This window comes from Melozone crissalis, unplaced genomic scaffold, assembly GCF_028551555.1.
Source record: "Melozone crissalis strain CALT ecotype California unplaced genomic scaffold, PUWL_Pcris_2 ptg000027l_1, whole genome shotgun sequence".
Taxonomy (NCBI): Eukaryota; Metazoa; Chordata; class Aves; order Passeriformes; family Passerellidae; genus Melozone; species Melozone crissalis.
The window spans coordinates 40,406,825-40,477,999 of NW_026535805.1; the positions used below are offsets into that span (position 1 = coordinate 40,406,825).

Consider the following 71,175-nt stretch of genomic DNA (forward strand, 5'->3'; position numbering starts at 1 on the left):
CTTCTTGTTCAGGGGAAGGTGCAGTTCCTGACAAGTTTTTAAATCCTCCTGAAGTTTGTTATGTGCCAGCAGCTGTGTATAATCAACATTTTTAGTCGGAGGACAGCATTTAGTTTAGGGGTTTTTGAACAGTTGCGTTACATCTCTTCTTTCCTCCCTGTCAAGTTGCCACAGGCACCTCTGGCATTCTCTGGCACCTCCAGGACCATTACATGTGAAGGCACTTGGGATGTGGGAACAGCTGGGCACCTATGGAGTCAGCTGAGTTTCCAGAGAGCTTGCACTGACCTGAGCCGTGGGTTATACGAGGTGTGGGCTGTTAGAGGAGGTCGATTACACACCACATTATCACAGAGGAATCTTATCACAGCTGAGTTTGATCTATGAAAACATTTCCTTTCCTTCCCCAGCCTAAACAACTTCTCTTTTTTTAAATTTTTTTTCCAAAACATACAAATAATTTCTTTAAAAGTTAACATTACTTTTCACACATAAACCATGAAGAAACAACACCTCTGTGGATGTGTTAAGAAATATTAACAGCACCACCAGCATCCTGCAAGGACTGACAGGTGGGCATTTTACAAGGAAAGTATATAACACGTGAAAGCAGAGTTAGGCTGACTCGTGTAACTCCATGTAAAAGGCACTGCCAAAGCCCAAACTCCCTAATGGAAGCAATGCCCCTGTGGCATCCCTGGCAGTCCAGTTTCTGAAGCTGACAGTGAGGCAGCTGTCAGATGGAGCAGTTAAAATGTCTTTTGTCACATTTTTCTTGTTAAGCAAACATCGATAAAGGCTTATTATGCCTGCTCTACATAAGGAAAAAAATGTTTAGGAATTCTCCTGTCTGGAAATACTGCAAAGCTACTGAGTTTCTACGTCTACCTTTCCCTCCCATGCTATCTGCAGGCATTAATGTATTACAACAAAAACAAACAAGCAAGCAATCAGAGAGCTTGTTGAAAACAAACAAGGAGCCTGCAGCACTGCCAGATTATACAACAGTGATTCCCACTGGGGGTAACTTGGACAACTTGCCTGATGGAGGCAGTGGGTCTGCTGAGAGCACTTGGAGGCTCTCCCAGGGCTGGGAGAGAGCAGGACAGGCAGCCTCTATAGGCAGCTCACCTGCACAAACTTTCCCTCCTGCTGCCATCCAGCCCCTGGCCACTGCTGCCACAGAAGCAAGTAAGGATGGAGTGACTCCCAGCAGTGATCAAAACCAAATCTTTGACTCAAATAATTGTCATGGAAAAGAGGGTGGCTTGCTCTGCATTTGCTTGTAAAATACCACGTGCATCTTTGCCATGTTAAGTCCTGGTTCCTATTCTCACAGGCTGCAAAGAGCTGTCGTGGTTGTTTTCCTCTCCACTACTTCTCACTACAATTTGCTCAGAAGTTACAAGAATGCAGCAATGCTGTGTGTGTGTGCTCCGTGCCTTAACTTTAGCTAACAGAGCAAACACTTGAAACCCTCCCCTTCAGTGTGCCTTCTCTGCTAAAAACCTGTGCGTATGAACACAGGGAGAGGAGGAAAAGAGAGGGAAAAAGAGAGAGAGACCCTGTAAGTGAATGGGTAAGGAATGTGCATGGAGCTGTGCATGGATAGATGTCTGATGTCCCAACTATTTGTTAAAGGCAAAAGCAATACTTCCGACAGACGGCCCTCCCCTCGCCTGCAATAGGCTCCCCAGAATAGCAACAGCCTGTGTCACCGCAAAGGGCAAAGCCTTCTGAAATAGCAACAAAGTTGTTCACGAACCACTTTGTGGTTTGCATTTGGTTTCAGCCGGCTTCGGTAACTTGTTGCCATGAGGAAAACAAGCTGCCCTTTGCTGGCCGGCCGGGCAAGGAGCGCGGCGCTGTGAAGCGCTCCCGCCCCAGCAAGGTGCGAAGGGGCAGCGATGGCACCTGGGCAGAGCCCGGAGGACGTGAGGCAGCAGAGCCGGGCCATGGGAGCGGGGCAGGATGAGGAGCGCGGCCGGGGCTGCAGGCGCTGCCGGCTGCCGGCTGCTGCAGGTAAGGGGGCAGGAGCTGAGTGCCGGCTGTGGCTGCCGCCCGCATCGCTAATGCTCGGCCCCACAAAGCGCAGGCACTCCGGGACGGGCCGTCTCAGCTTCTAAAAGTGCAAGAGGGGAACATGTGAGCAAGGACGGGGACTGCCAGCTTGACTTTTGAATGAATTTTGAATGAATTTTGAATGTGTGATACTTTCCCTAAAAGGCCTCGGTCCTACTGCTCGTGTAGGTGCTGTCTGTTGTGTAAATCATTTTCCTTCATGAAGATCAGCCAAATGAAAGATAGGAGAAGCTGCTGCCCTCTAACAACAGTGATCGATCTGGTCCTTGCACACTCGGGGCAGTTCAGCCCTTTCACCGGAGTGAGTGGAGGAGTCCAGGCAAGCACTGCACCTGTCCATGCAGGGGAACAGCTCAGGCTGCGGGGACAGGGTCTCCCTCCTGTTTTTGCTTCCCTAGCATTTCAGGAAGAAACAGGGTTTCTGTGCTGACACCCTCAAAAATCAGCTGTAACATTTATTCTGCAGTAAGTTTTAAGTGCAGAAACTGCATTTCATAGCTCTTCATCTTTGCTGTCCTACCCAGGCAGTTTTTCTCAGTTGCAGGGTGGTTTTGCATTTTCAAACACTTTCCTAGATGATAAGATGAAGGGGATAATGCCCCACAATCATGATATTTCTCAGCCACAAGGCTTATTATGCCTTATTATAAGCTGTACCCAAACAGGACAGCATGGCCATAAGCCAGAAATGACAAGGTCCCAAGGAGATTTTGTTCACTTTGAGCTGAATGAACTGATTAACGCAGGAATAATCAGGAACCATAGGCACAAATGCTTTGTTGGAGTGTAATAGTGATCTGTCAAGCAATGTCTCCTGATACTGGAATCAGAGGCTAGGCAAGAACAGAAAGTCAGTAGGTGTGCAGACATTTAACATTGCCTTTGGGACTGAGGAGAACAGTGCAGATGGTTATAGGATAGCAATAAACAGGTAGCAAAGTTTCTGCAGCGCATGGGTTAAGGTTAGAAGAGTATGTGCAAATTGCATATCTATCCTTACCCTCAAAAATTAAAGCAGTAACCTGAGGAATATGTAATTACATAGTTAGAAATTAAAAGAACTTGGTGACTCTTACTAGAAATGAACAAAACAAAACCCAAATGCCATTTCATGTAATGAGGGGATAGGCTGCCTGTTGACATAATGAAATTACATAGCAGAGCAGTAAGAGAGGACTTGGCCATGGTGGGTCTGTCTGGGATCTGCATTCCCTGTCTTTCCATCGTCAGGGAGCTTTTGTTCATGAAATTTGAATATTGTTTACAAAGTACATTATGGCTTATACTGTACAATGTATTCAGTGCTTCCCACCACTGGAGGAGTTTAGATTAGTGGAACATTTGTTTCCTTCGACCTTCTCTTTCAGTTCAATTTACGAAGTGTTTGTTTTGGGTTTGCCTTTCGCACTTGGGTGGGAGGATTCCCATTTGTCAAATGATTGTGATCCCACATGGCCCTGACATTATTTTTGGTAGGTCAGATGTATTCTAGGTAATAGGAGAAATGCACCTACTGAGCAGCTACTGGATCTAAAGAAACCTCAGGTGTTGGAATAGAGCAACAGAGTAACATATATCTCTTTATACCCAACAACTGAATGAGATAGAGAAAGTGACTGTGGCAGCAAAGATCATGATAACATGAAAATGGGAAAATTACCTTTTATGAGAAGCAAAACCATGATTTAATTATGCAGCAATTGCCAATACATGCCATCAAACATTTATCCTAAAAAAAAAAAAGATCCTCATGTTATACACTTCAGCAAAATATTGTTTAATACAATTTGGGAAATTTAAATACTATATTCCTTGAAATTTTGTATGTCAGACAGCACTCAGGTGGAAAACAAATCTGTTATAAGAGACAGCTTATTTTCGAATACAGATGTTGTAGTTTTAAAATTTATTGTAGATAAAAGTAGAAATCATTCTATTGAAAAAAAAAGATACTCCATGCTGTGGATTTATATCTAGGCAATGCATTGAACTCATTAGGGTTTTCTAACCTGTGCTTATTAACCAATGGTTGACAGAACTTGAATTCACTTTCCAAAGGTCTAAAGAGATCAAAGAAATTGCAAGGATTTAAAGAACTTTCCTGACAGGAAAATATTTTCCTTCCCCTCTAAACGGAGATGTTTCTCATGTCAGATTAAATCAAAGTAAACAGAAGAAAGTACCATGGTGGAAGAGATTGTCTAGTCTCCTCCTAGCAAAATCGATATATTTGCACAGGTTACATAAAGTAATCTCCCTATCCCCCCAGTAGTTTTCTATATGCACTCTGAATGATCTCTTGGGAGAAAGCAAAGAAAACTACATCACAGAAATCTCGGAGTCTGGACTAACGTGGAGCTTGGTACTGCCAAACGGAGCGGGAGAGGGCTCCTTTCCCATATCTCTCCCTCCCATTAGGTAGGTGAAGTGTGCTGTTTCCCAAATCAGCCTGCTTGCAGATCTTCCCTGGCACTGATCATTTATCCATAATGCCCATAAGATACATGCACAGACCAAATCCTGTGCCTTTGGAAGGAATGTATTTTCCCAAATATGTGCTTGAAAGTGAGTGAAGGGGCACACCCTTTGTACTTGGCCCCGTCCAGCCTCATGGTCGGTACACTGTGCTGCTGTACAACTGCAGTTGGTCTCCTTTTCAGGAACCAAGCATAAACACTTCCAACAAATGTTCTTAAAGATAGGTTTGTTTGCCAAGTTGGGCTGCTTTTTGACTTGAACAACAGTTGTGCGAAACCACTTTGTTTACATGGGAAACTAGAGAATAGACTTTCCAATCACTTGTCACATACCAGCCACACACTCATTAGCCATGGTGTTAGTGGCAGACAGAAGGAGAAAATTCTCTGGTAGCTATCATTAAAATATTTTATTCCCCTGGGCTGTACACTGCCATATGCTCTGTTGGCATCCCATAAAAATAAGAGAAATATATGTATAAATATACAAAGAAGCTTTTTGTAAAAAAAAAGGAATGCCTAAGAACTGCCAGCAGCATCATTCAAAGTGACACTTAAAAGGATTGTGAGTACAACTACTGCAACATTTTTTATCTGGAAATGTTAAAGCAAAACATATGCTGAAGTCAGAGGGTATTTTGCCTAGAGGAAGGTCATGAAGGGAAACTGAGCAGAGATTTCAAGGTTTAACTCAGCAGGCAGTGGTGAGCAGGCAAATTTCGGGTACACCAGTTAAAACAAAAGCTCATGGTGATATAACAATGTTTTTCAGTGGAATAGTGCCTGTGAGGGACAAGAGACACCAAGTTAACTACTGACTTTGTTGCTGCTAATGCAGGAGGACAATGTGTCTCCCTCTGCATCACGTCAGGATCTGCTTCTCATTCGGGGGTGCTCTAGTTACAGCCCTCCACTATTTCTGTACAACTGTGGCTATGTGTCACTGGACACATGAAGAAGGATACCAGCTGACCCAGTAAAAACAAAAAAAAAAATAAACATGAAGACATTGATCAAGTTGCTCTACTTGGAGAAGCAGTAAATATATGGGCTTGAGTGCCTCCCTATCAATTGCCAGGTGTCCAAGCTCTACATCCAGCTTGTACAGACTCTCAGACGAAAAATAAATAACCATCTCAATTTCTCTGATCTAAGGACCACAGGCTGATGTGAGCACAGTTTGGATTGTAAAGAACAGTGCTGGTGGTGGACTTTATCAAGATATTTGACATGACACTCTCATTCAGAAACTGAAACCATACAAAAATGACACTCCCAACATTTTAAGAATTAAGAACTATGCAGGACACAGACTTCAAAGTATCAACAGAGTACACTGTCCATGCTGCTGTGTTTTGGCTGGAGAGCCTTAAACTCAGTTTTTGCCCCTCCGTTACTTACTGTTGTTAGTTTTTTGGAAGAAAATAATAACAAATTCTTTAACAGGGTGATAAAGGTGATGGGTGATCAATAAATGGGACATGTCACCGGCAGAATGCAATTTGGATGCTTTGGCCTGCTGACTGCAAGTGAATGTGCTGTCTGGGGTTCCTTTCTGCTGACTTTAGACATCTGCATCTGAGCAAACCACACAGTTTCCTTTTATAGGCAATGGAGGGAAGTAGGCATCCAGCCTAATTCAGATGTCTGGAAGTGCCTATTTTTCTCAGGTGGTTACAAGAGAAATCTAGAGATGATGTAGCTATTTCACAGTTAGGTAAGTTGAACCCTAATACAGACAAATATAAAGTGATTTGCATTCCTCATTAGCATAAAACAAGGCAGGCTGTGTTTAAAGACAAGGCAGTGCCTTGGAAAGAATCCAGTCAGAAAAGAAGTAGGTTTTCCTGAATGATAACCAGAAGATAAGCTTCTGTGTGTGTCTGTGAGAATCCTTGGACAAGCAGAGAGTGAAGTGCCCACCAGGACTGGAAAAATTATGTCAAGTTTCTCTTTGGCACTGTGTAATCACTGCAGGAACACTGGGTCCAGATCACAATTTAATGAAGAAGTTGGTGGTCTGAAAAAGTTCAGAGAACAGAGGTTTGAATATTTAAGGATTTGGTGAACTTGTAAAGCCTCACAGGGTAAGTAGCTAAAAAAGGAGATGTCTGTGAGATGACCCAATGGCAGGCTGCAAGTTTGTACTCAGTGAACACAGTTAAGTGTGGGGACATGGAGAATGGGATCTGATGGCTGGAAGCTGAAGTTGCAGAGATTAGGTCTAGAAATAATTTACAGATAGCTTACAGTGAAAGCAATTAACTATTGGGATGACCTATGACTTAAAGTCCTTGGTTTTCAATCACTAGCCATTTTAAAATCAAAGCTGAATGTTTGAAAACACCTGGTTCAGATAAAACATAATTGAAGTGTGTCTGAAGGATCATGTTGTGCTGTTTGTGAGTGTCAGACTGGATGAACACAATTCTCTCTAGTCCATGATATATAAATTGAGGTAAAATCCTGCATAAAATATATTTGGCTTAATGTTGTAAAATATTCAAGAGATATTCAAGAAAGCACAAACATCAGCACTGAACAGTAGTTTGGGCAGAGATTAGCAGTTTAGTTTCTGATATGTTCATTCCTTCAGCACAACACTCACTGTGCTGTTATCAGCCCAGATTTCCAGCCAGAATTCACTGGAAGGGTACATTCTCCAGATACAATAATATGCAGCAAGCAAGCAACTCAAAAGTATAAATGGGAAGGATAAATTGTGTTTTGCAATGATAAAACAAATACTGCATGTGTGCATTGCAGGATGCAGCACAAAGCAGCTTAGCTGTAGTCAGGAGTATTTCCACTGAAGTACTGTTCAATGGGTGAAGCAAGTACAGCAGGACCTAACCCATGCTTCTATTTAAAATCAGTGAAATGGTCTCAGATACTGCAGATATAAAAGAAGAAAAAGCTTTAGAATTACTAACAGATCTGGACAACAACAATATAAAAAAGATTGTTCTATCACTGGAGCATTTTGCATATTTGCTTCTGTTATTTTCTTCAAGATGTCCCATCTCCATTCCCAATAAATCTACCACCCACCTCCCCCCTTCTGAAAGACTTTTCACAACAATCCCATTCCCCCTGTGTCCTTGTAGCCCATCAAGACCAAACCATGTGCTTCTCCCCTATCTCTTATCTGTCTCTGGTTTGCCAGCCACACCAGCTCAGCAGCTGAGTGAGTTGAGGTGCATTTGGTGCACGCAGTATCTCAGGGCTGCTGCTGTTTGGCTCAAAGTTAGGAGATCTAATAGGTGATCCTTATCTTAATAAACTTAATGGGCTTACTCACCTCCCCTGACCCCCAGGCATTGCTTATATTCACAGTTGTGCTGTGCTACCCTCCATAATAACTCGTCTGCCTGTGGAGCGGCTGCAGGGTGGGGTGGTGGAATTGTTTGCTTCTGGGAGTTGTTAGGAGAACACAAGGTGGCTTGGGCTGCAAATGTGCCAGGGATCCTGCCAGCAATTTAGTAGGGTATGTGGCCACATGCCAGGGTCTGGGCCTGGGCTCTGGCACTGTTTACTTTAGCAGTGCAGATGTACTGCTAGGGCTGCTCTCCTTCTCTCTATTCAAGATTTGCTTTTGAAATGTAATATCCTCTATCAAATAGGGCTGATCCTCACCAATGTGCTCAAAATTATTGGCAATGAACTCTGAGCAGTCAGTGTGGTCAAAGAGCCTTAATGCCTTAGAAAAATGAACTAAAAATAAACAAACTCTGTGTATCATTTCCAATTAGACCATACACCACTCGTTCCAGGAGAATTACCTAAATACGGACTCTGTTATGCTGCAAAAGCCACCTCTCCTCTGACATGTCCCATCTCTCTAACTAATTGCAAAATCAGAAGTTGATTTACTCTTTTCCTAGTTGTGTGGCAGCCAACATCATGATGCGAGGAAAATCATGCTGGGAGGGAGAACGAGACCAACAATAACAAATTGATATATTCCTCAAGGTTTAGGGTGCAAAAGGCTTCACAGTTAGCAGAATATGATCAGTCAAATCTATCTTGTAACAATAAACAATGAACCACAATTGTATAAGATGAGTTTGTTTTAAAGTGGAGATTCAAAGGCATATGATCTGCATTGTTTTCATCATCTGTTTCTTGTTCCTGACATTATGGCCATCAAAAGCTATGCAAAATATTTGATCAAGATATTTCAAAGAATCTGAGTTTAGATGTGAGCAAAGCCCAGAAAGTTCATGTGTTTACCTCAAAGATCAGTTTCCTTAGAATATCCCAGATACCTGCATCAGCCTGATGCTCACTGAATAAGTCTCCAATTTGGCAAAATAAAAACTACAGTACCAGCAGCCTTCATGTCATCCTCAGGAGAAACAAAGGAAATAATAAGTGGTGGAGGAAAACTTGTTACTTATTTAAGTCAATGTTGAAACAATTTGGCCAAGAAATTTATGCTTTCCTTGCTCATGGTACTCTAGTTGGGTGGATGAGACTTTCTCAGTTTAGGAAAAACATGGAAAAATCTCAAGGCAAAAATTGCTTTCTCACCATTTCTTTTTGCAATAATATTCTGAAGCAAAAGGTTTAATTATTTAGGACCTGATCAAAACCCTATTGACTTTTGATCAGAAAGATAAGGGACACAAAGGCATTAAAACTAAAGATTTTATATTTGTTACTTTGTTTTTTCTTTTCAGAAATAGCTTTTTATGAAAATAGCTTTAATGTCACCACTGCTGCTGGATGTGTATTGTACCTAACTGCTTTGCCTAAAAGTTACAGAGAGATTTTTTTTAAACTGGTAGATCAAACAAAGTTTTTATTAATTGTCAGAATGTTGCAGAAATCACTCTTTCAAGGTTTTTTGATTTATCCTTTTATTTCAGGTTGTGGAACATTCACTTTTCTGTCTTCTGCCATTGCTGCCATAAGTGGACTTCTGATGGGCTATGAGTTGGGCCTTATCTCCGGAGCTCTTCTTCAGATGAGCAGCATTTTAACACTCTCGTGCAAAGAGCAGGAAGTCATTGTAAGTTCCCTGCTTTTTGGGGCCTTGTTTGCATCCCTTACTGGTGGATTTCTTATAGACAGGTTTGGAAGGAGACTTGCTATTATTATTGCATCATCTTTACTTGTGCTGGGGAGTCTGATTCTGCTGCCCTATGAATCATACGAGGTACTCATTGTGGGCCGGATCGCCATAGGTATTTCCATCTCACTGTCGTCAATTGCCACGTGTGTGTATATCGCTGAGATCGCCCCACAGCACAGAAGAGGCCTCCTTGTGTCATTAAATGAACTCATGATTGTGATAGGCATTCTCTTTGCCTATATTTCAAATTATGCATTTGCCAGCATATCTCACGGCTGGAAGTACATGTTCGGCCTGGTGATTCCATTGGGTGCTTTGCAGGCTGTTGCCATGTATTTCCTTCCTCCAAGCCCTCGGTTTCTTGTGATGAAAAATGACGATGAAGCGGCGAGAAAAGTACTGGAGAGGCTACGGGAAACATCAGATGCTACTAATGAGCTCACTGTGATTAAGTCTTCCCTGAAAGATGAACATCAGTATAGTTTCTTGGACCTGTTTCGTTCAAAAAACAACATGAGGGCCCGAATGCTGGTAGGACTCACCCTAGTTTTTTTTGTGCAAACAACTGGGCAACCCAACATTTTATTTTACGCATCGACTGTTTTGAAGTCAGTTGGGTTCCAGAGCAATGAAGCTGCCAGCTTGGCTTCCACTGGAGTTGGAGTGGTTAAAGTGGTCAGCACAGTCCCAGCCACATTTTTTGTGGATCAAGTTGGAAGTAAAACTTTTCTGTGTATTGGCTCTTCTGTTATGGCAATATCGTTGGTCACTATGGGCTTAGTGAACCGTAACATACATGTGAATTTCACCAAGGTCTGCAGAAGCCAGTCTCCAGAGGACTTCTCTCTCCAGAGACCAGGAAACTTCACTGTCACTAATGGGAGTCTCAAGGACCTCTTTGCTAGCAGGGCTTCAACAAAAAGATTGTCATTTGATGTACAGAGCCCAGATGTTGCCAGGACAGGAGAACTGAACAGGACTGCCCTGGCAGGAGGCAAAAGCACAACAGGGTCTCACGTGGAAAGTGGGGAGGTCCCTGTTGTCCTGAAGTGGCTCTCTCTGGCCAGCCTGCTTGTCTATGTTGCTGCATTTTCCATAGGTCTTGGACCAAGTAAGTGTTTAATTTTTCTAACTGTTTGTAACTTACATTATTAAGTGCTGGGATGAGGCAGTTCCTAAGTTGGGCAAAGCAGTACTGTCTGCCAATATGCACTGGTATTGTCACACACCATCCTGGCAGGCCTGTATTTTGTAGCAAGAGGTCCTGCCCCTTGAGACCAATGACCTGATCTCCCTTCTGTTCACTGTAATTAACTGTTCCCTCTTCAGTCAAGAACTGTTGTTAGCTTTGTACAGCAAAATTGTGGAGTCCCCAGCTGTCTTTCCTCTTTCTAGTCTATTGTGTCCTTACACTGGGAAGGTTAGGATGTAGGCATTTGCTGCTGCTAGCTCCTAAACCCAAGATAACGATAAGCTCTGGACCTCTGTATGGTATGACATTGTCAAATCCACAAAATATCAACCTGAGTCCTGCTGAGGATCTGTCCATCTGACTGTGTAATAGTCTTCAGATATGGAAAACACATTCAAGGTACCATAATTCATGAGCAAGCGGTAGTACCATTGCCACTGTTTGGGTGGAACAGCACAAGTGGGAGGACACAAAGGTGTGCTCCTGTACTGCTGACACTGTACTGCTGCACCTGCCATCACACTTGCACGGGTCTCACTCCCTCCTGAGGGAGAGCATGTCTGTCATTCCAAGGGACTAGAAATTAAATCTCGCTGTTTTCTTTTGTTTTGTTTCAATAGCACTTGCATAATGTTGTACTTTGAAGGCGTTGACTTTTTAAGTCACTCTGCAAAACCCACATGCCTAGCCCGTTATTTATTAACAGACTTTATGTGCTCTTGCACTCTGGCTCAAACTTGCATTGCAAACAAACTGTGCTCTCCTGTACTATTATGATAAAAAGCTTGCCACAAGGATACAACCCAACAATTGTGCTAACAACAACTCCCCTGCAGTATTTATTTATTTTAAACATTGCTCACAGGGAGAGCAGTGTGAGATAAGCATTCATTGCCAGGGTTGCAAGCTTGACTGTGTTATTACAGCATTATTCCTCCCCTTGAAGATGGTCTTGGGGCTGGATTCTGCTTTCTGTGACATAGGTTCAAAAACAGGGATGAAACCCTGAAAAGAAAATGTTACTTGAACTTTTATTTATTTCAAACATATATTTAATGACCCTCAGAGTGGGGTCACATGTTAAGTCTTGGCCTCCTGCTGAAATCTGCTTTCCTGGTGACCTGGCTGTAAACGGGTTCTTAGTCATTTGAGTTGGCCTAATGTACAGTTAATGAGAACAGTGTCTGTTTTCTCGAGGGCTACAAAAACTGATGTGTTTTCCAGGCTGATCTGAGAAGTCTCTGAGGCCAGTGCTTGTTTTCTGACCTCTTTCTTGACTTGAGAGCTCAAATGCTTTCAAAGAGAAAATGGGAAAGAACAGACACCCTCTCAGCTCCATAATGGAGAAATCATGTATAAAGCCACTGTGAGGCAATTTGTACTGACAGATGTTTGCCTAGCAAGTGAAGGCCAGATCTAGCAGAGATGCAGGCAGTTCAAATTGCAGCTAAGTCCTTTCAAGGCATTTCCCTGCCTTTGAAAGCATACTATTCAGTTAAAAAGTATAGAAAATGCAAGAGTTAGAGAACCAAGAGATTGCTGGAATCTTCAAAGGATCTATCATGCTTGAATAGTCTGGATTGGGATGCAAGGTTATAATTTGTGCCTCATATACAGCCTACATCTCCTGTTTGGAGCCCTAATCCATGAATGTGTTTGCAAAGCCTAGCTTTCTTAGCCTCAGTGAACCTTTCTTAGTGTAAAGTAAATAAATGAGACCCTCTGCTTATGTAAGGTAAATAGTTTTAACATGTTTATGTTACTCATCTCTAAATCTGGCCTGTGCTCTGGACCAGACTGTTCTCCATTGCCTGCTGGTCAGTGGGAAGGAGGCATCGAGGCTGGAGTCACTGGCTGCTGTGTCCAGGCTGTGCCTGGGGCTCCTGGGGACAAAAGCACTGTGACACTGTGCCCCACTGTGTTTTCAGTGGGGAACTCTCCTGCTCCATGCAGTGCCTGCCCCCATGCAATGGCTGGCTAAGGTGAAGGTGGTGTTGAGAATGCCTTTCTTTGTAGATCAAATTGACATCTTTTGGATGAAGAGCAGAGAAGATCTTGCTCCTTTCTTTCCACACCACAAGGCCATTTCTGGAATAAATTCACCCACTTTATTTTGAGTCTGTGCTGCACTATGTTCTGTGGGGATAAAGGAGACTTTATGTATGACCATTAGGAGATGCCACACTCTTTACAGGACAGATCACACAATCTGAGCTCTATCATCTTCTTTTTAAGTGCTTTGTACTTTTTTCCCCCCTTTTAATTTTTTTATGCTCATCAAAGAGAGTTAAAATCCAGATTAATGTAGCAGACATTTATAAATTATTTCTCTTTTGTTGCCAAATTACATAAAGTAGATTGATTTTTTTAAATGAACTAAGCATATGCTAAATATATTTATTGCCCTTTATCAAAACACCGAGGCATCACAGTGATGAGCATTCAAAAATAGACAGTGAGAGATAAAAGTCATTTTTGCATTACAAAAGAATTCACAGACTAGCAAGCATCTGCTTAGTCAATTTTTTGATTCTGGGGTGCTCTGTATTTATGTTATCAGCCCTTACACAAGATAAAAGGGGTATTTCTGCTGCTGTGTTTCAGTTTAATTATGTTTGATGAACTGCAATTCAAGTGCTTGTTCACACTCAATTTCACACAATTATGAGGACGTTTTGTAGATGCAACAAATCAGTGTTGCATCACACCACAGAACAGCACATGCCATTTCTCTAGGGGTGTTTGCAGAGGTGTTTCAAGGCATTCAGTCATTAGCTAAAGGGGCTTGCTTAACACCCTTGTTTGTCTTGGGTGACCCTTTGTCTGTGTGTCAGAAAGGACAAACAAGGATCAGCCGTTCTCAGGAGGGAATGATGCCTGCAGAGCCCTAAAGAAACCACTCCCGGCTCCCATGTGGAGGATGAGGGGTGTGAGAGGGCTCCTGGTTGTTTGCAGCACGTGTTTGAGAAGAGAAGCGTTGGAACCTGCTGCATGTGGGCAGGGGAGGGACAGGAGAGGTCTGAGCCTGGCAGAAGCACTGCTGTGCCTTTCACAGGGGCCAGCGAGTGCAGGCTGATGAGACGAGTGTGGTGTGCAGGTAGATCACCAGTTCGTCACCCAAGCTAAAATGTGATCACTCAATGTGACCTTGGAAATTAATTTAACATAAAGAACACAGAGAAATAAGCTAGTCAGGGCTATGACCATGCATGAACACCTACTAAATGGCACAGAATTAATTGAAATAGTTTCAGGGCATCTAATTTGCCAATTGCTCTGTTCAAACCATTTGAGGGGCAAAAACTAGAGGTCCTTTCTCATAAAGAGGTGTCACCTCCTTTATTCACCACTGTGTGTGGTGCAACATGTAGGGATGCCAGAACGAGGAAGGCCATGCTCCTGGGATGTCAGACTTATTTTCCAAAATAAGGCTGTAAGTATAGCACTCCCGTGTTTGGATAGAGTATGTCCAAGAGAGTTCTCTTGGTTAGCAACTGTAGGGCAGCTGTAGCCTCTCTGAAACAGAGTAGGTGCCCAGAGCTCTGCTGCTCTCCTCACAGACCCAGTGAACAAAATTCAGATATCAGATTGCACCCATTACCAAAGATCTGCTTTTCTGCCTTGACCATCTCCTTTTGCACCATTTATGATCAAGTACTAACTAGGGACAGCTTCCCCTCATATTTCCTGCATATCCCTCTGAGTGAGATGATCTCATCAGTAAGTAGCTGGAAGAAATGTAGTAGCACCACACACAGGTATGCAGGATGCAATGGGGTCTAGAGACAATGCTCTTTATCAAAAAGAAGTCAGAGTGGCTCCAAGAAACCCTGGGCTGAGAAGCAAGTAATGCAGACTGATTCTGGACCAGACAGAGTCTGTTTTCCCAGTCTGAATTTGTTCTTGCAAATTAAAGGCAGGTGAGCAAAAAAGGACTTGGGCAGTACCTCTGCACATACTCTGGGAGTGAAGTTCAAGGGAATCCATGAACATCTCAAGGCTTTTTAGGTGTGGACTGAGGAACACCTTTAATGAGAGAGGGATGTCAAATGTATGCATTTGGACTGCATGTATGGCATTGGTGCCTTGCACAAGAGCTCTTCCTCTGTGAGTCCTTTAAACACATTTCTGTGTAACTGCAAAAGCATTTAGGCAGTTGGCCAGTGAACTTTGGGATAATCTGGTGGAGCAAATCACATCAGCTCTGCTGGCTTCATGGCATTTCATGCTGAGCATGCAGATGAAAATCCACAAAAACACCTACAAGTGAGACTGACGGGCAATTTCATGACATGAATCATCCTCAAAACTCCAAAACTTAGCTGTAAAAAGTCCAAAGGTACTTATGTCTCTGCCAACCTGGGACAAAGATGTTCTATTATTTCATGTCCTAGAGCAGCTGCCAGTTTTGTGTGGCTCTTCAGAGCCAAGGGATAAACTCTAGAGCTCTTCTCATGGAGACAAACTCCTCTTTCAGGCAACAACTTGGAGCTGCAGATCCAAGCACTTAGAGCCTTCTTTAACTCAGATTGCTGTGGCCACAACGCACCCAAGGCAAGTCAGAGTCTGCAGATGGAGAAGTGTTTCCTGGATTTCAGGGTTTGGCACAAAGAAATACATTTATCTATCCATATGTTGTTAACATACTTATGGTCAACAAGTGTATAACCAGGTCTTGGAAGAGGGGTTTAGAATTTACTGCAAACCCTGATTTTCCATGTCGCTGTTGCAGTCCCATTGAATCACAACTCCCATGAGTGGGTGCTTGTAGGGTTGGCAGTACTTTGGTATTGCTGAATACCTGTTAAAGAGTGACATTAAATATCCACAGGAAGCCTTCTCAGGCTGGGATATAATGGCCTCTGCAGCCATCTGCTAGCCTCAGCCATCGGGTGAATATTTCTGATTGGAAAACTGGAAAAAATCACATGCTCATCACTCTTTCTTCTTAGCTCCTGAAGTGAGCACATTACCTACAAAACAGGAGACCCAGCTGACCGCTGGGAGCAGCACACCAGTGCCCAGGGCTGTGAGGTCCAGGCTCTCAGTGGATACAAAGTGTGTCTGCAGACCTTGTATGAGGGGAGGGCGAGCACGGGACCCACAAAATTAGGACATTGCAGTTTTGAGGAGAGCACTTCCTCCCAGGATGGCTCTCTGATGGACTCTCAGCCACTCATAGCCACCTCAGACTGATGCTCCTCCTGCATTTGGGGATCCCTAACATCTCCCTTCTCTCCTCGTGTGGGTGCAGAGGCACTCAGAGCAGGCAGATTCAAAGTTGTTGGAGCAGGCACAGGAGAGGACAAACACAGGTGAGCAAAACAGGGGTTTGTAGTCACTACAGTGACTATCTTTATTCTAATGCAGGAAAGGCTGGCAGTCCAACAAGCCTGCCTTCATGTTTTACTAGTTTCACGCTGGTTAAATTCCTCCCACATGAAAGACCCAGGATTGTGGCTTTGTGCCCACCAGGCTGAGTTCCCCCAATAAGGTGCAGGGACTGTGGTCTCCAGCAAGCCTTACTGTGATGCACCATCTTGCTGCTGTGGGAGCTCTCTGTGTGGATCATCAGCCCTGGGAGGAGCAAAACCTGTGCAGAGAAGTTGGTAAAGACAAGCCCCTAGAGAGGGCACACCTTAAGAGCAGATTTTTACTGATGAAAGTGTAGTTTAGGATGATAGATGTCCATTTCTAGTTTAAACCTAGGCAGATTTGCCATATATCAGCTTGAATGAATACTTTAAAACTGAGATCATTTGTACCTAAAATGGAACAGATGTTTCAATGTGTTTGGGAATCCAACTGATGCAGGAGCCAGATTCCTCAGATTATCAACAAAGGCTGATATTTTCTCCACCTATGTGGGACTTTCAGACCCCTGCTCTCTTACTTAGGGCATGGTGTGAATAAAACCAAGGTTGTGGGTTCAGCCTCTGTTCAATCCCTGTACAGGCCACTCACTTAAAAGTTGGACTCAATGATCCTTGTGGGTCCTTCCAACTCAGCATATTCTGTGAAACCTGTGAAATCTGTGACCTTTCCTTTGGCACAATGCTCCCTTCTTTACTGGCTGTTAAAGGAACTTCAGGATGACTGGGAAACCAAATTAGACAGCATTCCACATGTAGCATGCTTTAACTTTTGGTAAGCCCTGAAGTGGTCATGCAGTTGGACTAGATGACCATTGTGTGTCCCTTTGTACTGAACAATTCTATTCTATTCTATTCTATTCTATTCTATTCTATTCCCATGTAAAAACCCACTTGTTTTCTCTACGTCTTATTGTGAGCTGTTGGAGTAATTTAAATGCAGCTTTAAAACAGTATTGGAGAAAATTGGGAAGAAGGATCAGGCAAGAAAGATGAAGGAGGTTGGAAGAAAGCTGAAGAGTTCACAAGAAAAGTGAAATCTGTAGAGGTGAGGAAGGAGGTAAATCTATCCTCAATCCATCACTGTCTTCCATATACAATCTTGATTGGTTTGTGGTAGTCTCTCTCTTTGTGTTTTATTGGGTTAATCAAGGCAAGATCCAGAGCTGGAACACTGCCATAAAGCCCAGAGAACTAAACTATAGTGGAGGCAAATATAGTCCCTTTGACTTTGGTCCTGTGGTTGTTAGGTTAACTGGCTACCTGAGTTAAAGCATGATTCACTAGCACAGTTAAAGGCTGAACCTTTTACGTGTCTTTCACCTGAGTCACTAAATGCATCTGTAACAAAGCCCAGAACAGCTGGTTTGACACATGACACTGCACAGCCCAGGGACTTGATGACAGAGGTCAGACCTGCAGCCATCCTGACAATCCAGATTGCTTAGGATGCTTTTTCACTGCCCCTTAAATTCTCTTGGGCTTCATCCTGGCCACCAAATGCTTGACCTGAAACTGGAAAATCTTGTGGGAATGAGAACTGTCAGTGTGGAAATTCTGAACCTTCTATGGATTTAGTTGGCTGTTCCTGTGTTTTGAAATACTGTGAGCTTAATGGTTTTGCACTGTCTTGGAAAACACCGGTAAAAAAGTCAGATCAAAACCTAGAATTCACCTCACTATCTCCTACATTAAAGCAGTATTTTAGGCTTCTAAAAGCATGTCATATTAATTTGTAGTGCGCAGGAATCTGATCTTAACAGACATTCATGCTCAACATTGCCTTGCATGACATTTGTTTACAATGTTTTATTTTTGAGTTTCTACATTTTCCCAGCAGCTGTGGCCTGACCTTAAAATTCACAGAAATTAGAAGCATAAATTTTATGATTTTTTGTGGTTTACTCTGGAAAATGGGAGAGTGGCGGGGACTAAATCGAGTATTCAAAACCAATCCAGCGCTTAAATGCTATGTTAGAATTTAATGAAGATAATAAACCTTGGGAATATGCATGTTTCACTGAGAAACAGTACAGAAAGTCCTATTTCAGTTAAGAAAAAAATTTATCTTGGATTCTTTGTTTTATGACAAGATTCCTAGCACTGTTTATTTGTACTGAATAGTCTTTTAATGCATGCATCCATGTGGTTTGAATATGACATTCCACGTGCTTATCTAGTTCATCATTCCTGTGCTATTCAAATGCTGCCTCACATGGCCTCTATTTCACACTGTGTCTGTACTATCAAGCTGCAGTAGAAAGACAAGGCATACCAAAATGGAAAATAAAGCAAGGGTTGTAAATTGCCCACTTCTCCCTATTTCCCTGCCCCAGATAAAGTTTATCTGAAACCTCTTGTTAACACATCAAGCTATCCCATGAATAGGTTTGCCTTTTCAAAGGCTTATTGGTAGTAGTGAAGTGCAAGCCAATTTAAGATATTTTTGGATAGCTGGATATTAATTCTAGGATTTCAAATTGCAGAGAGTGCTTTCTGAAATATAAGATGAATAGGTTTGTCTTATCTCACTTGATAAAACCTACAAATCTGGGGGGCTTTTGTAAGTGTCCAAAAGGTCACAAGAAGGAAAAATTACTTTTATGATAATGAGGCATGGGAATGTCAGTGGGAGCTTCTTAATTGTTTTATTATGTTATTATATTTCAACCCCAAGACTGAATTTAAATTGTATATTGAAATGCACCTGTAATCAGAAACATGACTTTCACTGACATTTGTGTTCCTGTTTGTAACTCTAATATGTTAATGAGGGAAAGTCTTGGTGGAGCAGGCCAAAGGCTTTGCCTTCTGAGAGACAGAGCCCTGGCTGCTGTGAAAAGAGGGAGAGACCACACCATGCCCCAGCCACTCTTCCTGTGTCTCTGCAGTGACAGTGGTTCAATCTGCTGTTGGAAAGGTAGGTGACTTCCTGTGGTTTGGCATATTATGCTCCACTTAAAGAGGGATTTGAGTTAGTATCCTGAGCTTGGTGCTCTGCATAGTGTAAATACCTCTTTACTAATAGTTCTATGTTAGTAAACCCATTGATACGAAGGCATAAGAGAAATGGAGCCTGTGCTTAAAATTATGCACTGTTTTAAAGTTTAGCTCATATTCGTTTCCTTAACCATGTTCTAGGAGACAAGACCATTGTGATACTGAAATCTGTAAAATGTTTGCAGGTCATCTGTCAAGCTTCATAAAATCCAGTTTCCTTTAAGAAAGAGGGTTGGGAAGAGTTTTTTAGAGGCAAACTAATCTTGGGCCAGCTTTGTGCAGAAACTAAAACTGTCAGTAGGACTTCATGTGCAAAGTCGGTGTTTTATTTCACCTGTAAAGTTTGTGAAACTAAAACAGGTATTATAAAGTATGAGAAAATAGTTATGCCGAAAAGGTAGAAATGTGTAATCAATGACATGGCTTACTGGCTCTGCTGAGGAAGGTGAGGCTGTCAGCCAAAGCACAGAGAGCAGGGTAAGTCAGTGCATGGAGGCCGGAGACTGTTTCTCCCATGGCATCCGAGTTCCTGTGCCACACTGAGCTCTGGGAGGAAAGCCAGGAAGATTTTCTCAAAGGGAAAGGTCATGCAGGAGGGCACCCAGCTCCTGCTGCCTTGGAAAATCAACCCTAAGTGCAGAAAACTCTTATGGAAGAAACAGAACTAAAAGACACTTTGTGGTGGTTAAACCCAGGGCCTTCACATCTTCCTCCTCACTGCCTTCCTCCAGCAGCAGCCAAAGCAAAGCATGGGCTGCCATTTCCAGTGAGGAACTTAAAGAAAGCCTGGATCACTACGGGCTTCTCACTAAATAAGTCACTGTTGTAAAATGTTGCTTATCCTTTCTACTGAGAGTTTTGTGAGGCATGTGCACAAATAAAATCTCTGTTTTTCAAAAGCAAAGGCCTAAATTGCCCCCAGTTTCTGTGTCACAACAGGTTTTTTCTGCTGTGCAACCCCTCAAGGACCACCAGTAACCCTTGGGTACTGGAAAAACGGGTTCACTTATCCCACCCAACTGGGTAATTTCTCTTCTGCATACTTTGTAGAGGAGAAATATGTGATAAGCTGAACTAATTCACATAGAACTTCCTCATGAATTAGGGCTTCTGGCTTCTGCAGTCATTCCTCTGCAAATGCCTCAAAGGATTATCCTGGATTCAATATTCTGAACAAATAAACACCCACAAACAGGAATACATATTTCAGATTTTAATTAAAAGGCCTGTTTTTGGATGGCAGTATGTGTTTTATTATAGTAAGCATATTCTCCCTTGAAAGCTTTTTAAAATTTTTCCTTTTTCCCTTTTTATTTTTCTTTTCTGCCACTCTGCATATTCTGTCTTGATGGGAGAATTTGAGTGTCTGCATAACAAAGGATGAGAGGAACAGTGACTGTGGTACCCAGTTGCAAAGAGAATTGTCATCTCACACATCTGTTCAAAACAACTTTTCTTAGGGTACCTGAAAAGAGGTACACACTATTACCATGTCTGTCAATAGCAAGGCTATGATGAATTCTTCTTTTTTAACTCCAGCTGGTAACTAAGTATCTCACAGCTGGTGGCTCAATCTTTCCCCTGCCCCTTGCCCACTAGGGAGGAGAATTGGAGAAAAAAAGGTTAAACCTCATGAGTTAAGAGCAGTTTAAGAATTGAAATAAACAAAAAAAGGAATAATTCTAATTATAATAATGATTATAACAATAATACCAATAACTGTGATGAAAAGGGAAGAGGCAGAGAGGGAGAGGAATGAAAACCAAGAGAAACAAGTGATGCACAACACAATTGCTCGCCTCCCACTGACTGATGGCCAGACTTTTCCTGAGCAGTGATCAGTGGTTCCCAGCCAACTCTTCCCAGTTCTGGGCATGATGCTCTAGAATAGAAAATATATTCTATATATAGTATAGAATATTCCTTTGGCCAGTTCCTTTCAACTGTCCTGACCATGCTCCCTCGCACGTTGTTGGGCACCTGCTCACTGGGAATGGAAAACTGGGCATAGGAAATGGAAAAGTCTTTGATTTACGGTAAGCACTATTTAGCTGCAACTAAACATCAGTGTGTTATCAGCATTGTTCTCATACTAAATCCAAAACACAGCACTGTACTAGCTACTCAGAAGAAAATGGACTCTCTACCAGCTGAATAGCTGGTATTGTCCTGAATACCAGGAAATTCTACTGATAGATTTTCTGTTGAGCACTTTTCTTGGGCAAGATAGTCTACAAATCACATTAACTAAGAGAATTCTACCATTTCTAGATCCTTATATATCTATCACTTCTTGCCCAGTAATCTCCTTTAAGAAATCTCATTTGTGACTATTTTTTCCAGATGACAATGGACAGTAATTGAGGACCACTGAAAACAGATTTAAGAATATATTGAACTCCTTGCATTTAAAAGGAAAGCCCATATGATCCACAGCATTTCTTTTGAGTTCATGGAGATGAAAATTTGAATAGTAAAACAACAACAACAACAAAATTAAAATGCAGGCCTACAGTGTTGAGAAGGTTAAGGGAGGAAGGATCGCTAGGAAAATCAGATGTGAATTGTTTCTCACTGCCCTCCTTCTCAAGTGGCCCAGAGCACAGATGATGGAGGTAATGCTTTGGAATAACTATCTTCCCTCAAACCCTTCCCGCTGCTCTATCATAAACTGGAGGAGGCATGAGTGATTTCAGTGGTCCACCACAAGGCTCCTTAAAAAAACCACATGGGAGTGCTCAGCCTGTCTATTAGACAGTGATGCAAATAGCACAGACAGTGGGCAACAATTTTTATGTAATCTGATACAGCCTCAGGGAATAAAAGGATTAAATCCCACTTGTCCTAATAATGTTACTCAAGGAGTCAGCCTAAAGGGTTAACCATTAGAAACAGAATTGTGGTGTATCAGAGGAAAAGAAAAATAATTTAGATTTGCTGCACCACATCCTTCTGGGTCATCAGTGGCATCAGGTATCTTGCAACCAATATCTGCTGCTTGGAGAGAAGCACCTTGGCAGCCATAGAATTAAAGTACATATTTATATTTATGGCCTTCATCTGCAGAGATCAGGATGCAGCCAGAGGCATAAGATTAGCTGAGGCTTCTCCTGACTCCCCCATCTCTCAGCAATAAAGTAATTCCACTCCTTTTGATGGGCACACACAGGCCAGGACTTGACCCTGTCAGGCTGGCTCTCTGCTGGCAGCTTACATGCTCTCCAAAGCAATACACCTGCACATTTGCTCTGTTTGCCAGTTATTAATTTTGAGCAGCCATTTCAGTTTCCTATTATAGGCCAGAGCCAGTCTCCTGTTAAGCAAAGTCAGAGATTTTTAATGCCAGTCACAATCGTCTACTTTGTCCTCTTGCACAAAACTGTGGGGCAGAGTGTAAGTCCACTTTTTGTGTGTCATATCTCCTTTATCTGCTTTGGAAAAAGACCAACTCCCTCCCACACTCTCCTTTTTCCAGGTTAAGCATCCCTCACTTTTGCCAGCCCCCCAGATGACATTCACTGGATCTTCTGTGAAAGCCTTTGCCAGAGTTACATTCTGTGGGTGCTTGGAGCCGTGCTGGGACAGTGCTGGTGTGTGACAGCAGCACGTGTGTCCCCCAAGCCCAGCTCTGACCCACTGTCCTCACAGGCACAGACCTCACCACCAGCACCCACTCTGAAGGCTCCTGCCATCCCTTTTGACGGCATAACGTGCCCTTTGAAATCAAGATCAGCTGAAGCTGGCCTTTAGTGGGAAGTTGTTGGCCACCTGGCTCTTTCTGGTAATAGCCAGCAAAGCCAGAAGCCAGGAAAATGAAAAACCTGTTGGGTTTAAGCCTGGAATAAAAATCTGGTCTAGGCAAAGTCAGTCATTAGCCAAGCCCTGCCATCTCATAGCAGCTTTGCAGTGACTTGCTGGCATCCTTCCCTAGCTCTGATCATTTGTTACACACTCTTGGATGGTCTGTCTGTGTTACTTCATGGGGTAATCTCTTCCTTATCTTTGCTTGGACCTTGTTTTGTTAACAACCCAGTCCTCCTTTTCAAAATCTAAAGTACTTCTGCCCACTTCCCTCCTAAGCTGTAAGTCCAATTAATCACTTTCCAGAGTTTATACCTCAGAAACCTGAATTCTTTCAGGTATTGCAATGGCCATTTTCTGAATCTCACTATAAAGAATTTGATCTCACACAATGCAGGTACAGGAAAAAAAATGCCAAGCAACAAATGAATACCAAGGGAACCTAATATTTCACTAATAAGAGCTGCTGAGCAGTTTCCAATTTACTTCTACCTCCTGGCAGGAAAAGGTCAAAACAAGGACGTTTTTCATTCATGTACTTCACTTGAATGTTGGGTACCCTCAAGCTCACAGTATTTCTCAGTTATTCTCAGATTTTTCTGCTTCTCTGATGTATGTTAATTTTTCTTTTAAAAATTTATTTACTTCATAGCAGTAAAGTAAGGAAATAAGGAATAAGGAAGGAGGACATCACATGAAGTTTGAGACGTTTCTTTGCTTACAGCCCAGGTATAAAGTTCATTAGTTTGGCCATGTTGGCTCAAACAAAAAGTCCACCAGTGTGTAACCCTGCCTCCAACCATAAAACCTCCAGCCAATAACAAGTGCTGAGAGACAATGCAGAAGAAGAGGCCCATGCAGCATGCACAGTTGGCCTTCTGCCTATCTGTAGTTTAGAAAACTTCAAGAAAAATATTGAAGAATTCTTTTTACTGTTGTGAACAATAGTTCTGGATGGATCTTTTTTTCACACATATGGAGAAATAATGTTTGACACCCAGCATTTAATGATTTAACTGACCAATACTTTTTACATCGGAAGTATCTTGTGATAGTGAGTTCCAGGGCTGAAATACACATTGTGTGAAAAAGCATATCCTTCTGCCTCACCAGACTGCTGTATCTGGTAATTTCACTTGGATTCTCTTAGTTTGTATCTTTTAGGATGTGACTAAGCTCACTGCTCTTCGATCCCAAACACTTCACCAAAGCTCTTTGAGACTGAAAAGCACAGCGTCTCATTTGTGTCTAACCCCATGTTCCTTAACTCTTTCTAAATGACATGGTTTTCCTTAGGACTCTTTTTACAAGACATTGTACCCATGCCCTTTCCAGCTGATATTAGTCAGCTTTATCCTAGCTCCAGCTAGGAACTGGAGTACAGTCTAGCAGGGTGATCCCTTCCTGCATCCCAGGGGAGTGTTTCTTTAATCCTGGGATGTCACTAGCTCTGTCCCTGGCCTCTCATCCTCTCAGCCAGCACACTCAAAACACTTGGCTGCCTGATGATGATACTGCAAGTAACATTTCAGCAGTCATACTGAGTTTTCTTGTCTGGGCACAAGGTATGCCTTTTCTAAAGGCACTTTCCTATTTGTAACAGTTTTCTTCATTCAGTGGTTTATCTGTACTGAGCTATTTCTCATTCATTTGGTTGTATGTATATTTTAAGCCTTCAACCATGTAGTTTAAACATCCTCCAGAGCACCACTGAAGCCCTTACCCTGATCTTATAGAAAGGAGGCTTATGTTAATATTGTTCTCCTTTCAAAACAAAATGTGGTAGGCTCTTGGCTTTTCCCTTTCTACAAGAATATTGAATGTTAAATGTTATAACCAGTGTAACAGAGCATCTTGCTCATGGTTGCATCTTGAACTACCCAGGCTCAGCACTGAAATACAATTTGCCTTTTATTCTCTCATTAAATATCCAACAAAGTGCTTAAAGGAGCCATCATCTCTGGTATGTAAAATGTACTCCCAGCACTGTGCTCAATTATGCATGATTTATTCAGTCTTAATGGGACTAGCTGAAATCTTCCATTACTATTCTGTTTCCTGCTTGCACAGCCCCTGTGACTTTGTTTAGAGGTGGATGTCACCATCCTGGTCATGGGGCTGTTTATTATATCTGAATCCTCTTCTCTTTCCACTTGGGCAAGGAATATCAGGCCATCTAGTTTCTGTGATATTTAATGAAACAGTTAAGCTTCCTGAGCCAATGCAGTATTTCTGTCTGCATTTGCAGTGTGTGTTGTTTCCTCTATCTTGTACCATAATAAAGGACCATTGAACTGCACAATTTTTCTTAAGTGCTGTCAACACACAACACACTGCAGGTCAGCAAAGGTGAGTTACTGCCTGCAGCAACAAACCCTGCAGTTGTTGAATCGAGCACAGAGAATCGTGCTGCCCAGCCCTTAGCCTCATCTCTTACCCGCCTCTCACCTGGGGATCACCAGCTCTTTTCCCATCCATTCCCACCAGCTGGGGGTGGCCAGAGTGGACACTGAAACCTCCAGAGTGTGTGCAGAGTGATTGCTGTTGCAGCGTCCTTTGGGAATACTGCTGGATTGCACAGCAGATGGAGGGCTGGAGGGTGGAGGGTGGAATTTGGATCCTCTTTTGAAGGACAGGCTGATTTCCCCTGTAGAATGCCGCTGTTTCAGGCTGGTGAAGGCAGAGCCCAGGGGTGGCTTGGAGTGACTTTGGGAGCGTGAAGGTTAAATGCCTGCAGTGTTGTGTGCACAGCACAGAAGGCAGCAGCAGTCATTATGAATGGGAGCCTGAGCCTGGCTGCTGGCTTCCCCAGAGCAAGTCACATCCCTGCCATACCTACAGCAGCTGCTGCTTTTTGGCAAAGGTACAAATAGTAAACACAATCCCAGAGAGGTGCTAAAAGCAAAGAATCGATGGCTATTGCTGCTTCAGCTTGGGGAAAGGAGTAAACAGACTGTAGTGTCAGATTTCTACAACTGCTCTTTCTCCCTGGGGAATGAACCTATCTGCTCCTTGCCAGCTGAGCAGAGGTCAGGGCCATGCCAGAGGGTGTAGCTACTACCATCAGCAGACTCGAAGAACAGTTCTGGTGTTTTGGTGGCATCTGTCTAAATTAAACAAGTGGTTGCAATAAAAGCAGCTAACCACTATTACAGCTGATGCAGATCCTCAAGTGTTTTGGTTTCTTAACAGGAAAACAACACGATTCAAACCTCCAGACAAATGATCAGTTAGCCTGAAAGGGCCAGTCTGTCATTGGAAAACTACATGGTATTGGAGTTGCTGCAGTGCCACGCATTTCAGCTGCAGCATGAGCTGTCCTCCAGTGCCCAGAGCACTGCTTTGTTCCTGAAGGGTGGTTTATGCCCAGCAGAAAGTGGATTTGGATTCCTTCATTCTTTATTTTAATTCTATTGTGACAGGAAATATCCCTTTTGCCAGTTTTTGATGTGTAACTCTTTTTGCAGCCGAGCTTGTGTGCTGGCTGGCAGGCCATCCTGTGGAGATGAACTGCAGGGGCTGGGAATGCACACCTCAGAACGGCTCCATTGCCTCTTGCTTACTTGCTGCTTTGCTTTTCAGGTCCTCAAGTGAGCCACTTGACTATGCCCAACAGGGTTAGGCCATTATGAAGTGTGGTCTTGAGTCTCTGTAAAGAAATTATCACTCTTTTGGGTCACTCCCATGGTGGGAGTGAAGCTTTTTAAATTTTTCTTCAAAAATATAAAAATCTGGGCCAAGTCCACAAAAAAAAAAAATTAATTCAAATCTATGGTACTAAGAAATCTAGAATTTGCTCAAATCTGCTCTGTTGACTCTAAACTCAGGGGTTTTTTTCCCCATTTCAGCTTTTAGTTTCCTCCTAGAGAACCTTTTTTTTGCAACCTTTACCAGTGAAACACACTTGGACATAAAGGAGTTTGGTTTTAAAATGTATCTTTTAGACTGCCTGGTGCAAGTGTTCTGGGTAAGCTCCTATCTGTCATTTTGCAGAAATAACAGCACAGATGAGTGATTTATAATGGCCAAGGGCCTGAAGACACAGCTCAGCCATGTACACTTGTGCTCTTGTGCCAGTCACCTGCTAACCCACAGCCCCTCCACGCAGCAACCTCTTGCGAATGCATCTTGCTTGTCATCAAAAGGAGAGGGTAGAGCAGGTTTTTGGCTGGGCTTTGGGTTTGTTTGTGTATGGGTTCTTGTTCATTTGTTTTCTGATAGTCAGCAACAGTACAAAAATGTGTCTTTTTTTTTTTCCTCTTGCTATCAAGGTGATTACACAGCCAGCTCTTCATGTCTGAATTTGCTTTGGGAGCTAGCAGCACCAGCATTTACATCACCTGTGGTGTGGTGTGACGTGATATGAAGGAGTCAAAAATCAGTCCCTCTCTCTTCATTTGTACCTCAGCAATCTCATTTATGTGCAGCAGAGAGCTGGAATAGCAAGCATAGTTCAGTGTGGCAGGTTGATTTATAAGGTGGCATAAACACACAGTGCCCCTCTGAGGCTGAAGATTGCTTTGGTTTGCTGCCCCACTTCCATTAGTGTTGTGTCACTCGAGAGTTATTTAGTCAGAACTTGCTTTCATACCCAGATGTGCAGTCAGAGCTCACCTCCCCAGTGCAGTGCCACCTGTCACTGCCTCAGGCTCCCACTGGGCAGGGATGAAGGGATGGTGACCCCAGGTGATGCTGATTGCTGCACGTGCTGCCTGCAGAGCGTGGGTCCTCACAAACCTAAACCCCTGAAAATCAGCTTATTCTTTCAGATGGCCTCGCCTGAATCCATGGACTACCTAGACTTATAGCAAGGAGAGTCATCCTTCCAAAGAAACATTTTTTTTTCCTTGTATTTCAGTGTCCTGGTTGGTCCTGAGTGAAATTTTCCCTGGTGGGATCAGAGGACAGGCCATGGCTTTGACATCTAGCATGAACTGGGGTATAAACCTGCTCATCTCCTTGACGTTTTTGACTGTAACTGGTAAGATTTCTCTGTGTCCTTCCAAGTTGATATTCTCCTAGTGGGCAAAATAAGTCTCTCTTATACAAAAGCATTGCCAAAATTGCAGCAGTGAAGGCCCAGAAGACAAGGTCTCTGTTTAGGTGTTGGTGTAACTTCAGCATTCCCACCACATCTTTGTTTGTGCCAGTAACTTCAGCCCCACAGTGCTGCTGTCAGACCTTGCACATCCACTCCACGGGCTGGGAAACTCAGGTCTTAAAAACACCATTGCCTTCGTAGGCTGAAAATACATAATGTTTAGGATTAAGTCCTGTATCTTCTGAAATCAATGCAAGTTCTGTTCTAGATCAGACCACAGCTTTTCTGATCAGACATTTTTAAACACAATCCTTACTTAATTCCTTTTCACAGGAATGTTTCAGCTGTCAGAAAATTGTCTTTAAAAAAATGTCTTTGTGAGGTTAAAATTTGAATTTGAATCTAAGAATGTGGAAGACTACCATGTATGACTTCTAATTTGATAATAATCAAATGGGAAGGTTAAATGCTGAAATTTATTGATTAGCAAATTTATTTTTCTAATTTGATATTATATGAGGCTTTGCAAATTTTAGTTTTCAGTCTTATTGTGACAAAAATGCATGCTGAAAATCAAAATATATAAGAGAGTAGAAATTCCGGGTTTCCCTTAAGTCTACATTGCTCTCCGCCAGAGGCAATCAACTCACAAGAAATCAAGGTAGTTTTCACCCTGTTAGATGTTTTTCAGGACAGATTTGAAAATTAGTGTGATCTGTTACTATACTGAGTTTCGCGATTGGATTTTCTTTCCAAAAAAAAAAAAAAAAAAAAAAAAGCAAGAGAGAGAGAAAGAAAAAACCCACATCCTCCATCCTGAGTACTATCTTGATTAAAACTAGGAAAGCTAGGAAAAATATGGCAGATAAAGTTCACTGCATTCACATTCACTTTAATTGGATCAAGGGTCTTCTTCAAAAGGAAACCATCCAGTTACTCCCACTCACTGCCCATCAGTTTGCATCACAGAACTGCAATCCTGAACTGCACAAGCTTTTGGACAAAACCAAACAAGAAAATGCATATTGTAGGCAGTCCAGCTGCCAGCACTTGCTCAGTCCTGGGACCAGACCTGATTTAATTTTAAGGAAATGTCTCCAAAACCACCTGGTAGACCTCAGGTGCTCAGTGTCAGCTGTTTCACTGGGAGGTCCTCTCTTGTCATGCAGCGTTACTTGTTAATGTACATCTCTCTGTTATCCTGGTCTCAGTTTCACAGACTGTAAAGCCCCAGTAACTCCCTTGGCTTAACTGGGTCTAATCTGGATTTATGAAACTGTAAGTACAGGAAAACATGCATTCCTCATCTATGGCAGAAAGGCAGGATTGGGAATTCTATTGTCAGATGAACACACTTGGAGGTCACAGTGGCCAGCAGCATCTGCCCATGGCTGCTGATGCAGAGGTACCAGCTGGATCAGAAGCTTCAGCTGCAGTTTTCAGCTCATGACACAGCTGGCAAATGTCTCAACTGCCCAGGTTTATCTGGCAGATGTCTCAGCTGCCCAGGGGGCTGCAGCACACTGTTGGGTTTGTACACACTTTACTTTCCAGGGGCTGCAGAGTGCATCCCTAGGCCCGAGGATCTACCTGGCCCTGGACTGTAGGCTCAGAAAACCACCAGTTCTTGGATGGCCCCACTAAGAGTTCACTCTTGGATCGCTTTCTGGCACAGCACCCGTGACTCTCAGTGGAAATGCTGGGCACTGACAGGTGGGGAGGATTAGCTGGAGACAACTGTAATAGTGTGAAAAATGCTTGGAATTACTCCAAGAAAGAATGTGCACCAAAACCAGACCTAGGCAAAAATCCAAGGCACTCATGATCCCCACTGCCTTCCCACAAACCAGTAACAATGGCTACTCACTTTTTTCATCCAGATTGCAAATAAAATAAACCAATAGGTTCATGCTAAGTGGACCAATATGAACTCGTTAATTTTCTTTCATAAGGAGTATTAGAAAAAGCAAAGCCACTCTTCTTTTTCAATATATCTGAGCTGAGAATAGCAGCCTGGCTTCTTTCTAACTTCTCCTGTGTATTAGGGGCCGTATCCTCTAAAACACAGCAACAGGAAGAAAAATTGCACTATTTGAAAATTAAAAAAGATATGTTTTCTTCCTTTGTAGAGCTCATTGGCTTGTCCTGGGTGTGCTTCATTTATACAATAATGAGTCTAGCATCACTGGCTTTTGTTATCATGTTTATACCAGAGACAAAAGGATGCTCTTTGGAGCAAATATCCATGGAACTAGCTAAACAGTAAGTACCAAGCATGTGACTACATCCCCCAAGTGTCAGAGGGACAAAGCCTTTCAGCGCCACATACTGGAAAAAAATTAAACTATTGAAAAAAAGGAAACTATTGGGGAAAAAATTGAAACTAAAGTAAAATTCTGATTCTCTCAAGGCTTGAGCTCGCACATGTTGATCTCAGCCGCCTACCAAACATTTTGTTGGTGCTGAAGGACTGTCCCTAAGGGCAAGGTGGGTTTTGAGCACCCCTTTGAGGACCTGCAGCCAAGCTTGGCTCACCAGCACTTTTGCTGTCTGGCATTCCGGGATGGGAGGGTGACTCTGATCCTGCATTCAGGACTGTGTGTTTTGGGTTGTATGCAGAAAATGGGAGGGAGAGATCCTGTATTTCAGATTGGCTTGTTCTGATGTCGCTTCAAGGCTCCACGTGGATTTTGATAGCTGTGATAGATGAGCTTTTCTTGTGTCTTTACTAGATGCTGTAGACAGGTGAGGGTCAGTCTCTTCTCCCAAGCAACAAGTGACAGAACAAGAAGAAACAGTTTCAAATTGCATCAGGGGAGGCTTAAATTGGATGTTAGGAAAAAACTCTTCACTGAAAGGGTGGGTAAGGTGTTGGAAGAGGCTTCCCTGGGAAGTGGTGGAATCACCACCCCTGGAGATGTTCAAAAATTATCTAGACTGGTATTTGGGGACACGGTGCCATGGTGAAGATAGCAGTGTTCAGTTAACAGCTGAACTTGATGATTTCAGAGGCTTTTTTTTGACCCAAACTAACCTACGAGTCTAGATACTTCATTATATGTTAACAACTTAGTATCATCCTGTATTTGTACTTTTTAGCTTACGGGAGGATATTTGCAACTCAGCCAGGCACGAAGGAGCTTGTTTATAGACTAATTAGCTGACGGACTAGCCACTGTGCTGCCGCTGGCCCTCGGGCTGTCCCTTCCCCTCCCCTCAGGGAACGGCGCCCATCCCTGCCGGAGCGGGAGCGGGAGCGGGAGCGGGAGCGGGCGCTGCGGGGAGAGCGTGCGGCGGGGCCGCCCCCGCGCGGGCAGCCGGGGCAGCGCCGGCAGCCGCCGCAGCATCCCGGGACATCCATCCCGGGACATCCATCCCGGGGCATCCATCCCGGGGTATCCATCCCGAGTAATCCATCCCACGGGATCCATCCCAGGGCATCCATCCCGGGGCGGGCATCCCGGGACATCCATCCCGGGGTATCCATCCCGGGGTATCCATCCTGGGGCATCCATCCCGGAGCATCCATCCCGGGGCATCCCGGGACATCCATCCCGGGGTATCCATCCCGGGGTATCCATCCTGGGGCATCCATCCCGGAGCATCCATCCCGGGGCATCCATCCCGGGGCATCCTGGGGCATCCATCCCGGGATATCTATCCCAGGGCATCCATCCTGGGGCACCCATCCCGGGGCATCCTGGGGCATCCATCCCGGGATATCTACCCCAGGGCATCCATCCCGGGGCACCCATCCCGGGGCATCCGGGGGCATCCATCCCGGGATATCTATCCCAGGGCATCCATCCCGGGGCACCCATCCCGGGGCATCCGGGGGCATCCATCCCAGGGTATCCCGGGCATCCATCCTGGGGCATCCATCCCGGGCCATCCATCCCAGGGCATCCATCCCGGGGTATCCATCCCGGGGAATCCATCCCAGGCATACATCCCGGGGCACCCCGGGCGCTGGGGTGGCTCTCCGGGGTGCGCTCTGCCATCGGCTGCCCGCAGTGTCCAACGCGTGCGGGGTTTTGTCCTTCTGCAGGAAATACGTGAGGACGCCCTTGTGCGGGGTGAGCCAGCGCAGAGAGAAACTGGTGCCCGTGGAACTTGCCAAGAGAGAGAAAGAGCAGCTCTACTAGACGCGGGGCAAGCAAAGCAGCCTTCACCAAAAGACTGATTAAATAAAAGGAAAATGCTCTGTGATGCTCACACTCTTATGGGACATGTGGTATTGTTATTATATACAAGATATTCTCTCTTTTATTTCTTGGTAGAACTTCCTTCAGTGGCAGTTTACAGCCAACATTAAAGGTTGTTATAGTTTACAACTAACTGGAAATCTGGACTCTGTTTCAAACCAGGATCCCTCAGATCCCCTGAGATTATGTCTTGCATACAGGAGGTGAATGGAAATTGGAATATTGCACACAATTCTCCTATTCATATTCAATGACACTTCAGTCTGGAAGAAGTGCAAAGGAGAATCAGAGTGCCAGGGAGAAGAAAGAGTCTCAACAGGAGGAGCCTACCAAAGACAGGTTGGTTTAGGCTAGCAAAAATGGGTCTGAAAAGAGTGAACAATTCTCTGTCGGTAAGTCAGGGAAAACAATGCTATGGAAAAAATACTATGTCAAAAAAATGGACAACTATGGAATCCAAAGGGTGACATTAGTGCAGAACTACTGGCATAAACTTTTTATAAATTAATTTAGGATTCAGCTTAACAAGATTTGAAAAATGATCTTGTTCAACGGAACTTAATTATTTGCAATGCAGAGTACAGTCACCTTGCAAGAGGAATTTTGCATACATTTTCTCAGTAGGGCCAGGATTCAGTGACCTAGGAAATACTCCTCAGCAAACATTGTCAGATTGTTTAATGTGGGACATTAAATGCATCACTCCTACAACTATCTGAAAAGACATTGTAGCCAGGTGGGGGTAGGCCGGTTCTCCCAGGCAATCAGTGACAGGTTGAGAGGAAATGGCCTCAGGTTGCACCAGGGAAGGCTCAGGCTGGCTATCTGGAAGAATTTTTTCACTGAAAGGGCAGTTAAGCATTGGAATAGGCTGCCCAGGGAAGTGGTGGAGTCATCATCTCTGGAAGTGTTCAAGAAATGACTGGATGTGGCACTTAGTGCTGTGGTTTAGTCAAAGACTGAACTTGATGATATTGGAGCTCATTTCTACCCTTGTTGATTCTATGATTTGCATAATAAATTAATCTAAACTGACAATGGCCTTACAGAAGAGAAGAAAGAGGATTTCTATGGCCTCATTTCCAGGAAAGTTGGAAACTCTGAAACGTACCAGAGTTGATGCCAAAATAATTTTATTTCTTAACACAGGTCACACTTTGGCTTTTGGACTCAGAAAGTGAGAATTGTATGGTACATGGCAGCTCGCAGGGAGTTCAGGAAGGAACCATAATCACTGCAGATCATAAATGATGTCCAATTCTTGGTTACTGCTTAGCAAGTGTATCCTGAAGTACTCAACAAGTCTCTACAAAGGGCTGTCCAGATGGCTCCCATAAAAGAACATTGGTATTTTTTATTTAGTGGGTTAATAGATGTTGTTAAGTGTGATCAGTAGATAAATATATATTAGCAGATAAATAAATGATTCTTTGTTTAAAGGAAAAAAACCTAAAACGTGCTTTAAAAGCATGTTGGCTGTCTCTGTGGCCACTAAGTGGCATTTCTTCCAGCACTTCATTGAGGCAGCTGGAAGACTGACAGAGTCAGCTGGAGTGCAGATACTAGTTTGAACTAAGCACATGATCCCACTTTATTTGCTGTCTCATAGCATTAAAACCACCTGACTGTGTTCTGCACTGAAGGAAAAGTGACTTACTAACACAAATAAAGTTTTACTTCTGAGCAAAGCAGATCAGTTCTGATCAGATTCTCACATGGTCACACTTCTAGATACTGACATCACAAATTTATATGCACAAGTCTAGTCAAGACAGTGAGCTCATGGTCAAAACCTGAAAAAAACTATTGAAGTCAAGGTCATTATTTGCCTGAAGTCACTGAAAATCTAGCTACCTCAGGATGAGAGCCTTAACTTTATAGCGCTGATGTCTATGAAAATCTCTTTACCTGCTTCATGTTTATGCTGGGGGATGGTTATCAGTATCATGCATTCTAATGAGTCAGCTTCAGAATGAGAAATATTAAGGTGACTCTGGGTAGTCTTCCAGATATGCTGCCAACATAATACTTATCCTAACAACTACCTGGGATTAAATGCAGTAATATTTAGTATTACTGTATTTTAAGACTATATTGCAGGAAATTAATCTATCTCTTGATCCTGGACTTTACCAGGTAGTGGACTATTTGCATTTCCTTTTGCATCCCCATTTGCTCTGGCTGGTACTGTTTTCTGATAGCTGCCTCCAGATAGCAGATGTTTGCACAAACAGTCCAAGCCTGTACTGGCTTTAAATTCTATTACATTGTATTTAGTGAAAGAGGCTTCTGCAAAATCTTTCTCAGCATTGCAGCTTCCCAGACAAACCTCTGCTGTAATAAATTTTCTGAACATTCTTACAAAACCAAATTTAACTCAGAACATACCATAGAAATTGTCTCCCCAGTTTACAGGTTTTGGGATCATTGCAAACTCTTCTAAACTTTTCCTATGCACATCTAGTTAGTGCAGAAACAAATAAGTAAAAATGCCATATTTCTGAAGAAGGGATAGTTTCAATACTGCTTTTACTGATGAGACAGTGATAGACCTTCAGATAACTCCTACAAGTGATGGTGCTGTAGTCAAGAGTTTTTAAAATCATTATAGCTAGTCTCAATTGTAGTCCTACAGACTTAGCCTTATATAACCTATAAATGAAGCCATAATTGTACAGTCTTTTATAACAAAGCCTGCACATCTGATGACACAGAGCTGGCATTCACCATCTCATCAACTATGAAAATACAAGGAGAAAAAAAGGATACATTTCAAAAATCACATCCCTGGATCTCTGAAGCACTCCACAAAGAAATTTGTCCCAGATCTAAAATTATTCAGTATCTTCACCAATAGACAGGGTTACAGAACAGAATATGCTTATTAAATATGCAGGCAACACTAAGCTGGGAAAGACTGGGTTGGAATTCAAAATTTTGCAAATCCGTGAAAAAAGCAGCATACAATTCTGAAAATGAAAGCACAAATTTCTCTGGTAATGCTAACTGCAAGTCAGAGAATGATAAAATGGTGCTAGAAATGGCAGGAAAAGTGCCAGTAGCTGTGACAACCCACAAATCAGCAGTGAGTCAGAGTTATCAATCTACTGTCCTTAGTGGGGTGTATAAATAGAACCAACCCTTCTCTCTAAAGGATGTGAAATGAACTTTTTATGGCACTGCCAGTGCTACAGCTGAGCACTTTGGGGAGTTTTGCATGGGATCCACATGGAGAAATCAGGGACAGATGAGCAGTGCTCTAGGAAACATGGTCACTGAGGTCACTGAGCCAGAGCCTGGGTGGAGGCACCACAACACAGCAAGGGAGCAAATGCCAACTGGTGCTGATGGGGAAGGGGGGCTGTGTGCACACACAGGAGAAAGCATCAGCAGCAAGGCCTGTTCTAAACTGAGGCGGGGACCTACCTACTCAGAGCAGTAGGAAAAGGAGTGATATCCCTGAAAATAAGCATTCACCAGCAGATGCCCTTCATCATCAGAGGTTTTAAAATGTAGTTTTCACAGCTGGAGGCTCCCTTAGAACTAGAAGGATAGGTGGGCACACATTTCAAGGGATCTTTTATTTGCTATTATTCTCTTCAATACTACCCTGCAAGTTTGGTAGTGTGCTTTTTGGCTCTGTTATGAATTGTTACAAAGGCTTCAAACTGCTAGCATGGATCTAGGCAGCACTTCAAAAGAACCTGTGCTCATTTTAATACATTGCAGCTCATTATTAGCTTTCATTTTTGTTCTAAGAGACAGATTTCACACTATGTGACAGTACTAACAAAGCAAAATGTTCCTCTTTCTCCACAGATAAATCTAGGAGACACATATGCTTCATAAAAGCTCCAGATATTCACTGGTAGCACTCAAGAGCTTTGTAATTTGATTCGAAGAGGCAAGCCTAATCTACAACAGCTATTGTAGTTGTAATGGCCAAATCTTCATTCATCAGTTTGGGACTACACTTTGTCCCTCAAAACCTATTACAATTTTGTTCATTGTTCAAATATCTTCTGCTTTTTCCTTTTTAAAATTGTAATAATAATAACTAGTGTTCCCTAATGGTGGTTTGTTCATTGCTCTTTGACTATGCACAAAATCCTTATTTATGTCAGGAGTGCCAAGGTCCACATTATTTGATGCAAACTGGAAAACTTAGGTGTAGCAAGCTTTGCTACACATAGCATGCTAGATTGAATTCCCTGACTGTTGAACTCAACCTCATAATTTCATGGTTATAAGCCCTCTAAGAAGCTCAAGAAATGGGCCCATGCAAATCTCATGTGGCTTAGCAAGGGGTTTAACAAGGTGCTGCACCTGGGTCCAGGCAACCCCTGGGATCTGCACAGGCTGGGAATGAACAGACCGGGAGCAGCCCTGCCCAGAGGGACTTGGGGGGTTCTGGTGGGTGAGAGGCTGGACATGACCCAGCAATGTGCACTTGGATCCCACAGAGCCAATTGTACCCTGGGCTGCATCCAAAGCAGCGTGGGCAGCAGGGCCAGGGAGGGGATTCTGTCCCTCTGCTCTGCTGAGAGCCCACCTGCAGGGCTGCATCCAGCTCTGGGGTCCCAGCACAGGAAGGACATGGACCTGCTGGAATGAGTCCAGAGGAGGCCACCAAGATGATGAGAGGGATAGAATATAGGTCCTATGAGAAAAGGCTGAGAGAATTGGAATTGTTCATCTGGAAAAGAGAAGACCTAACTGGAACTTGCAACTACCCAAAGGTAACCTCTAAGAAAGATGGAGAGGGACTTTTTACAAGGCCATGTGGTGACAGGACAAGGAGGAGCAGCTTTAAACCAAAAGAGGGTAAGTTTAGATTAGGTATAAGGAAGAAATTCTTTACTGTGAGGATGGTGAGGCACTGGAACAGATTGCCCGGAGTTGTGGATGCCCCATCCTTGGATGTGTTCAAGGCTGGGTTGGATGGGACTTTGAGCAACCTGGTCTAGTGGAAGGAGTCCCTGCCCCATGGCAGGGGGCTGGAACAAGATGATCTTGAAGGTGCCTTCTAACCCAAACTATTCTCTGACACCTACAGAGTTCCAAAAGGCCTTTATGAACATACTACTTACAACTTATGGCAAAGTTTTGTTTCTTTTTGCTCTGAGGGGATTTGGTGAAGCATCTCCCATACTACTCCTTCCTTTACATACTTTCTGCATGAAGTCACTATGGACAGCCCCAAGTTCTACATCACCCCATCAGGCAGATGAAATCCGTCATGCCAGGCATTTGCTTCCTCCAGCTGTTCTTCCACCTTTTCTTTGGAAGCTGTGATTTCTGGTACAGTAACAGCTCAGTTTACTATTTTTAGCACCCCCTAGGATGAAACATTACCTGCAGCATGCAAGAGCAGTGTTACATTTCTCTTCGGTGAGATAGGGAAAAAAGACATAAGTACATTTATACATATTTATTGTATCTTTTTAGAAGTAGCATTTGCAGTTACTTTTAAGCATTCACCTCTCTTCTGCTTCAAATGTGCATTTACTGAGAGAAACATCTACTGGCTTTCAAGTCCAAGATTAATACTAATAATAATACATGCCAGAATCAAGCTTCACTGCTTGTTGGCAGCTCCTGTCATCAAAACAGTATACAGTAAGAAGAGTGTAGAAAAGGTCTGTGTTAATCATTCAGCAATAGGCTGGGGCTGGATTAGAGTGACCACAACATCTTCTCCAGTTGAAGCACAACAATTTTCCTGAAGTTCACATTTAAAATTTTTCTTTTGCATTGAGTAGGTGGACAAGGCAGTTGTTTTTTCTACAGTAGCTTCATAAGTTGATAACGCAATTAAGCTATTAGACAGCATCCAAGGGTGGGCCACAAGGATGGTGAAGGGTCTGGAGGGGAAGCCTTATGAGGGGCTGAGGTCACTTGGTTTGTTCAGCTTGGAGAAGAGGAGACTGAGGAGAGACCTCATTGTGGTCTTCAGCATCCTCACAAGGGGAAGCAGAAGGGCAGGTACCGATCTCTTCACTCTCGTGGCCAGTGAGAGGACTTGAGGAAACAGCGTGAAGCTGAGTCAGAGGACGGTTAGGACAGGTATCAGGGAAAACGTTTTTCACCCAGAGGGTGCTTGGGCACTGGAACAGGCTCCCCAGGGAAGTGGTGACAGCACCAGCCTGACAGAGTTCAAGAAGCATTTGGACACTGCTCTCAGGCACAGGATGTGACTCTTGGGGTGTCATGCACAGGGCCAGGAGTTGGACTCGGTGATCCTGATGGCTCCCTTCCAACTCAGCATATTCTACGGTTCATCTACAGGAAAACACTTGCTGTAGATCTTTATATTTAGAAATGTCTTCTCTTCATGTAACAACAAGAAAATACTTAAAGTCTGGCATGTAGTTAAGAGAACTGGGAACAAACCAAATTTCATCCTCAGATAAACATACGTCACTACTATAGATTTCAATCTAGCCCAAGCACAAAGTTTTACACATACTACAAACAGAAACAGAAGGTATCAGCAAAAGACTATTCTTACATTGTTTCAAATTAATTTGCAACTATACAATTTTAATTGTAATATAAAAAGGGAAGGAATATAACAGAACAGGTATGAAGAGAAATATTTTCCAAACTTTTATTTGTGCACATTCATCAGGTGAAAAAGGTAACTTTTACAGCTTCTTTGGTGCCCAATATTCAGCATACAAAAATGTAAAAGACTATTCACAAATAAAACACAAGCTCAAGCTAAAAAAAAATGTCTTAAAGGTAGTGCACATCGTGACAGCTTTGCTTATGAATACACAGAAATTACTGCAAAAATAAATAGAATGTCTTTTTAAAAGCAGCAATTTCATATCTTGTAAACTTCCGTTTTTACAATACAGCACTGTTAAGAGTAAAATCCAAAAGAACTGGAGTCTATACTGTGGCCATGAGCAAGTAAAAGAGTCTGTATTCCTCTGCTATGGTTGGTCCAGTTTTCCTTTTTGCTTTTAGTCCAATGTGCAGCAGTCTTTGAAGGTGCTCGGTTAGGGAACCTAACCATCAAGTGGTGAATTACAAAATTTATTTCCTGCTTTCAAACACGAATGGATAAATCTGTTCCACAGCACTGGCAACAGCCTTTACGTTTGGCCCTAAGACACAGTTTAAAAAAAAAGAAAAAAAGGCAGTAGGAAGAGAAAATTCAGGGAATCAGAAATTAAAATAACAACAGTACCTTTAAAAAAACCTTAATATTATTAGCAATTGCAACTTCATACCACAGACAATAACAAGTTCTCCCCCATTTCTCCTAACTTAACAGATTTTCTCTGATCGCTTTTCATGTGAAAGTCTTCTTGTAAATCTGCAAGATGTTCTACATTTGTCAATGGATAATTACAATTAAATAATACTGTCATTTAATTTCATAACAACTTGGCTGATTTTCAATTTACTGGCTTAAACAGCCCAGAGAAGAGGCTGAGTGGCAGAGGTAAATTAGTTCTTTTACTTATGTCAATCTTCTAAGAATTTGTATTTCTTCAAGCCTAGCCACTTTTCGCTCTTGCTTTAAAAACCTACCAACAAGAGCTACTGTTAAATAATGCTGTATTTAACTGAAGTACATTTCAAGCAAGGTTATTATAGGTTTGAAAATTATAAACTATTACTTTCTATCCCAGGTTTTGCAAATAGCTTCATCACTGATCTCACGACAAAACCTGCAAGCCAGGGAATGGTTTTATCATCTCAGGACGAAGCATATGAAGGTTATCTAACATGATCTGTGACTGTCCAGGCAAAGAAAATGAAAAATGACCTAGCAATGCTTGCTAGTAGTACCAGACCACTTTAGCCAATGAAAAACTAAGATTTCAAATAAGTGAGCAGTAACATCATGTAAGATATTAATTCTGAATAGAAGCTTGGTGATGCAGGTAAAGGAGAACATTAGGAGCAACTTCTCATATGCTTTGATGAGTAGGAATGCAGGGTTTTTGTAACCCCACTTTAGACTTCAAAAGTTTCTTCCAAGTATAGAGAACTGTTCAAAACTACTCCCAAAAACAACAACTTAAGCATAAGTTACTTAAGTAATTATTGTTTTACATGCTCAGTCAGAAAGCAAATGGAAAAGAATAGGATTCTTCCTGTATTTTCAAACTGGTTGAGTGAAGCGTCCAGATAAAACAAGCCTAGTGAAAGATACCTGTCTTCTGGGTAGATACTGCACCCTCCTTAAATTTGTCTGCTATTAGAAAAGAGAGTTCTCAGGAAAGGAGAAGCCTTCAAATAGTGAGAATATGAGTAGGCAAATAGTTCCAGCAAAAAAAATACTACTCTCTCTAAGGCTGAAGAGGTATAAAAACTGGATCATCATTCTAGGGCATATAAGAGAAGGAAAGAACAAACCAAAACAACACAATCCCCATAAACAACCCCTCATTTATCATTTTGGAGTCAAAGAAACAATACTTCTTTTTGTTACTTTCATGAAAGATGGTAAAAATCACATGCTAGTGATTTTTACTGTCTTTCATGAAAGTAATAAAATCTTTTTAATTCTTGTCTCAGGAAAAGAACTCACCTGCCTCGGTTTTTTGTAACATTTCTAATTATCTCAAAATTCTCTGAGGCAGAGGTATTACAAGTACTAGTACTACAGAAACATGAATCTTTAGAGGAAACTTCATCTCAGCACACTTGAGAAAGAGTGTACTAGGGCTGAAAAATAATTTAAATCATTTTTAGAATAAGAAACATAAGACTCAGAACATTTTTTTCCTCTAGAAGAGGCAAAGCAGAAGCCTAGAAAATCAACAGAGGTCTGAGTTAATTTTTCAAACTCACTGCAACAACTAAGCTAGAAGGATGTAAAACTTCTATGTTTACCATATTTACCTTCCTATTTGAAAAGAAAATTTCTCAAAATATGGAAGTGATTCTGTAAGCAATGAAGTAATAAGAATCTTATAGAGAAGCCGAATCTCATTAGGAGGCTGACAAGACATGCTGAGAGCTTTTTATTACTGTAGTGATACTGCTTCTTATTTATTTTAAATTTAGTTTCTAGTTTCGGCTAGAACAATTGCACTGTTCCCAACATATACTGCAATCTTGAAGTACTTTTTAGTCCTTCATTTTTAGATTACTGAATCTGATGGAAGTTTGTCTTCTTTAGAAAACACTGCTTCCAATATTTTGTGGGAAATGTTCTGCATAGACATAGGCATTTGAATTAAGACGTGAAAATAAAAGAAATCCTTACTCAGCTTCTGAACCAGCAGCTAAGCTCTAACAACTGCAAGACATAATTCCTGCAAACGTGATACGAAATGTTTTTTTTGTTTTGGATCATTTTAACATGTATTGTCTGAAAAAATGACTTCTTGTACCTGGACACTGGTGGTGGATATCTCACAAGCAAACAGAAAAGAGAATGAAAAATGAAAATGATGAAGAGAGAAGAAAAAATTGCTAGCCTCTCCAAGACCCAGAACAACCATGTCTCGATTACATGGGAAAAATCACTGATGCCTGTGATTCAGCGGTTGTTCTCTTAGCTGAGCTTTAAAAGAAGAGAGCACAAGTCTGAAGAACTGTAAATTATTGGTCAGCCTCATTTATGCTATGCTATACAAAGTGCTATACTATCCTGTGAGTTTCCATAAATCTGCAGTTTGGAAATACGTATTTATGAAAGGGATGTTAATGCTAAATGCAGTGTGGTTAACATCTCTACAAACAGAAGAAAAAAGGAAGAAAATTCAAATATTTAAATAAACAATAATTACCTGCATTCTTAAGTGCTACCTTACTTTTGGTTTCATTAAAAAAACATTCAGTCTAACTAATTTTTTGAACCTACCAATAATAATACTTTCTCTACAACTCTTCTGGCACTTTCACTCAAAAACAAACAAGGTGCTAGCACAGGGAAACTAAATTCTTTCAACACAATTGTTTGACTGTTTTAAAAATCTTGTTTTCCCAAACCTACTGGCTCTAAAGTTAAATATTCCCAACAAGTTAAATATTTATTTTTTGACATTAAAATACCTGTAACTGTGATACTGCCTGTGGAAAAAATCTGTAAGGTAGCTCTGAGAGATTTTATTCTGTAACACACGGCAGGATGAAGTTCTGGTTCATAACTAGAAAACAAAATGAAAAGTAAAAAAGAGAGATCTAGAACTGAAAAATAAAAGATTAAGAAGTAGTCCAGGACTAAAATTCTTTAAAATCCTACGTACCTCGCATGAGGTCTGTTATTCTTCGTAAATTCTGGCAATCTTATCTCAAAGGGCATGTTGCACACTGCTAAAACATTCACAACTTTAAAATCTGTGAAAATTACCTTTTCAAAAGAGACAGGAAAGAAGACATTAGAATTTACAGCAAGTCAGATGCATGGGTTGCAAAAAAAAAAAAAAAAGACAAGGCTACTACTGAGAATATTTTGATGGGTCAAAATTAGAATCTTCAGACTGATGCTTTTCTAATATGCATCTAAAGAGTACTTCATGGACTCAGAACATTTACATTATCCTTCTGTGGTGGAGTAACTGCTGAACTAGATACCTCACAGTTGTATCATGGTCACTACAGCAATATGGTTAGAACAGTTTAAGGATGAGACACAGAAAAAACTCAAACTGATGTACTAAACACCTCCCCACTGAAAATAAACTAAATTTGACAGCTCATGGAACATCAAAGTAAGCAGAGGAAAAGCTTAAATAGTATTGCAAACATCTTAAATGCCTTGTTGCTATATACCATTTGTATTAAAGCTAAGAATAAGAAAAAAGGTGACAACTTTTGCTTTAATGTCCAGTGGCGAGTAGAGCAAACTGGTTTTCTACTTTGTAACTTTCTGAAATCCAACCCAAACTATTTGAATAATGTTCAGTTATTCTCTACCACAGACCCTTTAGATGACAACAAAATAGCCAACAGACAACTGCTATACAAAAAACTGCACTGCTGACAGGTCAGTGTTGGCAATGTCACTGGGGAAACTTTTGCTCATTTTCTGAGGTTGCCTAAACATTAAATGACCGTTCTTCGTCAATTTACACTTAGAAATATAGTTGGAAAGATAGTTAGAAAGAAGCAACTTAGCCTTAAATCAACTTAATCGTCAAAATACAAACTGCTCACTTTATGACAAAACTTGGTGTATCCACCCTGGAAGTACTTACTGTGCACCTCACTGACTTAACATTCCATTCCAACTTTAAAGGGCTGGGTTCAAAGTACACATTTGTGACAGTAGGAATGTCACACTTTTGCTGAGTCTGATGCAGCATTACCAGCATAGGCTGCCACCACTGCCTTCATGTACTATAATCAAAAGTAGTCTTTCCCTGAAAATGACAGCTGCTGTGTCTATTTAATTGTCTGTCCCTAAACTGAATCTGTGTTTAAACAGTACAACAGACTTTCAGGAAGTTTTAGAGCACCAAGTCGTGTAATTTTAAGTGGTTCATGTTGCTGTTTTTCAACCCTTACTACGAAATGCAAGTGGTGTTTCTGACTGGCAATGTTAACCCAAACCCAGATAAAAGAGGGTGTTTCCTGTCCTAAGTATTTTATTTGGCATATTTCCAGCTGTGCAACATGACAGTGCAGGAGCACTTTTCTCCCTTCCTCTTTAATTTAAGAAGCTCAAACTTGCCCTTATCCAGATGGGAATGTATCTGCTATTCCATTAGAAATGAGTGAAAATTATGTTCAAATTACAGTAAAGTTTCAGCATTTTCCAAATAAATCTTTTGAGACATTGTAAATTCTATCTAAGACACATCTGTTCATATATTAAACAAATTTTGTAGTTCATTATCCAGTGAAGAAGCACCGCTCTGAGCTGCCAAACAAAACTCAAATCCACAAAACAAAACAGCTTCTCTTTAACCACCATCTGGAAAATGTATTCCTACACAAAAGGGCCATTTGAGTGAAAACATGTTAACTGCTAAATCATTATGCTCCCTCCTCTTTGTTTCTTTCTAAAAAAAAAACTACCAGCATTGCTTGAGTCATGCAAGTCCTTTTCCATCAGAATTACCTGAAAACCTAGTTTCTGTAGACTACGAGCTAGTCGTCTGGCACCAAATTTAGCTTCTTCTTCACTATAAAGGAGAAAGAAAAGGATCTAACATTAGCAGAAATAGAGTATATAGTTGTGCACACACACACACACCACAATAGCTACTCAGATTACAAGATGAACCATTATATAATGTAGCACATCAACCGTGATCTCACGGACAGCCTTCACTTCATCCTACTGTAAGTATTACATTTTAACTAGATAGACATTCCAATGGAGTCCTTCATGCCCTATTTGCAGAGTAGCTTGGCACTTGGCTCAAGCTGAAGTGAGAGACATGTTTTAATCCCACATGGTTTTAAGTACCCTTAGCAGATAAATAAGATCATGGGTAGTCTGGAGTTAACAGCCGGAACAATCCTCTTTAATTTTGGAACAGAGATCATACACACAAAGTATGCAAATTTACTCTTTTACCTTAACTAATCCTTACTTTGAAATGCAGACATATAGTAAAGTAATTCAGCTCTTAAGAGTTTAATGAGTGTCAGATGTCTCTGAACTGAGAATCTGCTTTTGCTTCTTTTCAGTCCCTCAACATAGTAAAACTTGATTAAATTCAGGTGGATTTTTAAAAAAAACTAAAGAGATATCCTCGGGAAAGGTCATCCCTTCCCAAGTCTCAACTTCTAGCTAAACACACAGAATTCTTAAAGGCTTCTCAAATCTCCTTAGGATTTTCTTAACAAGGCAGTTTTCCCTGCTGTTCTCCCAAGGTGGCTAAACTGATGTTAAGATTTCAACACTATCTGACACAAACACTTCACATAGAAAACTTCCTCCCAAATCTAGGATCTACATGTGATGCAGTGTGAGCCAATTTAAGCAGCAGTCAGTACCACCTCTTCTTCATTTATAATGTTGTATTTTAAAATACACTAGGATTTAGAGGTAGGGAAAGAATCTTCATGAACTCACCTTGTGGCTCCTGTGCAAATAACTTTTCCTGAGGACCAAATTGTGGCCGTAATTCTAGGTTTCCTAAGCTTCATTAAAACCTTCTAAAAGAGAAAAGTAGAAATATTGGAAATTAGCAGCAATTAAATTTCATACCAGAAAAAAGAAACCTGTTACCCAAATCAACTAAAGTTACACTAAAACTCCCATTAGTTTTGATAGGCTTGAACTGCTCCTTCACCTCTTTCAGCACTTAAAAAGCCTAGCTACTGAGAAGAGCAAAATAAGCATGAAATAGCCAATGATTCAGTGTACACAGAATAGATTAAATGAAGGCATTTTTCACTGAATAAAAAGCTGAAAACTACAAGCACCATGCTGATCTTTTTCTAATTACAATGATTTGGCATTGCTGACTCTGTATCAAGATATATTTTCTTGACACAGCCATCACATTTTGGGAGGCAAAATGGACCCTGATGTCTAAGAGGTCTCATCACATACCTTGTACCCAATATTCACCTCACCAAGTGCTGTCTCCTGAGACAGCATTTCATCACTCCCATTTCTGTACAAGTAACTAAATACCTACAGCAACCAAAATAGAGAAAGAAAATTCTGCTTTTCTCTATCCACCATACACAGGTATTAGGCAGAAGAATGTGTAGCTTAAGAAACATTTCTAAAAACAGATAATTAAGGTATGCTGAATTTCTTACCCCAACATCACGCTTGTATATCACATTTGCTCCCTCTAATGCAATCTTCCTCAAGTTTAAATGACATCTTGTTCTAAAAACACACACTACATTTGTGATTAAAATGTCCAGTGCAACATCACTGTCTGCATCCATTGGGGTGATTTACAACTCAATTTTCCCACCAGCTCACCACGAAGATCACATCCTGAGAAGGAAAAATGATAAAATTAAACATACCAATAGAAAATTGCCTGTTAATGCCATGGTATACATTTGCCCCTTAAAAGAGACAAGAAGCAGAAGACACGACATTCTGACTCATTTAACAATGTGAGGGGAGGGGGACGTCTACATCCTTTGTGCTCGAAAATAGGAGGTAACTTGTTCAAAGTTGCCAGACTTAACAGAAATGAAGTGCACAGACACATATATATAAAAGAGTATTTTCAATTGCCAGTTAAATATGTTACAATTCTTACTAAGTATATTAAGACACCGTAAAGATTACTGAAACTTCTTCCTAGCTCCAGTGGATAATCTTTCCTCAGCTCATTTGAGGATGTCATTAGACACCTCAGGAAAATACACTTCTCTGACTGCTGAAGTTGATAATTCTGAACAGTTTGACATTTGTGTTGGAATGGATGAGCCTATGAATAACTTTGAACTAACACCGGTTACACAAACTGCAGTCTGTAGACAGCCTGCTACCACAGCTTTCCCATCTTCACCCAGCACTCCTGGCCTATCTCTCCCAATAATAGCTCAAAGCAAATTACACAAAATGTCCTGGTGGCAGCAGCAGCCTGGGCTGACTGTCTGCACTGCCCACAGGAAGGCACTGTACAGGCAGAGTGAGATGGAATGCTCCTGAGGAAAAGCACAGATAACTGTGAACGCATGGGATGGCCGCCCAGTGCATGCACTGCAAACCTAAGGCACCCAGGAAGCATCCATGCTCAAAGACAACACTGCTTACACACACCTCGCTGGGAAAGAGAATCCTAATTCCAGCAGCTGGGCTACCACTCATCCCAGCCCAGCATCTCTTCTGGAACCATACAAAGCCAAGACAGCAAGCATCTCAAATAGATCTCAGGTGAAGAAATGTGAGGGGACAAGAGCAAGATCATTGGTATACAGTGAAAAGGACCTACATAAATATTTTAGCAGTATCTCATCTAAAATAAATAAAAAGGAAAGCAAAGAAAAAAACCCAAAAATCTGTCACATATGTGAAATGCTCCACATGGTCACTGCCATGGAAGAAGCAGGACACTGTGCATCAAGAACAATAACATACCTAACAGACTGTGATGTATTTATATAACTTTAAATGTTTTGGCCTTATGTTCTATATTAAAAATCTTCAAGATACAACATTAACGCTATTATCAGTATTTTCATCTGAATTTGCCTTCCTAAACATCATGACATAGTCTGTAATGGAGAACTCAAGGTGCATCTTCAACTAGCACTCACTGACAACACAGAAGTAACAAACTACACAGCAGATGTGCACAACGAACTGCGTCAGCTGCTGTGGTGGTTCTTGCTTACACTCTGCAGCTTGTTCCCTGCTGAAAGAATTATTCTGTAATTGTTGGCTTGTCCAATATAAGAAAAGGCAAGATGAATGATAATACAGAAAAGAGATGAAGAAACAGCAAGAGGAAAACATAAAAACCAAAGGTTATGTGTGGGGGTGGAGGGAATGCAGGCAAAGAAGAGAACAAACAGTAACTAATTAGTACTCTCAGATCCCTTTATTAACCTTTTTTATTGAACCAAAAATTACATGAATCCTCAAAGTTAGAAATTACTTATCCCATCTGGTTTTGATGGACTACTACAGATTGGGAAAGTAATTTACGGCACCAGATCCAAAGATAGCACATGTGCAGATTTTGAATGGCATGCAGGCAGGGCCAGCACAGAGCTGGAACCCGTGGCATCTTCAGAGCGGCATTTGTTTTCCACCCTGGCTCCAACTCCTGGCTCTTACTGGAACCCAGGAAAGATTGTCAACAAGATACCTCCAATCAGCAGCATCTCCCAATTATCAGCAAGGATCTGCTGGCACACTCAGCCTCCATCTACATTCTGAAAGAACATCAGAGTTGTGCATAACACCACCAAAAGGTTGCTAACATCTAAGCAAACCATAGTATTGTATGATAATGTCCCCATAAAACATGGCTTGTCTTAAAAAGATCCAGGGAGAAAAGTCACATGCTCATTCAGAACAAAGGAAAAAGTGGTTGCAAAGAGAGGAAAATTACAATTTAAAAGGAAAAGATCTATTATTAAGGCAAAAAGGCGGCTGTGGAGCTGTCAGTAAGGATGTTTTCAGCAATTACAATGTATCTTGGTTAGAAGTACAATCTACTTGCATAGATATTAAGATGAGAAAAATTACACAGATTACACTGGTGTGCCTCCATTTTAATTAGCCATGTTCTGAAAGCTCAAGACAACAGATACTAGGGGAAGGGCTTTTTAATTTCAACTTCTACATATTATGTCAATGATTTTGAACACACCCATTCCTAGTAAGCATACAAATACAATGTTAAAACTCTTCCAAGGCATGGTTTGGAAAGATTGGGTAAATCAAAATGTTTCTAGGCTTGGATATTTGTGATCAAGCAGCAAGCAAGCATTAACATATCACAGTCTTTGATTTAGGCATTCATTTTAATGCCTCACACCTTACTTACAAAAAGGGAAAAGAAATCTACGGAGAAGATCTCCTGTTACCTTTCTTTCGTAAGCCTTAAATAACTTTAAATTCAGAGGAAGCATCAGAACAAAAGCAACTTAAACTTTCCTAAAAAATACAAATACATGGACTACATTAAAAAAACAAACAACTGAGGAACATATTTGTTAAAAAGGTCTAACAACATCCAAGAAAGAAATATCTTGCTCTTATTACACGTATCTCCAGCAAGCATGACCAGCTGGAACATTCTGATCCTTCTCTTTCCCAGCTGTCTCTTGTATTCTCTGCTATTCATACACACCACCATAGCACTGACTGTTATTTCCCAAAACCTGAATTTCTGCATTTCCATATCTTTTTTGCAAAATGGGGAAAATAGTGTTCCTTACTTATAAGCCTATTTATATCCCATACTTATGCAGTTACACTTGCAGAACAGAGAGGCTGAGTAGAAACCAAACATCAGGTTCTTTCCAGTTCTGGATTTGTAAGTGCTTAAGTTGAGCTCAGCTTAGATTTTGTTGATTAATTTTGCCCTTTGAAGGTTCTCTCATCTGAACTGTAGAATTTTGGCAGTCTAAATCTCATTTCTAAAATTATGTTTTGCCAGCCAATGCTAATTTAATAACAGGCTAAATTTGAAAATAATTTGTCTACATGTACAGCATTTCTTTTAGATTATGTACTTCATTTGACTTTCTCCAACACAAGAAACTAGCTGACTTTGATTTCAAATTGTTTTGCACCAGCTTAACACAATCTATCCCGACAGAGGAAACTGAAAGCTGAAATACCTCTCTGCAGAAGTTTGCATTATTTTGTTTTATCAGAGAAATTTTAGAGGATTGTTCTTTCTTTTCAACATAGATTTCAGAGATATATCTGAAAAATTACCTTAAGGGGAAAAAAATAAGGAAAAAAAAGCAGCTAGATTAATAATGATAACACATAAATAAAAACAACAACAGAAGCTGATGCAAGGATATTTGACACTGTAATGTATCCTACTCTGAAACTAGAGAAACTCCACAGAATAAGAAATACTTTGGAGGGAGGAATGAACGCTCAAGCTCTTAAAGCATTACCTCTACATCCACTGTTAGGATCACAGACATACTATTTTAGATACTCTATAAACACACGTGAAGACAAAACACCCTGCACGGAAATCTTACAATCTTAAAAAAGCCAGCAGTCTGTCTTCAGAAAGTTCCAAACCAACCACAGCACCATCATCAAAGAAAAGGGAAAGGCACTTGGGATGGGGTATATAAACAAAGTATTATTTTAAGCTCTTGACTACCTTTGATCCAAGAAACTCAGAGCTGTAAAGGTAGATGGGGGATATCTAACAATGGTTATGTTAATGTCAGAACAGTTTAATAAACACCTTTTTCACCATCACCCTAAGTATAAGCAACTTTTACTGGTTATTTTTAACCTTTCTCCAAAGCAGTTCACAAACTGACCAACTCCACAAAGAATTCCAACAGCCCAGCTGAAGGGATATTGGTCACTACTGTGTCAGTAGACATTCGTCAAACTAATGTCTGGAAGGCATCTTTGAAGAAGTTAACATGAACCTCTACAGGACGTTTCCATATTAGAATGGAGAATAAATAAAGTCTGCCAGGAATGGAGAGAGATGATTACATCCTTCCACTGAAGATGTACTTTTAAAGATTTGTGTTCAGCCCCTCAGGAAACAGGTCCATATGAAATGCTGGAGGTGACACAACTCTGAAATCTGCTGGAATCCTTAGGCACACTAAGATCACAGCGGCTGGTGAATGACTCCCTGAAAACAATAGCAACATAGTTACTATTGTCTGTGCAGAACATCCTCTGCTCCAAACAACTTTCTTAGTTACAGCCACTGAAGCTAGTGGTGCATGCTTTTACTTTCTGCTACAACGGCAAGTTAAACCATGCCTAAAGCAAAAGGCCATCTTAAAGCTACTATTCTCACCTTTCAGGATCTGCAGAGTCATGACTATTTATATTTTGAGGGAGAAAATTTTCAAATACGTGCAAAGCCAGTATCTAAGCAAGGATTTGTTCAATTAGATCCATGCACAGAGTGATAATACCAGCTATATCAAAAGCAAGTAGGACATCAATCCTGCTCTTGGATAAGCCCACTGCATCTCCGTAGGGTTGTCCAACAGAAATCCATTTGCAAGAATAAAACCAAAGAGCATATGGAACAAAACAAGAAAGAGTATTTTAAATATTTCATTACACGCCATTTTCCTCAAATCTTTCTCTCATCAAAAGGTCCATTCATATTCAAAGCAAGATGCATTTGAACTCAAGTTTGTGCCATCTTTCCCTTAAAACATCCAGGCGTACTTGACTGCTAAGCATCAAGAAGAATCCTTTTGGTCTTTATAATATGTGGAAAATCATCCTAAGTACGACAAAAGTCCGAACCAACAAGTTCGGTGGCCATTCCAACATGATTAAACGTCGTAAGAAAAGTAAAAATGTTTAGCTGCAACAAAATATTTTAAGGCAACGGGTAGCCTGTCACCCCCTCCCAGTCAAACATTTTTACCATTTGCACGTCCCAGCTGAAGAAGCAGAGTACCCTTCCTATTCCCGCAGCTGGGAATCCCACTCAAAGCCCTATACGCGCCAGCGTCACAACGCTCTGGTCAACAACTACTCCTTCTCCCCCCTCAACCCCAGCCCGAAACTTCTGCGGCCGGCACGGCACAAACAAAGCGCAGGCAGCAGGGCGGCCTGGCCACGCCGAGCTCCGCCGCTCGGCAGCGCCGGCTGTGCGGGCATCGGCCGCCGCAGGGCACGGGGCCGCCACAAAGCCCTCGGGGCCGGGCGGGCCGGCCGGGAACGGGCCGTTCCCCCGCAGGATGCCCTGCCCCTTCCTCCTCTCCCTGCCCCGGCGGCCCCGGCCACGCACGCCCCGCTGCCCCGGGCGCGATCGGCACCGCGGCGGGAGGCACCGGCAGGGCCGCGGCGAGGCGGGGGAGGCCCCGCGCCGCCTCCCTCACCTCGGCCGGGCAGGGGCGGCGGAGAGGGACGGGACGCGGGGCTCAACGGCGGCGGCGGCTGCGGCCGGGCCCGAGGACCCGAGACGGCGGCGAGGGGGAGGAGGAGGAGCGCGGCCCGTCGGCGGGCGGCGGCCGTTACCGTGCGGGCGGGCGGCCGTCGGGGCGGGGCGGGGCAGGGCAGGGCGCAGCGCGGTGCCGGTCAGTGGGTGCCGGTCGCCCGGCGGCGTTCCGGGTGCTGGGCCGACTCCCCGCGACAATAAACATCCCCCAGCGCCGCGGGCATAGACGCGGCGCGGCTAGAGCGGCCGCCGGAAGTGGCGGCGGCGGGAGGGAGGGAGGAAGGAGGGGACGGAGGGGGCCGCGCTTGCAGCGCTTCCGCTGTCGTCCGCCGCCCCCGGAGCCGCCGTGCGCCCCGGGACGGGCCCGCCGTGCGCGCTCCGCACGGAACCGCATAGCAGGGCATGCCTGAAGGGACCACAGCGGGTCTTCTGGTCCGACCTCCCAGCTCAAGCAGGGTCGTCCAGAGCACATGGCACAGGATTGGGTTCGGACGGTTCTTGAGTATCTCCGGTGAGGGAGACTCCACAACGTCTCTGGACAACCTGTTCCAGTGCGCGGTCAGCCGCACAGTAAAGAAGTTCTTCCTCGTGTTCAGCTGGAACTTCCTGTGCATCAGTTTCTGCCATTGTCTCGTGTCCTAAAGCTTGCAGAACTGATAACAGGCTTCGGCTCTGCCAGTCTGAGGCAGCACCTTTGCCGGCGGAGCCGCCGGAGAGCTGGTGCCCTTTTCAGCTGGGACGCTGTGAGCACTCGTGGCGCGCACCCGGCGTTTCTGTGGGGCGCTGGCATTGGCACCCTTCAGCTTGCTGCAGCCCTCTTGCTCTCTGGCTTGGCCGCTGCACACACACTCGGAGCGGTCAGCCCTGCTCTGGCAGGAGCCAGCAGGCAGCAGGCTCCTGCAACAGCCCGCAGCCACTGTTGCTGCTCCACACGTGCATGTAGCACTGCAGCAGCACTCGGGTCACTGCATGGGGCACGCTTAGAGGGCAGACAATGGGACATACGGACGCAGTGTGGTGCCTGCATGGCACTGGTTCTCCATGTGTGGGACGGTCCTCTAAATCTGTCACTGAGCTGTCTGTAGGGAGTAGAGCGTGTCATGAACTACCTTTCAGCTACACTTATATTTTCTCCTGGAAAAGCTGTTGTGCTTCACATGGGAGCCCAGGAATGTGCCTGCCATGTGGCCCATTAAGGACTCACCACCCAGACTGAATGAAACAGATGTCAAGCTGACTTTCAAATTTAGAAAGAATATTGGTCTCTATAGGAAAATTATATAATTGTATATTTATATGGGTGTACTGCAGAGTATTCACTGAATTGGAAATTTTCTGAAACTGAGGTTCTGTAATTATGTGCTTTGGTTATGTGATGTGGTAGCAAAATAGCTTTAATTAGGATAGAAGGAAATTTATGTATGAAATTTAAATTTTGAATTCTTTAGAGTTGGCGTGTTTTCTTCTGCTAGATTCAGTTTAATCCTTGAAATGCATGACTAGGTTCGCTTGTCAGAAATAACTCTTTCAAATTCTCTCTTCATATGAGCTGCGAGGACCTGGTTTGGCTGTCGTGTTCCCAGGCTGGTCGCACTCCGGCGTGGGGCAGCGCTGCCACCCTGTGGCTTCCTACAGACACGGATCCCTGCGGGTGAACACAGGCAGGCAAGGCATGGTTTTGGGAATCAGGGCTCTGAATTTACCATAGTTCACTAACTCTGCACGGTATCTCCAGCATTTTTACAGAGTGCTTTAAGGCTGGTTTTGTTCTTTATGGGCTTCAGGCTCTGAGTCATTGCAATTACACAGCCAAAGTGGGGTAGAGTGCTGTGATGTCTTCATTCTGACGGTTCTTGCAGGTTCTGGATGGCTGTATCACAACAGATGCTGATTTATTTTTTTCTGAATTGCTGATCACATCAGCAAGTTATGAAGAAAATCTTTATAAACCCTGATTTTGCTTGAATTTTGATAAAGCTTATGTTTTTTTCAGCATAACCTTAAAGGTCTACAGAAACTCAAAACAAAGTGTCTGCAAGCACACACTACCACTGTCTGTCTCCACATGCTTGCTCTCTTCAGGGTATAACTTTTTCTAGCACGTATTCCTCAGAATAGTGCAGTCGTTCCTGGATGTTAGGAATATTGTTTTTGCTGATGAAGACATGAACCCTTATAATTTCATTGTTTTGACTGCTTTGTCAGCCTGAGCTTTTCCTGTTTAGACTAGGACATGTTTTGAAGATTGCATCTTTAGATATATATTTGGAAAATGCGCAAATATAAGCAAGTAGCTATGATCACATAAATGTGGAATGCAAAGAAGGTGGTTTGGCACCTACCTAATTTGACTTGTAAGTTTATTAGTTGTGCTGCAGTTTTATTCTATACCTATATAGTTTACAAAACTGGTTGTCCTCTCCTTGCCTTCTCTTCCTCCATGCAACTCTATTCCTCCATTCCTCCATGCAACTCTAACTTGGCTGCATGGCTTCCTCCACTAGCATGACTGAGATGCCAAGGATCTGGATCTTCATGAGGCTCTAACTTACCAGAAGCTGTATGACATCAGACAGAGAAAGCACAGAGGCCATTTCTGATACTGGCACTTCCTTACTACATGATTTCATTCCCCTATGCCTTTATTTTGCAATCCCTTTTTTTGGGAAATAAAGAGGAGATGGAGATGTGGGGAGAGTGTTTTCCTGTGCTTGGACATTCTGCAGCATGGAATCGTGGGCTGCTTGGGACTGTCAGTAAGAGTGCAGTAAAAACAAGGTAACTGAACTTCAGGACACTGCACATGCTTTTTGTTCAGTAATTACAGCAGTGAGACTGAATGAAGATGCAATTTCATTATGTTGTTATTCAGCTGTAGCTTCAGGTTTCTGTAAAAGGAAATCATTCTTCAGACTGAAGCAAATGCTTTGTTATCTGAATTTTTCTGTTTTTACAGGATTAACTTTCAATCAGATAAGATCCTGTGCAAGGTAGACTATGGGAAAGTGTAGGGAGGAGAGAAGAAAGCTGGATGGCTCCCTGAGGCAGCCCTAGAGAGTTTTATGCAGCTGTGTTGGAAATACTGTGGTGTCTGAGTGGAAGACTGCATTAAAGTATCCGTGTTTGAAGAGGAAGTAACCAGGAGCAACCAGTGTCGTGGATGTTCCATGGAAATGACTTTGTGTGAAATGGTCCTCAGCTGCCAACGTGACCCTGCAGGTTAATTATGAGACATCTCCGAGGCTGGCAGCCATCAGGGAATGAGCAAGAAGTCAGTCAGGGAGGGAATCCTTTGCTCCAGGGCTTAGTTTATCAGGTGAAACAGTAAACTCAGCCGTGCCTTCTCATACTTCTCTGATGATGTACAGTATGATGATAACTCATGCCAGTTCTGTTGAACAGTTACCTCCCTGCTGTAAGTGGCACTTATACCAGCTCCACAATATTTAAACATTGTTTAATTTTACAATATGTATTATTTTATATGTTTGTTTATAGAAGAGATAAATATAGTTACTATATAGTATGTAAATATTTATGTCACATTTTTATATAGTGTGTATATATATTGTATAGTGTGTATATCTGTATATTGCATAATTGCATATTGCTAGGTATGCTTTTAAATATAAAATAAGCATATTAAGAAAATGGCAGTGAAGTACCTCAACATAAAAGTCAAACTTTCAGAATGAGACTTCTCTTTAGTAAACTTTGCAATAATTTAATCCATATCTGTAGTTTGAGCCTCTATGACTGAGTGGTATTTACAGATTATGCATGCTGACTTCTGTTGGCAGTAAGAGAGAAGCATGGCCAAAGCAGAATCAGAAGACTGAGTGTGAGGGAAATGAGGAAGAAAAATGTGTGGGAAGATAGTAGCATTGGTTCCTCAGCAGCTTCCCTGCACTGCTGTGTCTGTCTGTAGCCAAACTGAGAGTGCTGGCCTCTGCTCCCCCTGTCCAGCTTGCTTCCTACCCCAGCAGAATGATGTTAAGCATGTGCAGACAGCACCTACTACTGTCTGAATTCTTTCCATGGATTTAAGTAAAGGACTATCTGAATTCCAGATCTTGGAATGAGGTTAACTTGATGCTAATTGGGAATGGTGAGAAAGAGATACTATGAGGGCATATATTCAAATGTTGATGTCAGGCAACTCACAGCTCAGGTAGAAAAGGTACTGCAGAGTTAGGTAACAAATGAACAGAAGTTTTCGATGTCATAATTTAGGGTATAATATTGTTTAAATCTCATGTTATGTTTGTTCTTGAACTTGGCCTCTAGTGACCTGTAGTCTTCATATATATATTAGTTTTGAGATTCAAATAGCAAAGAGGGTCCCCACAAAGAATTTTTGGCCCATAAAAGAAGAAAGCAGTTTGATCTAGAACTCAAGTGAGAAGAGCATGAGACTGAGGTGAGACAAAGGCATCAAGTATCTCAGTTACTGTAGTTTCTAAGGCTGCAGTGATAAATAAAACAAGGCTGAGGCTTATCTTTCTTTGTGCTTGGGTTTTAGCAAGGTCCTTGCTATACCTTTGGCCTGTCTGACTTTTTCCCAGAAAGTATCCAAGCATGGTATTAGGGTAGCATATGCCAGAGACTGTTCTTGACCTTTGGTGAGTAGAATAAAACTCAGGTCTGCGTGAATGTGTCCCCAGGCACAGCACTGACTGTTGGAGGCAGAGCATGGTCCATTGCCTGGTTTATCTATTCTAGTAAGTGATATAGATATAGATATCCAGCCTGAGAAGTTCACTCCCCACACCTTCCTGATTCCTATCTTTATACTGAGTTCAAAGTGCAAACATTCCCGCTGATTTCAGTGTGCCTAGGAGAACAGCCCACAGGTTTGTGCACCAGAAAAGCTGCTGCAAGCCTATTCCAAACTTCAGTGTGAGCCTTCAGCCAGTCATTTGTCATCTCTTTTTCTTCCCATCTCTATAACGATAGCAGCAGCCTCCTGTAGAAAAACATTTGGTCATGAGGGGACAGCCAAATGCTGCAAGATGACTCCTGTCTTCTGTGTGCTTTGTGTATGCACTCTGAGATGCCAGGAGTGTAAAAGTCCCTATGTAAGAAAAAAAGATGTTATCAGCGAGGAAGAACTGTTCCCATTCTGGTCACCTCGGCCATCAAAAAGCATCACAGGAAACAGGATGCTGCAGCAAGAGGCCATGCTGACACTTCGATTGCTTGTCCCACACCATGGTCTTTGCCTCTTCCCTGACAGGGGAGGGAAGTGCTGCTGCAGCAGCCTGGGAAACCATCCAGGGACAGTTATCTATGAGCACATCCCTGGGAATGCTCTCTGCCTGTGCCCACTCCTCCTCCCCTGCTGCTGCTGTGCAGGCTTTCACAGATGTTCCTCCCAAGAAAAGGCAGCTGCAGCTCTCAGCCTCCTGGTTTCCATCTCCCCGGTGGTCTGGCTCCACCCATCTGTGATGGAGCTGCTGATAGTTCCTCCCTTCCTGGGCCCATCATGCTGCAAGGACTGAGCTGTAGTGATCAGAGGAAGAGGAATTATTCTATGCATTTTTCTCCCTTTCTTCGTGTTTCCTGGCTGTGTAGCTATACCCTTGCTTTCTTTCCCTAGTGTTTCTGATCCTTGTTTCTTAAACAATTTGTAAACAACCAAGGGAAAACTCAAGACTGCAGATAATCTATATTTACAGTTGGTTATGGTCTAATAGTTTACACAACAGCCTGAGGTCTAAATAAGAATTGGGGATTTTTCTTTGGTCAAAGAGAAGGACGTCTTAAAATTTAAAGTGAAGGAAGGATTTGCACTGGTTTTTATTTTCTTGCTTTTGTTATGATCTTTTTTTTCCTCGCAAGGAGGCTTTGAGGATGGTGTAACTGAGTGCACACATGCGCGTTGGCTTAAAAACGCATTTCATCTGTTTACAAGTTTCAGTTTAAGGGCAAAACCCTAAGGCAAGAAAATGCGTCATCCCTGGACTGTTGTGACCCTAGGGTATGTCCGTGCCGCACTTGGGAAATGGGACGACTTTCCTGCCTGGACCTACTCACAGTCAGTTTTACACTCGGAGACACCAGTGTCTGAAGTGAAACTGGTTACTTGCAGAACTTTGCTGGTTTCGCAGTCTGCTGGCAACAGTCCTCCCAAAGGTAACACATGGATTTTCCCCATCCTTCTTGGAGCATAACTTTTAATCACACCTATGGCATCTCAGAATTGTAGAAATTCCCCAAACCCTCAGTAGCTCTGCAGCACTAGTGACAGAAAAGTGCCGTTATTACTGGTTGTGCCACTTCCCCTCCATTGAGCTATGCTGGGCTGAAGAGCATGAAACAATCCGTGGCTGAATAGTGAGCACAAGATGGTATTTGCCCTATGGGCCTGCATTTGGTAGTGCAGCCTTAATATGGGAATAGTCAGCACTACATGGGCCAGAAGTGAACACAAACAATTTGAATCTGACTGTTGGGAGAAATTCTATGTATGGAGGATTTTCCAGGTGTGTATATACATGGCAATTATAGAATGCTTGCTTGTTCGCTGCTACAAATTTCAATTTCATTGAAATAAAAATTTGTGTCAATGTAATTGAATTTTCTTTTGTAATCCTGTCCCTTTTGGGAGACTGTGAGTGCTAATCTGCATTCAGATATCCAGACAAAAATTAAAATATCCATCAATTTTATCAGATTGTACTCCACTTGTACCCAGATATGTGTTTTGTTCTCTTTTAGAAAGTTTATAACCTGCAATTACCAAATATATTTTGAATATTTAATTTTTTTTTTTACTACAAATTATAATGAAAGTAAATGACAAGAGGGTTTTGGCAAAAATTGCCTTTTGAAAAATATATGTGATTTTTTAAAAGGGGGCAAGTTTTTTTCAGGCAGACGCAACTGAGGGGTTACAAATATGTCAAGCAAAACTGTGCTTGTGATCTTATCATTATGTCCAGGATTCAAACCATCTTCCCTACAGAAGAAACCACAAAGATTTTCTGTGCCTTTTATTTTCTGAGGCAGGCTGGGAATTTTGACCTCGGAGTCCCTTTAAAGAATAGGCTATCTCGCACATGTTCTCCTTGTGCACCTTGACGTTTGAGGGCATGACCAGCACCATGGCCTCGCTGCCCCGTCAGAGCCCAGAGCTGCACGGCATTTTGCAGGTGTCTGCAGAGTGGGGTTCTTGCTATGCCGATGCTTCAGGCTGGCAGATTTCCATCCCAGTGAGAGAATAAGATAAGCCTAAAAGGTATTTTCTGTAAGACTTTACAGACTGTGAAAGTTTCCGTGAAGGAGCACAATGTCAGTACCAAACCCAGGATCCTGAGCACTGAGCCAGCACTACAAATACAGGATTTGCTAGTCTCTAGCCGAATTGAAAAATGTAGCTGGGTTGAAACTGGTTTCTTTACAAAGAAACAAACAAACAAACAAATACTAGTATTAAAATCAAATCGAACTAAGCGGCTTTTGTAGAGTTCTTATCTTAAAACATGTAGGTCCATATGCAAGTTTTCTATGAACTTGTATCCTGTGACTGAAGCAGCATTTGGAGCTTCTTCTACAGCTGATACTCTGCTCTATATATGCTCTTGTATCCAATAAAGGCTGAGCTCATGTTGAAACCCTTCCTGCAGTTACAAAATTTATAGACTTTTTCTTTACTCAGCTGTCTGTATTCACACACACACAGAAATATTAAAAATTATAGTAACTTAGTTATCTTTGAGACCTCTGTCAAATCTAGCTGAAATCAGGCAATGAGTTCAAACATTACTAGGAGGGAATGTATACAGACACTCACACAGCTGCATCTACATCCCTGTAGATACAAAAAGATAAACCAAGTCAACTTTTTTCCACATGAAAAAGGGGTATAAGTATATTTCAGTAAATAATAAAATGCATCACTTTGTACAGAAAAGCAAGAAAGCAAACAAAATACTTTCTTTAAAGTCATTGACATCAATATTTAAACCAGTTCCCTCTTTTCCTTAGCACATTTGCGAGTTCCTTTCAAAAGTGTAAATTGCTTCAGTCAGACTAAACATACATTTTCTGTTTGCAAATATTTTGCGGTAAAATTGCACTCAGCAGCAGGGTAGAATAATTTCATTCATTGTTCTCTTGAAGTGCATAGTAGAACTCTTAATTCATCTAAGAAACTTGGGCTGTTGAAGCCAGCTGCCAGCACTGTGCCATTACTGTTGTGTCTGTGCCCTTAACACAAGAGGTCAGCAGACCAGGAGTTCGCAGCCACCTAAATGCCTCTGGAAAATATGTTCATTGTCTTCAAAATAAAGATAAAGAGATAGAGATAAAGCCACTAATTATTTTACAGTCACAGCAAAGTCATTATTTACCTTTCTGTGTACCGCTGGTTGCTTTTGTTCATTTCTTGTTGCTTTTTGTTTCCTTGTTGCTGAACTGTTGCTCAGAGGCAAGGGCTGAGGAAGGTGCAGGATGCTCGAGGAATAGTTTATTCCCCAAGACAGTTGCAGTGTAGACTGCTAGATAAAGCGAACAGCAGTACGAGAAGCAGCGGTGTCTGCCGCTGGTACAGTGTACACAGTAAGCATCTTCAACACTTACTGTTCCTGCAGCTTTTGGCACATGGTTGCAGCTGTGTTCCTCACTTTTCACGGGGTGCCATTATATTCCTCCCTTCCCTTTCTTCAGTGTTGTATTTCAGGTGGCGAATGAACACTGCACATGGTTAATTAGCTGGGAAGGTGCTGAGTGCAGTTAGCAAGAATTGCAAGACAGGATGGTAAAGAAGTGTGTGTTAGAATATTCAGAATTCAACTCAATTTTATGCGTATCTCAGATGTATATCAATTTCTGCTTTTTAGAAGGAAATCTACACCTTGCTATGAGTCTTGACCAGGCATTAGTTAGTATGAATTTAAGTTGAGATTTTGAGTGGTTAAATCCAATGGTTAGTGTCAATTCAGTGAGTAAATTTTGAGGTTAAAATGTGTGTTTGTTGCATCAGTCACCTGCACTCAGTGTGAGGATGGGGACTCTATTCTGTCTCCCTTTAATAGACCAGCAATTCCCACTGAATTTCCCTGTGCCTGTGGCAAAGAAATCAGCAAATCAGCCTGTTCAGCCATGGTTACCAGCGTTGCTCATCTCTTGAGCAGAAGCTGCGGCTGTTCAGGGTCTGTGTGTGGCCACAAATTTGATCAAGGCCCTGTATGCAAGCGCTCATCTCACCTGGCTCAGTCCTGTCCAGAACAGCGAGGCTGTGCACGGTTAGGCCTGGCACTAAGAGAGGTCTGCTCTTAATTGTGTGGCAAGGGGATAAAGCTGCACAAAAGTGAAATTAAACAGCTCTCCCTTCCACAACCATTAGGATGATACAGCATGTCCTGGCCCTTTTCATAATGAGGGCTGAGATGTTTGCATAGCCCTCGGTTCACAGCGAGTTGCTTTAATTAAAGCTAACCTAGCCCACGCATGAACCCGACTGGTGAATTTGGGTCGCCTGGAGGACGCGCCACCTCATCCAGTTATCTCGGGGGAAAGTGGGGGATGAGAATTAACACAGTCCAGGCTGCATGGACGCCCGAGGCAGCTCAACACCGGCCTGCGGGGGATACCCAGGGGAGGGAGCCCCCGGGAGGGTCTGTGGCCCCCTCGCTGCCTGTGACCGCTCCCCGGGCCCTGCCGCCCCCCGCAACCAGCGGGGACGGAGGGCTTGGTCCGGGGGACGGCCCTGCAGCCCCTGCCGCCCCTCTCCTGCTTTCGGCAAGAAAGTACCCAGGTATCAAACGGAACCGAGGGTTGGTATTGAAAGAGCAAGTGAGGCGGAAATTTAAAGCCCCTGTGCTAATAATAACAGTATAAATAACCGAAGACATCTTGTAAACAGTGCGGTCATAACCCTGAAACATTAAACAGCGCGGTGGGATCTGGCGCATCAGCTGCCGGCGGCCGCTGCCGGTGCAGGGGGAGCGCCCCGCACTCCTGTTTATCTCAGCCTCATCTCCCACGGGTGCGCTGATCGATAGAGAGGAGATGTTTAAGTTAAAAATTCCCTGCGCTGAGGACCGACTGTACTTCATCAATAGCTCCCGGTTCCTGTCCCCGCGGAGCGGAGCGGAGCGGAGCGGCCGGAGCGGCGGGGGCGGCTCCCGCAGCGCCCGGGCGCCGGGCTGCGGAGCCGGGCCGGGCTCCCGCGGCGAGCTGCGGACCCAGTCTCCCCCTCCCCCAGGGTGTGCTCCAGGTCCTTATCTCCGGGGAAGCAGACCTCCTGTGGCCCGGGGCGGAGAGGCGCGATCCCCGCAGCGCGGCCGCTTCGTGGAGCGGCGGAGCCGGCGGAGGCTCAGTCCTTCCCCCGCCGAGCCCGAGAGTCTCAAACGAACACTTAACACCGCTCCGTGTTCAGTAGAAAGGAAGGTTTATTCACAGAAATAGAGCAGAATCTGCTTGAAGAAAATATATCTATATATCTTTAGGGTGAATTAGTTCATAGAGATGACTGTCAAAGTCAGTTTTTCTAGGCATCTACATATTTCACAGGTCTCAGACAAAAGATACACGCGGGGTAGATTTTGTTTGATCTCTGTCTTTTCTCTAGTAGCTCTTGAACCAGCAAGGCTGTGGTTGCAGGACACTCGACTGTACACGCATTTAATAAAGTTAAATAGAGTCAGGATCTCTCGGGGTGGATGGAGTCTTTGCTAGGGCATGTTTGGTCTCCTCTGCGCCGGGAGAGCGGCTCTCCCCGTGGCTCTGCCCGGGGCCCGGGACAGCGGCGGGTCCCTGCCCGCCCCGCCGCCCGCTGCACGGCCGCGCCGGGACGGACGCTGCTGGCCCGGCCGCGGGGCTCAGGATGCCGTCGGGCCGCACAAGCGGTTTGTGTTCACCACTTCTTTCAGGTCACTCTCGGGTTTGCCGGCTACCATAAAAGGCCAAGTCTGTAGCCAGGAAAAGACACGAGTGGGAAGGGGGTTACACATGGAGAAATGCACATTGCAGCGCTCATATCGCCAGCGGGTCCGGCTCGGGAGCGTCCGGGGGGACCGAGCCCGGCATTCCCCACCTGAGTCCACTTCGGGCAGCGCTCAGCGGGGCTCAGGCCGGGGCAGTAGCCGCTGGCTTCGCAAGGACCCTTTTGCCTTTCCCCGGCGGCTGATGCCGCTTTGCCTCACAGCCCCGGCGGTCCCCACCGGGCGTCCTCGGGGCGGCGAAGCCCGTCTGATACGCGGCAGAAGGGAGGGAGAAAGGAGCCGTCTGGCTCCCGCACATTCGCATGGCCCCGGCATAATCGCCGCGGGCACCCTCGCCTTTGGTCGAGAGCGGCGTGGGGGCTCCGGCCCGCGGGAGCCTCCTCACGCCCCGCCGCGCTACCCCGGGCGCAGGAGCTCTTGGGGCCCCGGCCGCTCTCCCTGGCCTCCCACGTCTCGGGAGGAATGTTTTGGTGCGCCTCTGTGGGGTGCGGAAGAGGAGGGAGGTTATATCTATACTGGGTGCTGGTTTGGTTTTATTTTTTTTCCTACGTTGTTGCACTGAGGATTTTGTTTTTAATCAAAAATTATCTCCCAGGCCCTTAGCAGCTGACACAGCGAGTAACGTACTTTCCCCCAGAGTCCAGAGCTCAAAAGGCAGAGCCTGACCTCAGTGAAACGTCCCTCAGCTCCCCTCTGTGATCCATTTATGGGTCAGGGTCTACACATGTGGGCAGTGTAAAGGCTGTATGTCTAAAAAGAGCCCAGGCAGATCTTGCTTACCCCTGGTTTACATAATTTGTATATATTTTTAGAGCTGGAAACTGGATATTTCTGGTGGCCGGGTATGGTCGGGAGATCCAGGGCTGCTCAGGAAAACTTTATGTGGTGGGAGCAGCAGCAGGGACACCACACAGCCCAGGGAGTGGCATTGTGGAGTGTGCCTGGGGCAGACACCTCCTCTGGAGAGTCTGCCTTGGTATTTTTTTCTCCTGTGCCAGTTTACAGGTATAGGAGAAATTTCCTGAACTCAGCAAATCTGAGCGGTTGAGCACAGAACCCCAAGAGTCCTGTCTTTAAAAAGCTAGGGCTTGGGGACAGTATTGTGTCAGGAAACACTGGCGAAGAGACACAGGATATGAATAAATCCTGGGTCCTTCCTCAAGCACACCCTTTTCTACCCAAATTCCTGTACCTGCCCACTTGCAGGTAGAAAGCCTCTGTGGTTTCTCAATCGTTTCTGGGGCAGTAAAGTGTAAAGCCTGCCCCTGCTTATTTGTGGTCAGCGTGGCTGCCTGTCTCTGGGAAGGGATTGCTAGGAGCAGCAGAGGGGGCCTGGGAAGCTTGGTGCTCAGGGCACAGGGCAGCAGGGAGCCTGTCCCCCTGTACATACCGCTTTCCACCCCAGCGGCACCAGGCTCTCTGTGAGAAGCACAGCAAAGTTTTGTCCCCGCACACGCCCCATGCCAGCTGCTCGCCCACCTCTCCCCATGCATACGCACGGAGTGCCCGTCCTCGGCGGACTCTGACTTACCAAGTTGACTGGGTGGATGTAGCCGTTCTCATACTTGTCATTGGCCAGGATCTGTCTCAGGTGAGCAATGTAGCTGGAGGCCAGCCTCAAGGTGTCCAGTTTGGAAAGTTTGGTGTCTGGGGGCACCCAGGGTAGGGTGGTCTTAAGCCTGGAGAAGGCTTTGCTAAGGACCCTCATCCTCGCCCTCTCCCTGGCGTTGGCAGCATTTCTCTGTACCTGCTTTCCCTCCTGGCTCACTCCATTTAAAGGGCTCTTCTTGGGGGGAGCTTTTTTCCTCTTGCCCGAGGCCCCTCTCCCCTTCTGAGGGGAGCCATTCTCGCCATTGGATCCCTCCTCGTTGCTCTCGGTGGACGCCCCAAACTCTTTGTTAGTATCCATTTTCAGGCCATCGCACTCCAGCATCTCCACCTCCTGCAGATCTTCCACATCACTGAGGGACCCAGTGGACATGGTCTGGAAGATGCCAAACGACCAGCAGGAAAGGGGGGAGGGGGGGAAGAAGGGCAGCTCCTCAAATCTATTTCAAGGCGGCGTAGGAGAGAAGGGGCTCCAGTGTTTTCCTCCCCTTCCCTCCCCGCCCAGGACTAAGGCACAATACCAGTCCAGAGAGGATCCCCGCCCTCCCGCCCCCCAACCCTGCTTTGCCTGTGTTTGAGGGAGGGAGTGAGTTTGTGTGAGAGAGGGAGAGAGAAAGGGAGAGAGAAAGCCGAGGAATTTAGTGAGGACACTAGTAATTTATCTGGGGGATAGGAGAGGCGGATCCAGCCCAGGGGAGGGGCCCTGCCCACTGAGCACACCACATCCCCAATCACAGACCTTTGCACAGGACAGGGAATGAAGTATCCCAGCAAGCCTTTGCCGAGAGCTCGGAACTGGGATTCAAATCTTCACAACTGGACTAAAACAACTTACTCTCTCTCCCCGTGCTCTGTCTTTCTATCCTCCCCCTTCCTCCGCCTCCTTCTCCTTCTCCTCCTTCCCTTTTCCTTCCCCACTTCCCTTTACAGCCCAGGGTTGCTCTCCCCCTCTCTGCCTCCTAGATGACCCAGGCAGCTGGTGTCATGATTCTTGATGAAAGCCAAAATGGGTCATGAGCAGAGAGAGCAGCAGATCCACCAGCCAAGCCTTCCAGAGAGCTTTGTAATGCGTGCCGTCGAAACGCTGTCCTGTAACCTAATCTGGGGGAGATTTGTGGATGATTATATTTGCGAACGCATCCTGTCCAGCTAGTTGCATATTCCAGGAAGGGAGTGCTCCGCTGCCTGGCCAGCAGCGTGGACCTTGCCGTCACAGCCCAGGGGCTGGAGGCAGGAGGATCTGACTTCTTCCAGCCTTCCGGGGTGACGTCCGACAAGTCCCGGTCCCTGTCGGTCTGTGAGTCCTCCCAGCTGTGAATGTTGCGGAGGCTTCCTGGCCCACAGGTGTGCCAAGTGGCCAAGATCCCAGCACTGTGTGAGCCCCACTGAGCCGAGGGAGCGTGTTGTTCTGCTGGGGAGGGTCTTTGTGGTTGTGGCTAGGGTGGCAAGGGTGTGCATGAAATGAAGGAAACGGTGTGAGGGGGGGTTTATTGGATGGTAGAGTTCCCACAGAACAGAAACTTTTACTTGGCGTGCAGAGTAATGTGAGCGGTTCATTCCTCCGTACCCGTGGACTGCTTTGTCTGCTGATTCATGCATGCTCAAAAGTCAGGGGTGTTGCCTGAATGAAGAAGCAAGATAAGGGATAAGGCCCCTCCTGTGGGACTGAGGGCATTAGGCCGGGCTCTGCAACCCCTGAAGCCAAACATTCCCAGTGATTTTGCCACACGTGTGAGTGAGTGGGTTGCTGTGTAGTTTGAATGAACAGACTTATGCTGCCGTTACAAACTTATGCACTGTGTGTTCAGCCTCAGCAGAGCAGGCTTTTGAAAGCAGTTAACTTTGTGCTATCACTTCTTCCCCTCCATGTAAACTAGTCTCCTAAATCCACATTTGGAGCCCAAAGAGGCCAGTGAATCAGGAACTTGCTCCCGTTGCTTCTTCCCTGCTCACACACTTTCTGAAACCCCACAGGTTGCCCTGCAGTCTGGACGTTGAACACAAGGGGCTAAAGAACTGCACACAGGGACTGCTCTTATTGCAGGAGAAATTCCACTTATTCAGCTGCTTATCTGAGGATTCACATAGCTCCAGAAGAAAATGTGCAGCCTCAGATGTCACCATTGGCTTCACAGTTAATCCAAAGTCACTGGAGCCACAGGAAAAGTTTCTTGCTGATCTGTGTAAGCATCACATAGGATTTTCTGAATGCACAAAAAAACCCAACAAAAACTGTGGAGGGCCAAGCTGGTATGTGTGCCGAGTGCTGTGTACTGTCTGCAGATTACATTTTCAGTAGGAGGCAGAGTGTCAATTTTGATAGCCAGCAAGGAAGTCTTGCCTATCTCTTGATCCATCTTTCTTCCTTGGCTCATGAAAGCCAGAAGAAAAAACACCTTTTTATCATTTGTCTGGAAGATAACACCTTCCCCCTCACAATAGGATAAGTACATTAAGATATCATATCTCCAAGCCTTGGGCTTTTGGGAATTCAGTAATTTCTAAATTCATGTTGTGCTAACTGTGCCATGTTTGTGTTTTCTCTGTATATAAACTCAACTAAATAGATTGTCAGCATATCAGTCCTAATTAATGGATTACTTTTTTTTTTTTTTAATAACATTGCTGTTGCAAATCCAAAATATCAATAATCACCAGTGTGGAGATTTATGAGTCTCCTTATTTTCTAGGCCTGATTGTTGTTTGTGCAGGTGGAGATTTAAATGGCCATATCCATTGCAGAGATTTATAGTCCAAGTGATTGATGTCACAACTGAGCTAAGACTCTTGCTGGAGCAAGGATGACAGAAAACCAAGTTGAAGTTGCTTGTGTCTCTAAGCATGAGTGACCAGAGAGAGAAAATTTCCAGCATCAGAAATTCCCAGAAGACAAAACAACTAAAACTATATATACTTATAGCCTTTCCTTTTTTATTTTAGTGCTTTCTAAACTTTTGTTGTAAAAAGCAGAAGAAATGAACTGGCTCTTTAAAAATACCTTTAGTATGCTGCTACATATGCGTTCTGAGTATCAAGATATGCATACATGTGTGCCATGAGCCTTTAGAATTTCCACACATTTGTAGTTTTTACTTCTTTATATTTTTAAATACTCAGGGTCATTAAAATTGGCCTAATAAGGGCCACACACATTTGAAGAGACACAGGGCGCATTTTTTGTATTCATTTTGTGGAGATTACTGCATGTATGTGATGTATACTCGCATACATGTTGTACATATATGTATATGTTATACATATAGCATAATATACTTTGAGTTATTTATGCATACAAACTATTACACACTCTTAACTCATTTACCCATTATTCCCTCTCCAAGGTGAGGGGCAGCATGGGCAGGCTTAAAAAAACAACGTATCTTCTAATCTGCTTCCTTATTTGTTTGTTACATGACTTGAACCTGTGCTTTTCCATCCCTCCTGCTTCTTATGTCTCACCTGGCAAGCCCGGGCCTTGCACGCCTAATCTGACTCCATTTCAATCCTTTTCCCTCACCTCTAGCCCAGTCCTCCTGACTTTCTGAATATCACCTGATCTGGAATAGGGGCTGGCAGGGTGGAAACCAACCCAGCCCTGTGGGAAGGGTAAAAATGGGGGGGCTGCAGCCACCCAGATAATGGTGGAAGCCCTTGCTTCTCCAGTTAGATGGCTGCGACTGCAGACTGGCCACTGGGTTAGTAACTGGCTGGGAAAGACAGATGGAGCTAAAGTCCTTTTGGCCTTTCCAGTGCATTTGTGTCTTCATTCATGTTTTAAAAAGGAAGTTGAAATGCTGGAACATTTGCCAGCATTTGCACTGAGGAACATCAGTGCAAATCTGTGGATTTACCCTGTAGATTACTTTAACCTCTGCAGTGCTCTGGTTATGCAGGACCATGCATCTCTCTTGCTCCTAAGTACTAGACTCAGACAGGCCATTTAGAACATGCTGTGGGTGCTGGGGACAAAGATTCAGGATGCCTGGTCTGATGGGTGTCAGATGAGGGACACATCTCACACAGGCTTTTGCTGGTCTATGGCAGGTTACAAATTTCCCTCTAGAAAGGAAGTCCCACTTTTTATGCCTCCAGTCTTCCCTTTCTTATGCAGGAGTAACATGGTAATTTAAGAACAGCTTTGGGACTTGAGGCCAAGCTTTCTGCAAGTATTTAATGGTTTTGCATGACACAGCTTGGTTTATTTTCTGATTTTCTGTGTCATTTATCAAGGCACCATAATTTCACTACCTATTAAGCAGTCACCCAAGAACAAACTCAGTTCACCCGGAGCTGAGGAAAACATAATCAGTTGCTGGTTTTGAAATTATTTGCCCAAGTACAATACAGATGTGTTATTTGGAGAATAACCAAGGAAGTCACCCACAAGCAGCCAGCTGATCTGAATTGTGTTCAGTCAGGTTTGAGAATAATCAGTAAGAAAAGTACAACTGCATTAGGGTTTTCAAGTTGCTGCTTTAAAAAGAAAACCTGGTTGCACAGAGATTTCTCCTGGGTACTCTTGGTCTCACCCTGAAACCAAGTGAGATGGTAAAAGGACTTTAGAAGCATACTTTAACATACCTTAAGTGAAATAATGCCATAATATAATATATGCAAATAACTAACACTAATAGTATTAATAATATAAGATATTGTAGAGTATGTACTGTGGGAAATTGGTCAAAATTGTTTGTAACAGTGGAATAGCTTGTGGGAAGGGTTTGAAATCCTTTCCCATCTCATTTCTAGTACTATGTATATGTTTCTGGTCACAGTTTTAGTTTGAGAGGTAAAAGACATTGTGAAAAATAACATAAAGCAATAAACAAGGAAAAAAGTAATGTTGTTGCCAAGAGAGTAAAAAGTATGTCCAGGAGAACTGGCCCTAGGTGATGTCACATATTTGTATGGGACATCAGCATCACTGTCCCTCCCCACGAAATCCAAGTATCTTCCTTCAGAGCCCTGAAAAATAAGAGCTTCTTGAGAAAGTCTTTTCTGGAATAGTTTATTGTGAGGAAAAAAAATCAACCCAACAATATTTCCTTCTATGTTCATTTTAAACTGAAGGTTTCATGGATACCTAGAACGGAAATATTTCAATCTTATTGATTAGAAAATTTAAAAAGGAATAAGCTGTAGTTCCAAGAAAATTTATGTAGAAAATTATGCTGGAGCCATAGTTCCATTTCATGTGATTTTTTTAAACTTTGAAATATCACAAACCCATTAAAACTCTGGGAAGTGGAGTTAAAGAAAAATTTCTTCAGTGGATATTGAAAAAACACTTTGCAAAACTCAAAATACCTAATTCCAGATTTAATACTTAATTTTTTTTTTTTTTTTGTCACATTGATGACAAAATCTGTGACAAATCTGTGACAAAATCTGTCACAAAACAAAGCAGTGCTTTTGTTTACTACAGGGAGTACCTGTACATGTAATAACTGGATGACTTTCATCTCCCAGTACCTTATGCCACCCAGTACCTTTCCCTTGAGTGGCTCCACTCCTCACAGGGTAAACCAGCATCTATGAACAAGAATAGCAAAAACTGCCTCTACAGAACCAAAGCCATGATTAAATATCCTAATGCCTAAGAGAGATACCTAAAACAAGGTCAGTGTCTTAATCAGGAGTTAAGACAAGTCTTAATCATCAATTCAGCAAATCCTGGTGTGACTCACATGCCCCCACTGTTCCAGATCTGTGGTGAGAGCTTTGGGTCTGCTGCTGTGTGAAGCAATGTCTTGCTGTGATTTAGAACCTGTGCGCATCAGAAATATATAAGATACAGAAGATAAAGAAGTTACTGAAGCAGAAACAAGACAGCCAATGCTTGACATGAGAGCTCAGCCCAGGCTTTCAATGAACGATTCACGGATGTGCTAGTGAATCTCCTTTGGCAGCATGCTTGTATGAAGCAAACCTAGGAGAAAGTAGCTCAGTTGGTCAGAGGATGGGACTAATAATGCCAAGGTCTTTTGGGTTTGATCCCTGTATGGGCCATGGGTTTGATCCTGTATGGGCCATTCACTGAAGAGTTGGACTTGATGATCCTTGGAGGTCCCTTCCAACTCAGAATATTCTGTGAAACCTAAGTGGCTGTGTCGTGTTTGTTTTATTATTTATTCCTCTACAAATTTATTCCTATATTATTTGTTCTTTACAGACAATGATGAGAGTTATCCTCTTCCATCTCTACTGCAGAGACCATTACTAGGTATTGCTTCCAGAAAGCATCTCTGAAATATTTTTACATTGTAAACTGCAGACTCTTTTATGAAGTGGTCAAAAGAGAAATATGCAAAAAAGCCAATATATCTTATATAAAATAGTCATGGAAAGATTAAAATGTAGGCATAACTGTTTTGTTTTGAATATCTCTTTCTGTGATGTTTCTTTATTGCCTAATCCTTTGCATTTTTGTGACTTTAGAACATGAAACTTGTTGATAAGAAGTAAGTTCTCTGTGCCTTCCAGTTATTAGCACATTGGATCAAGTTTTGGAAAACAAAAGACCTTTTTCAGAGGGAAGTTTGGAAAAGAAGAACACTTTGTAGGGGAGTGGCAGGAAGAATGTCAGCTATTCTGGTAAGATTTTATTACTCGCATGGTTTATGGCATGATGTGTGTGCGCAGACACAGATTTTCTGAAATTCCTATTCACTTAAAGTGCTCACAATTTCTGAAAGTCAGATTCCCACAGCATCCATCATTAAACACAGTAGGCTGGGCTATGTTCTCTCTTCCCATCCAAGTGAAACATCACATTCTGGAGTCCACTCTTTGTGGGCTGCTTTACTCTATTGGAGACTGAGTTGGCCACGACTTGTGCTGCTGGACTCCCTTGAGCTCCATTTGTCACAGGGGCTTTGCATTTTACCATAGGTGGC

The 71,175-nt window shown here is 43.2% G+C and overlaps 3 protein-coding genes across 4 annotated transcripts; 1 reads left to right on the forward strand and 2 right to left on the reverse strand.

Annotated features, from left to right (window-relative positions):
- The first annotated feature begins 1,792 nt into the window (after window positions 1-1,792).
- SLC2A12 (solute carrier family 2 member 12) lies at window positions 1,793-32,332 on the forward strand. Its single transcript, XM_054280020.1, has 5 exons — window positions 1,793-2,022; window positions 9,431-10,747; window positions 27,860-27,982; window positions 30,172-30,304; window positions 32,091-32,332. Exons 1-5 carry the CDS (start codon window positions 1,908-1,910, stop codon window positions 32,185-32,187), a joined length of 1,785 nt encoding a protein of 594 aa, XP_054135995.1. The 5' UTR covers window positions 1,793-1,907; the 3' UTR covers window positions 32,188-32,332.
- Window positions 32,333-37,663: 5,331 nt separating this feature from the next.
- Window positions 37,664-51,963, reverse strand: TBPL1 (TATA-box binding protein like 1). 2 transcript variants are annotated; one of them, XM_054279905.1, is made up of 7 exons: window positions 51,803-51,963; window positions 45,943-46,129; window positions 45,245-45,327; window positions 44,282-44,345; window positions 42,465-42,568; window positions 42,271-42,365; window positions 37,664-39,362 (listed from the first exon to the last, which is right to left on the reverse strand). In XM_054279905.1, the coding sequence occupies exons 2-7, from the start codon at window positions 46,075-46,077 to the stop codon at window positions 39,292-39,294; spliced, it is 552 nt and encodes a 183-aa protein (XP_054135880.1). In that variant the 5' UTR covers window positions 46,078-46,129; window positions 51,803-51,963; the 3' UTR covers window positions 37,664-39,291. The 2 variants fall into 2 exon arrangements, with proteins under 2 accessions (XP_054135880.1, XP_054135881.1); XM_054279906.1 differs by lacking the exon at window positions 51,803-51,963 and adding an exon at window positions 51,664-51,746.
- A 10,585-nt stretch (window positions 51,964-62,548) lies between these two features.
- TCF21 (transcription factor 21) lies at window positions 62,549-64,652 on the reverse strand. The gene is made up of 2 exons (XM_054280481.1): window positions 64,203-64,652; window positions 62,549-62,638 (listed from the first exon to the last, which is right to left on the reverse strand). Exons 1-2 carry the CDS (start codon window positions 64,650-64,652, stop codon window positions 62,549-62,551), a joined length of 540 nt encoding a protein of 179 aa, XP_054136456.1.
- Window positions 64,653-71,175: the final 6,523 nt, after the last annotated feature.

Excerpts from the sequence above, each read along its gene's own strand:
- TCF21 (XM_054280481.1), bottom strand. The coding sequence starts at position 64,652 with ATGTCCACTGGGTCCCTCAGTGATGTGGAAGATCTGCAGGAGGTGGAG. Across the intron at positions 62,639-64,202 it reads ACATCCACCCAGTCAACTTG|ACTTGGCCTTTTATGGTAGC; the intron begins GTAAGTCAGAGT and ends TCCTGGCTACAG.
- SLC2A12 (XM_054280020.1), top strand. The coding sequence starts at position 1,908 with ATGGCACCTGGGCAGAGCCCGGAGGACGTGAGGCAGCAGAGCCGGGCC. Across the intron at positions 10,748-27,859 it reads TTCCATAGGTCTTGGACCAA|TGTCCTGGTTGGTCCTGAGT; the intron begins GTAAGTGTTTAA and ends CTTGTATTTCAG. Across the intron at positions 27,983-30,171 it reads GACGTTTTTGACTGTAACTG|AGCTCATTGGCTTGTCCTGG; the intron begins GTAAGATTTCTC and ends CTTCCTTTGTAG.
- TBPL1 (XM_054279905.1), bottom strand. The coding sequence starts at position 46,077 with ATGGATGCAGACAGTGATGTTGCACTGGACATTTTAATCACAAATGTA. Across the intron at positions 44,346-45,244 it reads ATTTGCACAGGAGCCACAAG|TGAAGAAGAAGCTAAATTTG; the intron begins GTGAGTTCATGA and ends TCTCCTTTATAG. Across the intron at positions 42,366-42,464 it reads AATAACAGACCTCATGCGAG|TTATGAACCAGAACTTCATC; the intron begins GTACGTAGGATT and ends TTTGTTTTCTAG.